This window comes from Quercus lobata, chromosome 10 (assembly GCF_001633185.2).
Source record: "Quercus lobata isolate SW786 chromosome 10, ValleyOak3.0 Primary Assembly, whole genome shotgun sequence".
NCBI lineage: Eukaryota > Viridiplantae > Streptophyta > Magnoliopsida > Fagales > Fagaceae > Quercus > Quercus lobata.
Window position 1 is genome coordinate 49,151,969 of NC_044913.1, and position 62,364 is coordinate 49,214,332.

At 33.0% G+C, this 62,364-nt stretch overlaps 4 protein-coding genes across 11 annotated transcripts; all 4 read left to right on the forward strand.

Annotated features, from left to right (window-relative positions):
- The first annotated feature begins 7,375 nt into the window (after positions 1–7,375).
- Positions 7,376–14,525, forward strand: LOC115965914 (protein FAR1-RELATED SEQUENCE 5-like). Of its 3 annotated transcripts, none has more exons than XM_031085224.1 (5): positions 7,376–7,435; positions 7,966–9,004; positions 9,810–10,207; positions 12,415–12,632; positions 14,154–14,525. In XM_031085224.1, exons 2-4 carry the CDS (start codon positions 8,461–8,463, stop codon positions 12,616–12,618), a joined length of 1,146 nt encoding a protein of 381 aa, XP_030941084.1. In that variant the 5' UTR covers positions 7,376–7,435; positions 7,966–8,460; the 3' UTR covers positions 12,619–12,632; positions 14,154–14,525. The 3 variants fall into 3 exon arrangements, with proteins under 3 accessions (XP_030941084.1, XP_030941083.1, XP_030941085.1); XM_031085225.1 differs by lacking the exon at positions 7,376–7,435 and having other exon boundaries at positions 7,450–8,733; positions 8,848–9,004; XM_031085223.1 differs by lacking the exon at positions 7,376–7,435 and having other exon boundaries at positions 7,449–9,004.
- An 11,015-nt stretch (positions 14,526–25,540) lies between these two features.
- LOC115962885 (protein FAR1-RELATED SEQUENCE 5-like) lies at positions 25,541–29,818 on the forward strand. Of its 3 annotated transcripts, none has more exons than XM_031081763.1 (3): positions 25,541–25,672; positions 27,199–27,635; positions 29,316–29,818. In XM_031081763.1, coding segments are annotated over exons 1-3 (642 nt in total). In that variant the 5' UTR covers positions 25,541–25,671; the 3' UTR covers positions 29,520–29,818. The 3 variants fall into 3 exon arrangements, with proteins under 3 accessions (XP_030937623.1, XP_030937624.1, XP_030937625.1); XM_031081764.1 differs by having other exon boundaries at positions 25,541–25,668; XM_031081765.1 differs by lacking the exon at positions 25,541–25,672 and adding an exon at positions 25,861–26,188.
- A 1,338-nt stretch (positions 29,819–31,156) lies between these two features.
- Positions 31,157–36,351, forward strand: LOC115962469 (protein FAR1-RELATED SEQUENCE 5-like). Of its 4 annotated transcripts, XM_031081312.1 has the most exons (5): positions 31,157–31,601; positions 32,977–33,523; positions 34,755–34,959; positions 35,718–35,757; positions 35,850–36,351. In XM_031081312.1, exons 2-3 carry the CDS (start codon positions 32,984–32,986, stop codon positions 34,956–34,958), a joined length of 744 nt encoding a protein of 247 aa, XP_030937172.1. In that variant the 5' UTR covers positions 31,157–31,601; positions 32,977–32,983; the 3' UTR covers position 34,959; positions 35,718–35,757; positions 35,850–36,351. The 4 variants fall into 4 exon arrangements, with proteins under 4 accessions (XP_030937172.1, XP_030937170.1, XP_030937171.1 ...); XM_031081310.1 differs by having other exon boundaries at positions 35,718–36,351; XM_031081311.1 differs by lacking the exon at positions 35,718–35,757 and having other exon boundaries at positions 35,830–36,351.
- A 3,247-nt stretch (positions 36,352–39,598) lies between these two features.
- LOC115963061 (protein FAR1-RELATED SEQUENCE 5-like) lies at positions 39,599–43,462 on the forward strand. The gene is made up of 3 exons (XM_031081950.1): positions 39,599–39,851; positions 41,188–41,749; positions 42,673–43,462. The coding sequence occupies exons 2-3, from the start codon at positions 41,192–41,194 to the stop codon at positions 42,883–42,885; spliced, it is 771 nt and encodes a 256-aa protein (XP_030937810.1). The 5' UTR covers positions 39,599–39,851; positions 41,188–41,191; the 3' UTR covers positions 42,886–43,462.
- Positions 43,463–62,364: the final 18,902 nt, after the last annotated feature.

Sequence of the window (62,364 nt, forward strand, 5' to 3'; positions counted from 1 at the left end):
TGCTAGTTTCCTAAATAGTTTTGAAATGTGACAACTAACCAAATTCTTAGAGATTTAAAGTTAATTGGAAAAAAAATTCGCTCAGGATGGGTAAAAGATTTTCAGATAAAGTGGGGTTCCACAGTACAAAGTGGTCTTTTTCTAAAAGGCATAATAAGCCATTGGCACAACCAATTAACTTAGATTGATGGATAGCACAGCTCCTTAGTGGGAGGTCAAATTGTTGAAATTGTTCGAATGAATCATTGGTATCGTCAATTACTTTGTAGTGCTCTATATGGGGTGTAAAATCATAGTGCCTAATAATCAATTTATTGAGTGTACCTGAAAGTGAATGGGTGAGTTGGGAATTGATAAAGGAAGAGCTTGTATGGATTTGATAGTGGTTTGGGTGGTTGGTGGAGTGGCAGTGAGTTGGTTTTTGCCAAATCATGTGGTGATTGTAAGATTGTAAAATTCTTTCATTTTGCTAAGATATATATAAATATATATATATATATATATATATATATATATATATATATTGTATTTTCAAGAATGCAAACCAAATACTGTAAAATGAAAATATTTTTAGTAAAATATTTTGCATATAAAATATTTTATCTTTGTAAATATTTTATGTTGAAACAAACAGAGCGACAACATAATAAATAAATATTTGATTTACTTTTTTGTGATCAGTGACACATAGAAAAATTTGTAATATTTCTAGCATTACTTTTTTGTGATTTTTTTTTGCTGAGTATTTCTTTCTTCTTTTTTTGTGATTGTGTCATTCCATTTGTAAGATTTATAGATTTATATAACAAAATATATCGAATCCATAATATCACTCCCCTCTTTTCCATGAAGTGGTTGTTTTACATGAAAATATTGGTCCATTCATGTCTTTTCTTTGCCTCTCTCTCCCTATATGCTTCTTTTTCAATTATAAGGATTTGAAAGTCACATGGAGAAGAACAGGTACGACCAAAATTGGAGAAAAAAGGGACTGAGAGTCCACGTGTCATGAATCATGATTGGCTCCCTATTTCTTCTTTCCATTTCTCAATTATTAGAACAATCAAGATCATCACCTCCAAATAATGCACGAAAAAGTTGATTCCACTTATAATTGTGTTGTCTACTTTTTGTTGTGTTGCTCCCCCAATGTAAAGTTATTGTACAACAATAGTACAATATGTCTATGTGGAGAAAGTATATGATGTTTCAAGAATTCCAAATCAGCATACAGCTGGTATTTCTAAGCCCAATAAGAAATTAACACCTGGCATAAAAAAAGACACATCAGTTCATTAAGCCATTTAAATAAAATGACTAAATTATCCCTAAAAAAATTTCAAACACCAGCCATTTTACTCTCTACAAAAACAAAAACCAAATATTTTTACTCTTTTCAAAATCAAAGCTCATTCTCTCCCTCCCCAGTTCTCATGCCACCATAGCCCCTGCTCTCTCTCAAACCCCAACCTCGACAACCACTGCCCAGCTGCAGCGTCTCTAGTGGCACAACACTACCGAACATTGCAAATTTCAACGAAACTAGCCTTTGTCTCGTCAGAAAACCTCAAAATCTTCTTTTTCTAGCAAAACCATCCTACGTCAAAAGCTTTCTTGCTCCTTTCAACACCCGAAAGTCTCAAGAAGGTTTTTTTCTCTCTCTTTTTCTTTTCTGTATTTTCCCATCTTTTTTGTATGCTTTTTTGTTCCCAAAATTATAGCTTAAAAAAAAACAAAAAAAAAAAACAAAAACAAAAACAAAAAAACAAACAAACAAAAGAAACTCCAAATAAATGTTTGTGTAGAAAGGAAATTTGTACCTGTTTGATTAAATGTTTCAATGAAGATGGATGCATTCATTTTTTTTCTTAAACTATTATCAATCAATAGAATATACAATATATAGTAATGGGTTAATCTTTTTTTCTTTTCTTTTCTTTTTTTCTTTTTTAAATGTTCTTTTGAATCAGATTAAAGTTGGATCAAATTAAAGTTTGAGTTTTTTTCCACTTTTTTTTTGTTATAGTTTCATATGTAGAAACATAAAGCTTCTTTCTTTGTTTGACAAAATCTTGCACCCGTCAATTTGGGGATAGTTGAATGTATTTTTCTAAAAAAATTAATTATTTGCTGATACAATGGTTAAAATTTTGGTCTTGAACAAGTTAATTTCATGTGAGAAGGTTGTTGACCCCAATCCCATACTTTGTATTGCTTTAGCCTTTAGTTGTGTTTACTAATGAAGGTACTTTGAAGTTGTGCTGCATACTTGTCCCAAAAAACCCTAAGACTAAAATTACCCCAAATTGAAAACATTGAATTTGGCCTCTCCCTCAATTCTAGATCATGTGGAGAAAGGGTTTTGTGTGTTCTTAGGTAATTTTTCTTCCTAAATTTTTTCTTAGATCTCTTGCTTCACACCCCTCACTGATTCCCACAAATTAATTTTTCTACATGATTTACAAATCACTAAATTAAATTCTAAATCTATAACTACATCTTCTTACCAAACTATTATTTTATTCTTCATTTCAACATACATGTGCGTATGGCAATCTGAACTGAGGCAGTAAGTACAAAGAGTGACCTAACCATACCCTAAATTTTTTTACTTTTAATTCCTTACAAGATTTGCTAGATAGTTATACTTTCTTATATATTAGTTTGCTATTTTTATGGTTCTTAGCATGTTGCCTGCTTTGTCTTTTTCTTTGTACTTTTTAATCATAATTGCAGTGAAGTTTATTTACCTATCCAAAAAAAAAGAAAAAAACCCGGTATTGTTGTTGGCTATACTAATGATTAATATTTCGTTTCTAGTTAGATTATTACAAAGGTCATCAACTATGTAAGATTTTTCATTAAAGCGATGAAGATGTCAAATATGAAGCAATGGAATAAATTGAAGCTTTGAAGTACCAATCAATGATGGATAAATACAAAGTAGTTGTGAAGAAGTTGAAGTAGACATCAACAAGGTCATGGCTATTTTTTGTAGTTTGTTTTGGTGTATGGTGGCAAAACAAAAGCAACCTATATGCTGTTACCTTGATGTAACTTTTGAATATTGATGCCAATAATAATAATGTATCATAAAATGTATCTTTATGTTAGCTTTTGTTTTACTAGACAATTGTAGATTAATGTTACCTTTTGTTGAGTTTATGAAGTTCCATGAAAATTTAGTTTTATGTTAACTTTGATAATCATTGGGTACCAAAGACAGACAACACCAATGGTCTGACACCACTAATTAAGGTAGGAAAACAACACTGTTGCATTTTATATAATCTAAAAGCAAACAACAGCAACACACTATAAATAATCTAAATTACAGAACCGTGTCTAGGAAAAAAAAATCTTACTCAAGCTTTGACAGAATAAATATTTCATTTTGCAATGACATATTTTCAAGTTTGACAGAATAGGTATTCCCATAAGAGTTTCTCACATTATTGATGTAGCAACAGAGTCAAGTATATCACTGAAATATGCAATCTATAAAAATGTAGCTTTATTCAGGATAAATAGGTGAGAATTATCACCTAAAGTTGCAGAATTATATTAAGAACAAAAAAAAAATTACAGAATTACTTGTGGGTACATAATCTATATCACCTAAAGCTCCAAAATTATCACCACAAAATGTATGTGGATTACATAAAACAAATTATTGTTAATGCCTAGTTATACTTTCTCAAATTGTCCAAGGTTTGTTCTTTTTCTTAGCCTGCATACTTTGAATTTGAATCTCTAGCACTTGCAATAGCAGCTATTATAATGTAGTCTACATTATAACACACAAAACAATATATACATAAGCATCAAAATATTTATCCCCCTAAAAAATAAAAATAACTTAGAGCACAAAGCTAACCTTGCCTCATTAAGATTCCTGAACATGAATTAACCCATTAAGATTCCTGAACCTTCCCCCATGGTGAATCTCAAAATTTAAATCATCTTCCTCAATGTTGTTGTTGTCTCTGTTCTGTGTTAAATATTAGCTTTAGTAGAAAAAAAAAAAAAAAAGGCTTTCTCATAGGCTTTTGATAAATTACCACCAAGAGTAAATAAGAATAATAAGCTTTAGAACATCATAACCATCAACTAATAAGTAATAACAATCAAGTATTTGAAAGAAACCCCATTAGTTTGGTCCATTTCTTTACTGTCTTTAACAAAAGCAATTCATTATTCACTCCAAATCATCAAAGATCAATTTAATGGTATGCTACAACTAACATATGCAAACAACTTGTGCTTATCAACAATGCAATTAGAACAATTAAAGTGAAACAACATTGCCCCAAAAACTAACATCATGTAAATCCAGCATAGATGTTAAGAAGAACACTAGAGCCCACTTCAAGAGCTTTTCTCCAAATATTATAGTCCAAATATTATAATGAATTCATACACTTCAAATGAACTTCTTCAAGACCACTGTATCATCAAACTTAATCATCGTGTAAATCTAACCATTTTAGAAGGCAACACCATCACAACGTAGAACCCAATCATTGTCTCCCATACTATAAGCAACCTTTGCACCTTGGCATAAAAAATAAAAAAAATAAAAAAAAAATTGCTAAAGTAATTATCATATTTCATTACCACCAAAAACTATTGATTTATGTTCTCCCCAAAAACTACATATGAAACTATAACCCAAAAAAAAAAAAAAAAAAATTTGTGGAAAAAAAACCTGAGCTTTAATCTAATTCAATAGAACATTTTTTAAAAAAGAAAAAAGAAAAAAAGATTAACCCATTACTGTATATTGTCTATTCCATTGATTGATGATAGTTCAAGAACAAAGGAGTGCATCCATCTTCATTGAGACATTTTATCAAACAGGTACAAATTTCCTTTCTACACAAACATTCATTTGGAGTTTATTTTGTTTTATTTTTATTTTTTTTCAAATCTGCAATTTTAGGAACAAAAAAGATGTGAAAATACAGAAAAGAAACAGAAAAAGAGAGAGAGAGAGGAAAAAAAAAAAAAAACCTTCTTATGACTGTTAGGTGTTGGAAGGAGCAAGAAAGCTTCAGGCGTAGGATGGTTTTACTACAAAAAAGAAGATTCTGAGGTTTTCTGACGAGACAAAGGCTAGTCTTGTCGGAACTTGCAATGTTCAATAGTGTTGTGGTGCTGGAGATGCTGTAGTTGGGTAGTGGCTGTCGGGGTTGGGGTTTGAGAGAGAGAAGGGACTATGGTGGCACGAGGACTGGGGGGAGAGAGAGAGAATGAGATTTGATTTTGAAAAGAGGAAAAGTATTTGGTTTTTGTTTTTGTTTGGCGGGTGTTTGAAATTTTTTCAAGGATAATTTAGTCACTTTAGTTTAAATGGCTCAGTATACTAATGTATCTTTTTAGTCCAGGTGTCGATTTCTTATTGGACTCAGAAACACCAATTGTATGCTAATTTGGAGTTCCTAAAACATCATATACTTTCTTGTCTATGTGACTATGTCTATATACACAAAAGTTTTACAACTATTAGAGTGGTAAGTTGTGAATGATAGCCATAAAAATAATGTCAATAGTAAACTTATATAAAAATTAATAATAATGCATCGCACCAATATTTAATTTAATGAAATTTGATATGTATGTAGCATTGTTGCTTTCTTTATTCTCACAATCATTGAAAATTGTGTGATATTGTAGTTGTTGCTTTCTTACAACAACAAAAATTAAGAAAAACCTCAAAATTTTACTAATAAATGAAAATATTACTGTATCTAGTGTCCAAATAAATTCTAAAGCCACCATGCTTACCCCCAAGGAGTACTTTGCCACTTTCCCTTTTGAGGATATTTTTATTCTCCAACTATTACCTATTGGAATGCTTTAGCATGGTTTTTAACTTAAGGCATGATTAGCCACGTAAGACATGTCTAGAAAAGAGAGAGTTGTGCGTTGTGTCGCCTAGCTCTCTATCCAAAGTTCATGATGGTGCATAAAGTTATTGAACATTAGAATCTCTTTATGCATTACAATGTCACTTATTAGATTATTAGCAAAACTATAAACTAACTCTCCTTTGCAAGCAAAGGAATTGGCCTTTCTATGGGTCTTACAAGTTGCTGTTGCGGAGAACTAGCGTAGGTTGTCATAGAAGGTGAAGCTAAGGTCTATGTTGATGGTATGAATGGAATGAGAGAGTCAATTGACTAGTCCATTAGCACTATTATTTATAATTCATTTGAACTTAAGACTTTTTTTTTCTCTAGTTTTAAGTTTAGTTGAGCGTAAGGAAAAAGCTAAATTCTGCAGCCCACATTATTACTAAGCTTGCCGTTATGCTTAAAAGTCATTGTTTTTGTAATAAGCATGAAGCCCCTAAAGTCATCCAGGATACTTGCAAGGTTGATCGCATTATTGTAAGAGCTTCTATTTGATTTAATCACATCATCATTTTATATGAACCAAAATCCATCAATTTAAATAATTTTTTTTGTTAGGGGATAAAATCAATCACTTTATATTTTATAGAAATTGATAGTGATCATGTTAAATTTATTAGAAACTAAAAAATTGATTATTTTTTTTTAGGGCGTTTAACTTTTACTTATTTGCTAAAAGATTTTTTTTTTTTTTTTTGGTCTCAATTGGCAAATATTCTAACTTTTAGTTTTTTTAAAAAATAAACTAGCCTTTAGTCATATATTTTAGTGTGCATTTGAGATTAGAAAATATGTTAGTATTTTTTTTTTTTTTTTTCCTCTCTTTTCACGGTGGGTCCTATGAAAAGGAGCTGTTTTTTTGGTAGCTTGTTTTTCATCTGGTTTTATTTATGGGTTTCACTGTTATGTTTTTTATCAAAAAGTCAATACAATTAACTGAATGCTGATCTCACATTAATATTTCTCTCAAATTACTTATTAGGATCCCATGATACTTTTTTTCTCATCCTACTTTTTGTAAAAAAAAATTAATCAACTTATTTTATTTAGTTTTAAGCTTTTATCTATCTTACTTGCAATAAAAAATTTTCAAAAAAAAATTTAATAAGTTATTTTCAAATAGACACTTTTTTTTAAGAAGATTTCTAAATAAACATTTAATATTACCAAAAATTATATCTTTTATTAAACACCATATAAATACGTTATTGAAAATAAGCTACTGCCAAAAACGACAATTTTATAACCTTTTTATTTTTTATTTTTTATTCTTAGATGAATTTTATAACTAAAATTTTACTGCTGAAGTGAAGTGTGAATTTTTTTGGAAGAAAAGAAAATGAAAAAATTGAAAAGAAAAAAAAAAAAAAAGGCCACGTGGCATTCATGAGGAACTGCGTTGCAGTCCTTATTTATTTTACAGTCTTTTTAACTGGAAAGCAAAAGTTGATCCTCTTTGAAGCCAAATCACATTCACACCCAAACATATACAAAGCAAAGCAAAAACCTCAAAATTTCCAGTAAGTCTAATTTCTCCACTACTTTTAAGACACATCTTTTACTCTCTTAAAATTCTACTATTTACAAAACTGTTCCTTCCTGTTTATTTTTATTTTATTTAAGTGATTTAGAATTCTGAGATTTAATGTTAGCCGTTGATCACAACTCACTTCATAGGCTGTGTTTCTCTGCGGTTTGTAATTCTGATTTGGGTACTTAGCCAAAATGATGAATAGGGTTTTTCTCACTTTTTTTTGGGTAGTATTTGAGAAGTACTAAATTCAACAATGGCAGAAAAATGAAATTTGTTAGCAGAAAACAAATGGGTTTTGTCAAATTATGAATATGGATCTAATGAGGCTTTTTTTTTTTTTTTGTATATATTTTTTTTGAAATTTTTAGGCCGGTCTTGAATTTTTTTATAGTAATTTTTCTAATTTAGTTGGAAGTTTGTCAGTGGTCTATTTGATTGTTAAGAAAATGAAGGGACAGTAAACAAAAGTGAAACGAAATGCATGGCCTTAATGGATGTGTTTGGTTCCATTTTCAGATGTGAAAATAGGTTTGGAGGAGAATTTATTTGTCTAAAGGCAAAGGGTGTAGGCTTACCTGTGAATTGGACTATTGGAGGATAGGTTTTACTCCAATCCAACAAGGAGTTTTGGGAGTGTGGCAATTTTTGTCTTTTAACTAAGCTTGATGAGGTAAATGGTTATGGTGATTTGTTACATAGAGGGATGCTTTTTGGAGGAAAGTAGTGGCATGTAAGTACGGTATTGATTGGGGGGGAAGGGTGTTCAAAGTTGGTCCGAGGATGATATGGAGTCTGTTTATGTTCGTTCGGGTTGGAATTATTTTGCTAGGTTTGTGTCTTTTTTGGCCAATGCTCGTTTTTGGCTTGATTGTGGTGTTGGGATGGGGTTCTGAAGGATGTGTTTCCCAACTCTGTTTAGCATTGCATAGGATAAGGGGATTAGTAATGCGGACTATTTGAGTTGGAGAGATAGTTCCGTGGTTTGGGATGTTGCTTTTATGAGATTCTTATATGATTTGGAAATTGGAAGGGATGCTCACTTTTATGGAACTTCCCTACTCAATAAGAATGAAGAGGAATGTGGAAGATAAGTTGTATAAACGGCCTACTAAGAGTAGTTTATTTGAGGTTAAGTCTTTTTATAGAGTTCTTACTGATGGAGGTTTCCAGACTTTTCCCTGGAAGAGTATATGGAGCGTCAAAATTCCACTCAAGACTGCCTTTTTTACTTGGACTGCTGTTATGGGTAGGGTCCTCACGATTGATGATCTTTGCCATCATAAGGTTTGTGTGATTGAGTGGTGTTATTTGCGTAAGAAGGTTTGGGAGACTGTCTATCATTTGTTATCCACTGTGATTATGCTAGTGAGCTGTGTCCCTTGTTTTCTATCTCTACAGGGTATAGTTTCAATGGGTTATGCCTCAAGGATCATTGATGTGTTGGCCTGCTGGAAGGGATGGTTCACTAGAAGGGGTTTTGGTGATGTGTGGTGTGTGGTACCTTGGCGCCTGATGTGGTTGATTTGGAAGAAGTATAACCGTAAAGGATTTGAAGGTGTTGAGAGACCTTTGATGTAGTTGAAATTGTTCTTTTTAAGGGCTTTGTATTAGTGGATTGCTGTGTTACCAACCCATTCCTTATTTACTTTCCTTGCATTCATTGATAGCTGTTCTTTTTCTTGATTTTGTTGCTCTCTTAGACTACATTTCTTGTGTGCTGAGGATCTTGTTAAATAAAATTTTTCTCATTCGTCAAAAAAAGGTTGGTAGTTTATTGTGGAAAACATTTAGCAAAAAAAAAAAAAGTGAAAGGAATTATTATTTTTTCATTCAAGAGAGAGCATAAAATTGATATGCTATAATATGTTTGTTGTTTATCATGGCATTTGAAAAGATCATAACATGCCAGACCAAAATTCCAAACTAGAAAGGGTGAAAAGAACTACATAAAACATAAAACTCAACTTAATTTTAAGTTTTTACATTTTCTAGACAAAGATCAGTTGAACTTCCATTGTAGAACTACATAACAAAAATGTGAAGGATGTCTAATTTCTTTACCTTTTTCCTCTTCTCACTTGAGCTATGTATTCTACTTTGGACTTAACAAACATTCAATATCTGCATTGACTATACATCTCTGTGTATTAATTTTTTCTTTGGATCAATTTCTAGAAACTTATTGCTAGATTAATTGTGATTTATGGGTTCCATCATTTGATCTGGTTCATCATTTTCTCAAGTTATTGTATATTTGTATGTCATAGGTTCTTTGCATAAGTAGAAAAGTTAGTTAGGGTTGAGGGCATGGTTGGTGGGTGCCGTAATTTATGGTGTTAACCTGCTTTGTGGTGCAACAGTGGATATGGAAGTGGATGATGGAAATGGGAGATTAGAAACTTCTGCTGCAGGGGAACAAAGTACATGTGATGTTGACACAAATCAAGAACCATATGTGGGTATGGATTTTGAATCAGAAGAAGCTGCCAGAGCATTCTATAATAAGTATGCCAAACAAGAAGGATTTTTAACACGTGTATTATCATCCCGGAAGTCTGAGCGTGATAGGTCAATCATCTCCCGTGGACTTGGATGTAGAGGGGGTTCTGTTAACCGAAAGCAAGATGGGCAGCGAGAGGTTTGCACAGCAATGATTCTGTTGAAGAGAGAGAAGTCAGGGAGATGGGTGGTTAGGAAATTTGTGAGGGATCACAATCATCCATTGGTGGTTCAATTGCAAAAGAGTCGTCGAATAATTGTAAGCTTGTCTTGCTTTAAAATAATTGCACCTGTTTACCCTTTGTATTGGATTACTTGGCAGAAAAAATTGCTCCTGTAATTTTTCTTGGATAATTCCGAAATTTTATTTAGCATAAGATTATTTAGTCCTTGTAAAGCTTATTTGAACTTATAAATCTGATTGTGATCCGTACATGACATGGAAATTAATTTCATTCTTGAAAATGTTATGGCTCTATCTTTTAACCTGCAAGTGAATCCCAAGTTGTAGACTTGTAACACAATTGGCTAGGGATTATGACTTATGAAGTGGAGGTTATTGGTTCAATCTCCCCTTCCCCTCCTCCTCCCCTGAGGCCAAAACAAACTTAAATTATAATAATTATAAATAAATAACCTGCTCCTGTAATTTTTCTTGGGTAATTCCAAAATTGTATTTAGCATATGATTATTTAGTCCTTTTAATGCTTTTTTTTTTTTTTTGATAAGTTAGTCCTTTTAAAGGTTATTCGAAGTTATAAATTTTGATCTGTAGCATGACATGGAAACTCTTGTCATTAATTTCATTCTTGAAAATGTTATGGCTTTATCTTTAACCCACAAATGAATCGCAAGTTGTAGACTTGTGGCACAATTAGCTAGTGATTATGACTTATGAAGCGGAGGTTATTGGTTCAATATTCCCTTCCCATCCTCCTCCCCTGAGGCTAAAACTTAAAGAATAATAATTAAAAATCATTGACTAGCAGGGAATTATGTTTTTATCATAGGAACAATAGTATATGAGAGAGAATTTGGGATCTTAACTGGGGGTTTGTACTGTTTTTGTTAGAGACTGATTTCTTAAAATGAAAGAAGTTGCAATCCTTAGTTTTATTCAGGAGAACTATTATTCCATAGTTATTTCTTTGATTTCTAGTGCCCTTTAAGGTCATATGACTCAAAAAGATGTTGCCTGCTGTTGCCACTGTTTTACATAAGGGAATATAATAGTTTCACCTTCTTGGTAAACACCAAGTGTCCTACGAAATTTTTAGAAACCCATAGTTGTATCATGACTTGCAATAGAGGTCAAACCTCGGTGCAATGACAAGTGCCTTCCACCAAAATTGACACATCACGGGTTTGAGTGTAACTGCAAAAAACGAAAGAGGGGTGGGAGAGGGGGGGGAGGTGGGGCGGTGGGGGGGTGTTGTCTAAGGCAGCCTACCAGCCACCTCTCCCAGACCCTACAAAAAATGGGAGCTTTGTGCGTTAGGTATGACTTTTATGATTGACAACATCTTTTATTATGTGTTATCGGTCAAAAATTGAATGTAGGAAACATGCAGCCTTGAATGTCTATGGTAACTGCCGTAAAGCAAATCTCATAATCCAATGGTTCTTCAATAGGGTTTCCTTATGGGTATCAATAATTGTCATTTTTGGTTATTCCAACCAAACAACCCCCCCCCCCCCCCTCCCCTCTTCCCCACCCTTCCCCCTCTCCCTTTCTCTTCTTCCTCCCCTTCTTTTCAGCAACACAAAAAAGGCAAATGCACCATCTATGTGAGGTTGATTTGAAGTGTTCACAATTGAATTTTTATGTTTTTTTTTTAGAAAGATATACTTTTATATGCAGCAATGGGATATGCAAAATTTAATTTAATTTAACCTATACTTATCCTGACCACTTATGGATCTGTTACATTTACATTCTTTTCATTATGTAGGAATGTATTTTCTGTCCAATTTGGGCGCATTTGGTCATCTTTATCTTCTATGGCGACCTTTTTTCTGATACATGCTGATGTCAATGAAAACTGTTATGTTCTTAATTATATTCATTAATAATTTTCAGCCGTATCTGTAATGAAATAGGTAAGTTTCACTTTTTTTTTTTTAATATTATACATGCTGACATCAATGAAAACATGCACAACTGAAACTCTGTAGAGATACATGGCCCTTCCACAAAAGACCCAGCTCATTGCTTTCGTCTTATCTTTGCATTTATTTTTCCCAAAAGATTTCAAGTATCTATGATCAACCTTGCTTAAAACCAATGACTCTGATGTATTTATCAAAAAAAAAAAAAAAAAAAACCAATGACTTTGATGTGATTTTTCATTTAATTTAGGAGATTATCTTCTACTTGCATGGTTAATATGATATGTACTGTACTTTTTTTTCCTTGTACATTTTCATCTCACTAATATGTTTTTATTATTGTTTTCTATTTTCTAGGATGAGAAGGACAGGAAAATTCAGGAATTAACTGCAGAACTGCGAGTTAAGAAGCGATTAAGTTCAGCATATCGAGAACAGCTACTTAAACTAATGAAAGATGTTGAAGACCATAATGAGCACCTAAGAACAAAAGTAGAATTAGTTTTTGACAATTTAAGGGAGTTTGAAGCTAAAAGGAAAGAAGTTTCTGACCATAAATAACTTCAGCATATAGTGTGAGTACCATCTCTCAGATTGTTAGTTGTATTTTCACTTATGTGGCCTCAGTTTGGTTTGCATCAAGCTAATTATTTTTCCCAAATTATAAAAATGGGTGTATGTATTGCTAAAGAATCCATTTATAAAGAGTTACTAGATTTTGTGTTGGTCATCAACCTACCGCTACTCCCTTCTTTCCTCCAGTCTTGGGACAGGATGTGTAGAAAATATAGGACACAAAGCACTACCACAGGTGAAATTTCGTCCGTTATGCTCTGTAGTTGAAAATGTTGAACTACTTAGAAGTTTCATAAAATGAGCGTAGCTTGAGAAAATCCAGATGGATGTGTGAAACAGTAGGAAGGATAAGCCAAGGAATCATTTCTATAAAGGTAGGGATGACTTCTACTGAGGGAAGGAAGAGCTGTTTAAGATGGTTTGAGCATGTACATTGCAGACCAAACTAATAAATTGGTAGAAGAGCAAAATTTAATTCAAGTTGATGGAGTTAAAAGTAGTAGAGAGATGCATGAAATAACATGGGCAGAAGTAATGAAGAATGATATGTTAGGTAGGGAGGTGAAAGAGTATGATTTTGGATAGGATAAAATGATGAAAAGAATGGCTGTTTGGTTATTGAGAATCCATAATGTCAACTCCAATCTAATTTGGATTAAGGCCTGATTGAATACAAAACTGGGTGCATGTGAATATCCTTGGGAAATTGAATGACTAACATTTGAAATATCACTGCATCATTCAATCACCTTCGTTCACAATGATGGCCGCTTTTTCCTATCATGGTTCCTTTCATATGATGGAATTTGACCAAATAAATTGCTAAATTTAAAGGGAGATAGAGGGATTTTTTTTCTTCTGCATTTTAGAAGGGGCTTGGTCTGAGCCATACATTGTCCATGAAATATTACCATTATATATCACCTGGCGTGTAATTAGAAAATGAAGTAGTTTACATTTTACCCCCCATAAACTATAAGAATGCACACTTACTTCTCTAAACTATTTACCCATGGGATGGTATGTAAAGTGTTCCGCAAGTAATAGTTTAGGAGGATAAAGTGTGCATTCTCATAATTTAAGGGGTAAGTGTAAAAGGGCTATAATTTAAGGGGGATAAAGTGTAATTTTCCCTAGAAAATGATCTAGCTTATGTGATATTTGCAGTTAAGATGTATTTTTTTTCCTAAATGTTTAGTTGACTTCTCTCAAAGAGTTGGGAATAAATTGTCTTCATTTATTTTAGGTAATGGAAAAGGATTTGGCTTATTAGTTTGCTTCACTTTGTTATTTCTTTCCCTTTTTTCTCCTTTGCTCTTTTGGTTATTTTTTCCTACTTTCACTGAAAAAACTTGGCAATTGGTCTTCTGTGTGCCACACAACTTATCTGTTCCTTTTTAGGACTGGGATGAGTAGACCATCTTGACCTTAGTGTCATGAAAGTGACCTTGAGTCAGTCATCATGCGTCTTCATTTCTCTGTCTGATCAAATTTCTAACTCTTGTCATATGGATGTGCAGGAGTCACCAACATAGAGCTGCATAGCTAATTGTATCTATGTACTAAGCAAGCATCTACAGGGCTCCTATACAGATAGTGGCAGAATTTTTGTTGACATAAGAGCTCACAGTGGTGTTTCTAGATTGTTTATTTTCAAGTAGGAAAATGTAGCTAATTGTAAGCCTTTGTAGTTATGCATAGGCGTATTTGTAAAGAGACCTATACAGCGGCAAATTTCGTCAATCTTGTTAACATGTAGAAGTGGAATTGATCATTAGAATAATATACATGTATAAATGTTTGGTGATAGAAATGAAAGACCCTGACAGGATATGGTAGTCGTGGTTGGAAAAGAATATATCTCTTTTGACTTTGCTGCTTTTATGGTTAAAGTTATTCTCTGTTTGGTTCACTAGTGCTTTGTTAAGTGGTGGATTGCATTATCAGTTATCTCAGAATTCAACTTGGTGATAAGAGGGACTGAGGGAGAGGCTCATTGACTTTTTCTATCTGATTTTTGCCTTTTCATTTAGGACCCTGATATCAATCAATAATGATGATCAACATACAAAGATAATCCAATTATCTGAACTTTAATTTAGGATTAATTGTTAATTTCTTAGGTTTAGTTTACCTCTAGTACTTTTTTAACTGGAGGTATCCTTTTATTTTAAATATACAATAACAAGTAGTAGTGAGTTTTAATCTTCACCTTTTATTTAGTTAGCGGGTGACGTGATAATTTCTCATTAAAACAAAAAAAGATTCCAATTAAAAAGGTACTGGAATTAAGCCAAACTTTAATTTCTTGAATTAAATCAAAGGTTGGAGTGAGACTGGTTGTGGGTCACCTTCTCCCATGCTCAGGTGATGGTAGTGATATTGTAGAGGGAAGAGAAAGATAGGAAAAGAAGAGTTAGATTGTTACAAAGATTGACATTACTCTTTCTTTTTCTTTAATTTTTTTAATTTTTAGAGTTTAGATGATTTTTTAGATGACATACACCTTTTAGATAAAGATTGAAATCCAAATAAAGAAATAAATCAGATTTGCCGCATGTCATCACCGGGAGATCTTATTTATTTCTTTATTTGGATGAAGATTTGCCGCATGTCATCCAAATAAAGATTGAATCAAAGCTTGTAGTGAGACTTGCTGCATGTAATTTTTTAACAAGTTTGGCCCCCTCCCATTGACATAAATCCTAGGTATAGATCTTTAGGTATATTACATTAGATTTCCCAGTTTAATTCAAACACATAATTATATTAATCAATAAAGCAAAAATAATTTTTTCTAAGGATAATTAAATTCAATATGATTGCATTACAGAAATTTATTCTTTTATTTTTATCAAAAATAGAAAAGAAATGTATTTAAGTTTTACACTTATCCAAAATATAAGTATACTTTTATTTAGTTTATTTTTCAAAAAAAAAAAGAAAATAATTATCCCATGATCCTATAAGGATATGGTGATAAATGAACCAAACCATTTATGAACCATTAGAATTAGGCTTGGAAAAAATGTTTATTCATGGCTGTTTGTTTATGGCTGTTTATTTAGTAGAGGAGTCAAGCTCAAGCTCAAGTTTAGGCTCAATTAGTAAGTGAGCTACACTCAAATATTATAATGTATTCATGAAGAAACTTGTGTGTATAAAATTGAATCTAAATATATATAATATTACTTAGATATAATATCGTGAGTATGAAATTGGATCTAAATATATATAATATTCAATATTGGATTGTGTAAATTTATAAATAAGTTCCTAAGATATCAAATTAGTATTGGTAATTTATTAATCATATTAATAGTTTATTTTGTATTAAATTTTTTTTCTTCAAATTACAAGGTTAATAAATCTAATTTTATAGGTTCGTAAAAAAAAAGCTATTATATTTAAGTAATTCAAATAATACAATTTCAATTGTAATTTATTTATTAATTATAAAAATAGATTTGTGAAGAGATAGAAAATTTTAATGGTGGTGTTTACTAGCTATGGAATAAAATATATTTATCAACCAGCTCATCAACAAATTTGAGTTTTTTTGACAATCAAATAAACTAATAAATTTGAACATATAAACTCTACTCGTATTGAGAAAAAAAGGGTAAAATATAATTGATACTCTTAAAGTTTGGGTTAATGACAATTAGTTTCAAAAATTTTCAAAACTAATCAACTTTGTCTTTAAACCCAAGGCGCAAATGTACTTTTAGTTCCTACATTTTGACTTTATTTCTATTTTGGTGCTTACATTTTCATTTCACCACTTTTAGTTCCTAAACCAATTAACTCGTGTTATTTTGGTCCTTACTATCAATCAACAGACGAAAATATCTAAGATAGCTAACGGAGGAATTTAAATATTATTAAAAATCCCTTGTGGCTCTCATCACCCATGCCACATGGGTTTCCCGCCCCTTTATTTCACACGTAACCATCACTTCAACCAACTATGGTGCGTGTGAACCCTCAAATTAGCCCACCTTCTCTTTCTGTGAACCCTCGATCAGACCACGTCTCTCTCGAACTGAGATAGCCATCAAACTACCATCTCTCTCAAACCACCATAGCAAACAACATCAACCATCTCCTATAACCTAGAAATGCAAATACCCATACCCATCCCCACCATATGCAAATAAACAAACCCATCTAAGATTTTCTTGTGGTGAATCCATCCCAGTTTCTAAAGCCAAACCCAACTCCAATCTAATTGCCAAACACACAGAGATTCCTAAAGTGAAACCCAACCCCATTTTTCTTGAAATAGTAGAGAAAAGAAAAGCAGTGAGACCTCTATCTCTGTGAACTAAAACCAAACACACAGGTATTAGCTCTCTATTTGTCTATGTCCTTATATATAGCTTTATATTATGCATAGGGGCCACAATGTTGCTTTGTATATTGATTGTTTGGTTTTTGACTTTATTTTGTTTAGTGTTTTTGATTGTTTATTGGTCCCTGTCTAAGTATGTGTTTGTTTGTGGCTTTCAATGTGGTCCCTATTTTCCCCTATTGAAGATAGTGATATTTGCCTAACATTATTATATTTCAAAATGGCTGATTCTATGTTTGATGTATACTATCAAATATGTGTGGGAAAAGCATATTGGTGATGAATTGGTGATACTGAATCAATGGGCCAAAATGTTGAGTCATTATGAAAGTGAGTTTATGATATATAATGTTAACATGTGTTTGTTTGTGGATTACTATGCATATGTGGATTACTATGAATATGTCTGTTTTTTATGACATTGTTGTTTAATATGTGTTTGTTTGTGCTTTCCAATGTGGTCTATCTATTCCCCTGTTGAAGATAATGTGCATTTCTAATATTTTTATAATTCAAAACAGTTGAGATGGACTGTGGAATGATGAGTGCTGATTTGTTAAATAATGTTATATAATGTGTGCTATTTTGTTAACTAATGAGTATTGTTTTGGAATGTAGCCAGTATTATTTAAATAAGTTATATGTGTTTTGCATGCAACATGGATGACCTATTTAGTTTGTCTACGCATCACGGTGGGTATTTTATTGATAACCCTCCAAAATATATGGGAGGTAAAGTGGATGTAATGGAAAATTATGACCCTGATAGAAGGTCCAAGATAGAGATTGAGGGTATATGTTGGGACTTTGGATACACCTTTATAAGCAGGCTTTGGTATAAAATTCCTAGTAAGGATCAAGAGAAAGCTAATTTCCATTTGATAGTTGATGATCATGATGCCATGTTCATGAAGATTTAGTGATGGGTCATGAAGAAATTCATGTGTTTGTAAAGCACCTAGTGGATGATCCTATACTAGTGGATGAAGGTGAGGATATTGGGGAAGATATGCAGCCATTGGCAGTGGAGCAAAACCTTTTAGGTTATTATGATGATGATGGCAATAATGATGATGGTAGTGAAGATGCTGACAATGATGAGGATGGAGTTTATGGCTTTTATGGTAGTAATGATATGTATATTAGTGATAAAGATCATAACAATGATAATGAGAATCCCATTGAACTAGATGCTAAACAAGCCTACTCTAAGAGAGAAGGTAAAACACCAATTATTGAGGAGGTTGATGATGATGATGTTGTTGAGGTTGATGCTGCAAAGGTGTATTATAGGAGAGTAAGTAAGGAATATTTGACTTAACACCCATCTGAGGACAAGGTTGTAGCTGATAACAGTGACAGTGGAGAAGGTGATAATGGAGGAAATGGCCTAGAGGATGAAGATATTGTGAATCCTGATGAGAGGGAGTTTGTTGAGGACAGTAGTGGTGGTTGAAATGGTAATAATGATGATAAGGATGTTGTTGAACCAGTACAAATGGGTGTTGGTGTAATGAACTCTGATTATAAGAGTGAGAAATTGCACAGTCTTGAGGAATCATCATCTGGTGATGATATTGGGGATGATAGTAATGATAACTCTGTGGATGAACTGAAAACACCCATGGGAAAGGGAAGGGGACAAAAACTTGAGCAAAAAAGGACAGAAACCTAAGCAAAAGAGGACCTTCCTAGTGTTTAAGCCAGTTACTAAGGCCGAACATATCAAATTTGAGAAAAATATGTTGTTCACAACACCTAAACAATCTAAAGAAGTTATAACTAATTATGCAGTTCATGGTGGCTAAGGGATTAGATTTGCAAAAAATGATTTGCAGAAGGTAAAAAGCAATTTGCCAGGAAAACTACAAATTTGTAACCTATCTAACAAAGGTGCCAAGAGAGAAGAGCTACCAACTAAGAATACTGAATTTGGATTACACATGCTCTAGCAGTTATAAGAATCCAAGGTACACTTCTTTATACATTGGGAAGAAGTTGATGAAGAAGCTGAAAAGACAACATAACATAAAACTAATAGACATCCAAGATATTGTACATAAGAATTTTACACTAAACATAAGTGTAGGAAAAGCTAATAAGGCTAGGGAGAAGGCAAAAAAATATGTTGATGGGGCTTACACATAGCAGTGCAATCAGCTTTGGGAGTATTATGAGAAATTGAGGAGGGCTAGCGTTGGCAGTAGCATACTTATAAAGGTACATACCTTCAGTGAAGGTGATTTGGCTGTTGAGATAAACTTGGTCTGTAGGGGTCCTTATTTTGAAAGGTTGTACATATGCCTGGAGGGTTGCAAGAAAGGGTTTCTAGCTGGATGCAGATCAATCATTGGCTTGGATGCCTGCCATTTGAAGACTAAGTCAGGTGGCAATTAATTACAGCAGTTGATAAAGATCCTAATGAAGAGTACTCTCTACTTACATATGCTGTAGTGAAGGCTGAAACTAAAGACTCCTAGACTTGGTTTATAAATTTGCTACTTGTAGGCATAGGTCAGAACACAAGATGGATATTTATATCGGACTAGCAGAAAGTATGTAGCTTTATTACCATATTGTAGTATAGTGTTACAAATACCACATACTGTAATCTATATGCATTACCATATTAGATGTATAGAGTTACTAACATCACATATTTTCTTATTATACTGACAAGGGTTGGTGTAGACTTTCATTGACAATTGGCCACAATATGAGCATAGGATCTACTGCATACACCTCTACAACAATTTTAGGAAGAACCATCCTAGTGTTCTGATTAGAGACTTGTTTTGGAAAGCAGCCAAAGCTACTTATAAAGCTAAGTTTGATAGGGTGATAGATGAACCGAAGGAAATTGATAAGAATGCATACAGTTGGCTACAAGCTCATTTGACCACCTTATGGGCCAGACGCATGTTCAGTAAGGATGGGTTGACTGATACAATATTGAACAACATGTGTGAAAGTTTTAACAGCAGGATACTGAAGTTCAAATCTAAGCCTATAATTTCTCTAGTATGAATCTTGTGCTTTCAATAACAATTAGTTAGATACATTGTTTGATTAACAGTTTATGTGTGATTGCAGTTGGAGTCCATCAGGTCATATCTTATAACCAGGGTTCAAGAGAACAGACAAATGATCATGAAAGTGCAATTAGCGATATGCCCTAAAGTGCTTAAGAGGTTGTATAAGGAAAAGATTCCATGCAGTAGGTTGCTTGCTTGTTAGGTAGGTCATACACAGCTTGAGGTTAAAAATGGACTGCAAAACTTCACTATGGACTTGGCCAAAACACACTGTAGTTGCAGGAAGTGGGATATAACTGGCATACTATGTGCCCATGCAATTTCCTGCATATTCTTCAACGGGCAAAATGCTGAGTAGTATGTGCACAAGTGTTTCCATGTCTCCACATACAAGGTCTATTATGAGCCAATAATTACACCTATTAATGGGCAGAATATGTGGAGGCTTAGTGGTGTCCAACATGTTCAGCCTCCTATCAAAAGAAAACTACCTAGTAGGCCTAAGAAGAAGAGAGCAAGAGAGCCTGCTAATGAACTAGTAGGTAGGAGAGCTGGTATCTCCAATTTATATATTACTAAAAGTTAAAGCGTAGCGTTTAATGCTGCTGCTGCTCTCACTTTGCGCCACATCAGCTGCCACGTCATTCTTTTTTTCTTTTTCTTTTTTAAATATAATTTGTTCTACAATTTTAAAATGGTTTTTAAAATTTTCAGCCTTATAAATGCAGCCTTTTACTTATTTATTTACTTCCACTATCACCCTATAATAAATCTGTATAATTAATCCAGTCCACCTCTTATTTATTTAGTTCTACTATCAAGCCCAACTCAAATCCTTTTCAGTTCAGTTTTAAGGTTTTGTGTGAACCTTTTCATCTTAAAGGAGAAAAAAAAAAAAAAATGTTGAAGCCTTTCAAGCTTTAGGTTTTTTTTTTTTTTTTTTTTTTTTTTTTTTTTCAATTTTCTTATAATTGTTTTTAACATTTATTTTTTTAATATTTACACTTCTCCAACCTTTCTCTTTTCCTTACCATTTCATCTCCCCACTACTTCAATATTTCTCTCTCCCTTACCTTTTCGTCTCCCCACTACCCTCTACATTAATATAATTCTTCTTCTTTCCCTTCATCTTCCTTTATTTTTGTCTCTTCTTATTCACACTCTCTTACTATAAATTTGTCACTATCTCTTCTATTCTATGCATAGTTTTCCCTCACGAGAAAAAAAGGTTCCCTCTTTCTCTCTCTCTCTCTCTCTAAATTTTTTGGTGGATTTTTTTATTTTTCTTACATCTCTACTTTAGGTTGATTTTTTTTTTATATTTTTTAAAACTCTATTTTGGGTTAATGTGATTTAGTTTTATTTTTTAAATTATGATTTAGTTTTGTTTTTTAAATTGTTGTTGTTGTTGTTGTTTTTTTTTTTTTATTCTCTTTGATTGTTAAATGTTATCCTATTGCATTCTAAAGAATTAAATATAGCATATATAAATATAATATTATTCTATTACATAGCATAATTTGGATAATTTGGTATTTATTTTATTACATAGCATGATTTTTTTATAGTGCTCAATTTAGATGTTAAACTATGAGACTTTACTAATTTTTGTTTATTTTCTAATTCTTTGTGGTAGAAAAAATACTCTTAATAGTTGTATTAGAAGTACTCTATAATACCAATTATTTAAAGAAAAGTAAAGGTTAGCCAAACGAAAATAATCAGATAGGTAACAAATTTTAACTTTTCCAATTTTATTTTTATTTTTATTATTTTATAACAATGCATGTATAGAAATTTAATTCTTAGATTTTGCTAATACTGGTTTATTTGATAATATGTTTTGGGCGGCCGAAATTATAATTTCTACAAAGAAAATAACCTTAATAGATTATCAAAAACAAAAATTTATCCTAGTATTGGTTCAATTAATCATTGTTAAGTTTTATTAATTTTTTTTAGTTTACATTTTTTTGGTGTTTTGGATTGTTCCTATATTACATTTATGATTGTTCCTATAATAAATAAAAATATAATTACGAAATACATTACTCATTATTAGATTAGTTTAAATTGTAATTTTTTTTAATAAAACCACCATAAAAATAATTATCACGCACAATGCGTGGGTTCGCGGCTAGTTAGTGTAAAGCCTGTGGTAAATTAGGATACAATAAAAGAAGTTGCAAGGGTGAGATTGAAGAAAACTCTTCACTACAAGGCATCACAAACAAAACCAGTGAAGCTAATAAGGTAACATTCTAACATATCTATCAAGTAGATGCTTTTACGTATTACATTTTAAGAAATGTGGATTTCTTATTTGTAGACCAGCAAATCCAGAAACTCTTCCAACATCAATCTACCAACAAGACAAGCTCAGCCACACCATTTGCATCATTCCAGTCTAGCATGCACAACTGCAATCCAAGTGCACCATCTCAGCCATGGACAAACTCTTCCAGACCATTTGCACCATACCAGACCAGCATGCACAGTTCATCCAATCCAATTGCACCACACCAGTACACCATGCGCAACTTCACTCCTAGTGCACCACTTCAATCATGGACAAGCTCTTCTAGGCCATTTGCACCATACTAGACCAACATACACAGCTCATCCAACTTAAGTGCACCATACTAGTACACCATGCACAGCTCTGCCACACCTTTCCACCACCTCAGTCTAGCATGCACAGCTCTACTCCAAGTGCACACCAAACTAGAATGAGCCAATCTAGCCCAAGTGCACCACTTCAGGCCCCTATAGGATCATCCAATCCAGTTCAGGCTGGTAGAAGCTCATTCTTTCAAGCTTATGCTAATCAGTTCAACTCCAATCCAATTGCACCACCCAACTTACGCAGCAGTCCAACTCCAAGACTGAGGAGGAAAAGGATGGTCATATCAGAGACCCTGAATGCTTCCAAGAATGCATCTGGATACATGGGGGCTATCAAGTTTGCTAGGAGTTAGTCATCAATGCATGGTCCAAAGAAATGAATAACTTGCTGTTTTCTATTTTTTGATGAATGACTTGTGTTTTGTATAATTATAGCCAAGCCTGTCACTGTTGTAGTTAAAAAATGCCTTGTTGTTTGGGTTAAGATTGACAATTGAACAATGCCCTTTTGTTGATTTAAACATACTTCTTTTGTCTTGCTTTGGTAATGATAACTATGAAGATGTTTGAGTTAAGATTGGCAGTATGTTAATTAAGATGTTAAGTTTGTTATTTCCTTCTATCTTGTTTTATATGTGTATTCTAGTGCCTGACTTGGAAATATGCTACCTGCTTGACTTGGAATATGTTATCTGTTAATACCAATTCTCTTCGTTGCTTCGACTTGGAACTATGTTACATGGTTCAACAAGGACAATTCTCTACAGCTTTTTGTTTCTTCATTCATAGTTCAATTAAATATTCAATTCTCATATTCTTGGATGTTGTTGTACTTATTTATAACACAATTGATGCCCCAAATAATGCCATAACAAGTAGCACAGCAGCAACAACACACAACATCCTGTTATTTCAAATTTCCAATATATAGAAAAGTGATTATGAAACCATTACACTATCACACTACCAGACCACACATCCACACATCCACACATTTAAGGAGAAAGGTATTCATTTATTTCACAACAGAAATAGTACAAAATAAGCAGCAGGTATGTCATTGCTAATAAATAATCCTACAAAAATTGAGCACACTGCTAGTCCTATATAAATTAACACTGCAACCCTACATACACTACCAACCATACAAGTTATTTCCACCCCCTATCTAATCAAACACAAAACTACACATATCACCACTAACAATGCCATAGCCACAATTAAAAACTTCTCTCTCTTCTTGCAATCTGCTACCTTAGCCTCAAGTGTGATGATCATTTGCCTTTACTGTGGGATAAGCACCTTACCACGATCACATATCTAATCATCATGCCATTGAAAGAACCTACACTTTTGCCTCACTTGAAATGCAAATAATGCTCTGAAAAATGAAAATCCAGAAACTATTGCAATAACAAATTGAAACAACATACTGTAATTAATGTACTAAAACCCACTCAAACAATTTATTAAAATTGACATAGTTTGGACAACCATAGAACCTTCTGCCAAGATTGTTTGCTATCCACGACACAACTAGGATAGGTTTTTTATTACAGTAGCACCTCATTGGTGCTCTCCTTCTCACACTGGAACTTGTTAAAGAGCTTGCTTCCATTCTGGCCTGAGGCTTCGAAGATTTTTTTGATCGTGGTTTGGGGAGATGAGGCTTAGTTATGTGGGTGGAGGTCCAAGCTTGAATTTTGGGAATTTAGGGTTTTTGGTATTGATTTGGGGAATTTTATGCAGTAGTGATGGTCACGTGTGAAATAAAGGGGCAGGAAACCCATGTGGCATGGGTGATGAGTGTCACAGTTGATTTTTAATAGTATTTTAATGCCTCCTTTAGCCACCTCAGATTTTCCGTCTATTGACTAACGGAAAGGACGAAAATAACACGTGTTAATTGGTTTAGGAACTAAAATTGGTGAAATGAAAATGTATACACCAGAATAGAAATAGGGTCAAAATATAAGGGAACTAAAAGTGTATTTACATCTAAACCCAATTAGGTCCCGAAACGAGGTTTTGTGCAGAATAGATGTGAATAGTGATTCAAAATAGTAAGTTAGGAACGGTTTGAAAGATTTAAGAAAAGTAACATCTCGAGTTTTAGAAACTCGAGATCCATATTAGAACTCGAGTCCGAAAGACTCGCCTTGCGAGTGTGAAAATGGCACATAGATCTCGAGTCTTTAATACTTGAGTTTCATGCAAAAAAAATTTCACCTATAGTGGCGTTTTTAAGCCTTACAGTGACGTTTTAAAACCCTATAGCGGCATTTTCCTATAAATTTTTTTTTTATAAGTACCAGGTTTAGGGAGCCCTATAGTGATGTTTTAAAGCTCTATAGCGGCGTTTTTATGCAATTTATGGATATCGAGTTTTTAAAACTCAATTTTCACGTTGATTTTTTCTCACTTTAAATTCGATCATCTTACAAATCGAGATTTAAAAACTCGAGTTTTATCTTAGAACTCGAGTTTTAGACACTTGAGATACTAGTTTTTAACATTATTTTTAAACGTAACAACTAATTAAATTTTTTAATATTTATTGTTATTTAGAAAAAAAATTCGTCCCGAAACTATTAATCACTTTCTCTTTTTTCTCACCGTTATTAGGGACTAAATCGATTTTTTTTTTTTCTTTTTGAGAAACTAAATCGATTATTTTTTAGAAGCTCAAACCTGTCTAAATGTCAACTATATTTTACCATAAAATTAAACAAACAATGTTAAATATTTAATTTAATAATATTATTTATAGCTTACATACGGACCGCAACAACGATAAATATTCCTTTTTATAGGCAAATGTATATCGTTCAACTTCAACCACTTGTCTTGTCTCCCTTACTTTTTTGAATAAAAAAAAAAGTAATAATAATAATAAAGTGTTTGTTACTTCCTTAACCAGAGCAACTGAAAACTGTCTCTCTACGAAGTACTAACTAGGACTCCTAGGAGTTTGGTCGAGGAGGTGGAGAAGCTAAAGTGACGTCAAGCCTAAAACTTCAAGCTAGTACTTTTCTTTCTTTATTTTCTTATCACAATATTCTTCTTTCCCTTCATGATTTTTTTTTTCTTCCTTTCTATATATGATTTCTACACATAAACTATTTAGTTTCCATTGTTTTTCCTTCATTCAAATAACTAATTCCTTATTTAAAAATCCAAAATTGTTCATTATTTCTTTGTTTCAATTACATTCCCAATTGAGTAAAGTTTTTACTTTTTTTTTGGTTAAGTAAGTTTTTAACTTTATGTCTTGGTTTTGGTTGTTTGTTTTGTTGTTCTATTTCCTCAACCCCCTCTGTTTGGTTTCTGAGAAAGGTGAGGAAGAGAAAAAGAAGTGAGCTTTTGAAGCTTGGGATTTGTTTTCTTCTGGTTAAAGCGATTTTTAGGTGACCCAGTTGATATAAATGTAATAAGATTTGACAAATAACAGTGGAATGTAAAATAAGGCCCTGTTTGGTCACAAAGAAAAAATTGAGGAAACGTTGAAGGTGTCAAAGTTTGGATTTGTATTGGTAATTTGGTATGTTGGAACATAAAAGCCAACTGAATTCAGTCAAATATGGTTGTTTGAGGCTTAGTTCTGTTAGATTTTTATCCTGTTTCTTGGCATTGAGAGACAGTGGGAAAGGGAAAGGTTTTATTTTTCTTTCCCCTTTTCTTTTCTCTCTTGGTGTCCAAATGGGAATTTGATGTTGAAATTATTGCAAATTTGTTACTTTTTGATAGATTTTTCTAATTTATTAGGACTGGACATGTACCATTGTATATGTTGGTTGGTTCATCTTGACTGAGTAATGTAATATCTATTCTAGGTCTATACTGAATGTTTGATTAGCTAAACATTTTTTGGGATCCTTTTATTTAGGGTAAAGTACACTTCTTCTTGCCTGAATACTTGTGCTCACAGGCAGCTACTTGCAGAGTTGCTCACTTGGAAAATGCAATTTTAAATTTTAAAAACTAGTGTGAATGAGAGCTCTAGCTCAATTAGTAGCTCCTCCCCTTGTAAAAATGGAAAATTATTAGGAATTCCCAAAATTCAGTGGTGCGGTCCTTTCTCCTCTCACATTCAAAGTAAGTCCTAGCATCAATTTGAGAGGAAGGAGCACCATGTCACCCTACTTTGGAAGTGCCTAATAATTACTTTGTAGAAGTAAGGTGGAGTGCGAGGTTGTGGGTTCAAAATCCACTGGTTTGTGTGTAATCACCAGTCGAATAATAATAATAATAATAATAATGAAAACCGTTTGGCTGTATGCTGCATTATGTGTGAACTGCTAATGCCTATTAGACTCAGTTGAAATGGGAACAACAATATCCTACATGTTAGTAGGATATTAGTGCTCACTGCTCAGTGTTATGTCAAGTACCATTGAAACATGTACAAATAATGTATGTATTTATGTAAATATGTATGTGTGTGTCTAATCAAAGGCCAATTGCCTTCTGGGTCTGTCTAGATGCCTCAACTATAACTACTTCTGCCTTTGGATGTTCAGCAAATGACAAACTTATCCTATTGTCTTGCAGTGGATACAGAGCCCCATGCAGAAGACAAAAATGTAATAGCAGACAGTTCTATAGGAGGTGAATCAGGTATATATGAAGTTGATGCTAATCAAGAACCATATGAGGGTATGCTGTTTGAATCTGAAGAAGCTGCCAAAGCATTTTATGATGAATATGCTAAGCGGCTAGGATTTTTAACACGAATTGTATCATCCCGAAAGTCAGAGCGTGATGGATCTATCATCTCTCGACGCCTTGCATGTAATAAAGAGGGATTTAATATCAACAGTCAAAAGAGAGGGCAGGTCCGAATTAGAAAGCGAGAGAGCAAAAGGGAAGGTTGCATGGCAATGTTTTTGGTGAAGAGGGAGAAGCCTGGGAGATGGGTTGTCACAAAATTTGTGAGGGATCATAATCATGCTCTAGTTATTTCCTCAGAAAAGAGTCGACCAACTCCAGTAAGTTTCCTTAAAGTTGGTTATATAATTGCTTTTAGCCTTTTATTTGCATGCTCTCTCATTCCTCGTCTCATTTTTTAAGTGTGTGTGTGTGTGTGTATTGCTATGATCTTTCAACTTGAAGACAGTAACCCACAAAATTTAACAGAAAGATCTTTTGGGATTTTTGTTTGTTGTCTGAACAATGCAAATTTTTTTAACTATATTCATTTGTAAGCATCCCAGTATTGGGAAAGAAATGAAGGAAAAGAAACTAGGGCGTTGGACCATAGGTTATAATTGCATGTTAGTTTTGATAGTTTTTCATTGAGCCTAACTTCATAAAAAGTTTTTGGGATCTTTAAAAGTAATAGTTGTTAGGGATGCTAGCTTTTTACTCCTTTAACCTCTTTTGATTTTCAATGAAGAATGGAAAGAACAATATTTGGTCTTTGGTCTTCTTGTGTTTTGTGGTGAAACATTCCCTTATGATTGTGTGTACAGAATATGGCAGTTCAATGGCTCCAATTTGTTTAATTCAAGTTTTAAGTGCAATATGATGTAAAATAAAGGTACATTATTTGATGGAAAATCCTATTTAAAATTTAAATAAAATAAAATAAAATAATATTAATAAATAAAAAAGGAAGAAAGAAAAGATTTTATAAGGTAACCTATTTGGTATTTGTCCATTGTGTTACATCTTGGTCAATATTGAAATCATTGGCTAGAATGATGTAAAATCTGTTGGCATTTCACTACTCTGTCTTTAATACTTCCTTCACTGAATAATTGGAAGCAATCTCAATTTTCCTGATCCTTCTAGTGTGTTCTTTTAGCCCATCATGAGTTGTGTCTGTTTTAGCAATTGCATAAGTTTTAGTTTTCGTTCCTTTTTGTTGCAATGAAATTAACATTATTTTGATGAGAAATTTGTTTGGATCATTGTGGAGGGACGAGATGTTCCAAACTCAAAAAATGAGAGAATTTTTAATTTGGATAATATTTTATCTGAAGTGGTTTTAAAATTGGATTAGAGGTCATTAGTTGAAGTTAGCATAATAAAATCAACTTCAATTGGCTTCAATAAAAAAATAAAGAAAATAAAATCAGCTGCCACAGTCTCTTGCATGTCCTTAAGATGCTTTAGGGTCTTGTTTCTTTGCCAGGCAATTAAAAAGGAACCTGAATTTGCAGCTGAGAGAGGTGCTTTGTAAAATTAAGCTTTGATTATAAACCAGACAATAGATATTGTTGATTGTGCTTTTACTTTCTGCTCTATATTTTTACTTGTCCTGTGTCTTGGTGATTGCATCTAATTCTTCTGCTCATTTCCTTATTTGTACTTGCTTGACTTTAGATCTTAATTGATTTAACTTATATATGAAACATTTCTTTCTTTCATCAATCTTTTGTCATAGAGTATAACTTTGCAGTAGAAATGGTAAGAACAATATTTGGTCTGATTTTGGATGTGACTCTTAATAAGAAAGTATATAGCCAGCACAGCACTGTTTGAGCTTTTTGATTGATGTTTCTGTGTTGTCTTATAATGCATATGATTCATTAGATACTGGGTTAAATGTTCTGGAGGCCAATTCTTGGCATTCATCTACTATCTTGGTTTTGAATGATCCAAATGGTATATGAATTTTGATGTCATGTCATAGGATACTAACAAAAAAAAATGTCACGTCATAGGATGAGAAAGATAGGAGAATTCGAGAGCTATCTTCTGAGCTGCATCGTGCAAATCAGCATTTGGCATCCTGTCGAGAACAGCTGCGTACATTTATGACATATGTTGAAGAACACACTGAATGCCTATCAAGAACGGTTGAAGATGTAGTTCACAGGATCAGGGAAGTTGAATCTGAAGACCAAAAGCCTAGTCAATACTCTTAGGATCTGACATTTTATTATAAAACCTCTATATATAATCTGTTCATATTATTGCAAAAAGAACAAAAACTTGCTGTTGTTAATAGAGGCAAGAATCAACTAACTTCTTACAACTGTATAACCGACTTCATTGCAGCACGTTAACCACTGATTTGCTATGACTGCGCTTCTGTGCTCTAGTGTATGTAGATAATTTGTAGGCTTCTACAATAGTTTTTAGAAGATGCATTTTTGTATTTTGTTTTTACCTTTACATTTCAATCTCTAAATACAGATCAATTAAGTACTACTTATTTACACTATTTCGAACCGAATTATTACATTTTTGTTGGTGTACAGCTACACCAAAGGCTTCTTCATGACAAAGTAGTCGCGATATGTTCCTGCATAAATGATGAATAACATAATAAGCCACTGGGATGAGGTACTTGTTGGCAATGCTCATAACCAAAAAGCAGCATTCTTACTAGGAGGATCATCTTGGGCTAGGGGTAGGCAAAATGCACAGTAACATTTGCTCATGGCAATGAGGAGAAAAGGCTATATCCACAAAGAGAGAGCGAGAGCGAGAGAGAGAGAGAGATGTCTCAATGAATGTACCAATTGTAAATATACCCAGAGATAAGCGTGAGAGATGCAAGTGGGATATTATCAACTTGAGGCTCAACCAACATGTAACTTTGCAAGTGAGGTTCAGTGAGCATTCTTGAATTATTCTTTTGAAAGCAATATTATAAGATATTGATTGTCATCATTCTAAACATCAAGTATATGCTATGAAGTGGGATTCAGTTAAATCAATTCAACAGAAGAAATTTATTCTAGTCAAAAAGGGGGAATCTTGTCTCCACCACTAAACTTAATGATAAAAATAATCATTATCAAATAGATACAGTATATTCAAACATATATATATATATATATATATATATATAAAGTATAAGCTACCAAGAAAAAAACCCTTGACTAACTCCAAAAAATAAAATATTTTAATAATTAGTTATTCTAAGATCATATAATTTGTCATAACTTTTGTCACAATTTGTTGAAATTGTTAACTATGAGCGATGGAGGATCATTTTCACCCAAAAAAAAAAAAAAAATTCCTTTGTCACCCACAAAAATGACAAAAATTATAACATAAAAGTCGTATACCAACCTTAGAATTCCCTTTTATTATTTAGGATGACAAACCTTAAGTATGTTTTTTCCAATATTACTTTTTACTTCTTTACTCCTTTATTAAGTAAATCATACTTATCATCGCACACTCTTGGTGTAGTGATCATTTCACAATTATAAATGCTTGTAGGATGTGGAGGGCAAAGGCTGAGGTTCAAGTTTTTAGGAGAGAGTTTCATACACATATACACTTAGATTGAGTTAGAGTAAAAATTCTATCTTGTAAAAAAAAAAAAAAAAAAAATGGATTAGTTAAGTTAAATATCAACCACTTGACTATAAAATTTCAACCCTTCTAAAACATCATTTATCACAATTTGTTGAAGGGATCAACATTAAATAATAAATAATCACTTATTCATTTTTCCACCATTTATTTTACATCATTCACAATCGATAACATCGAAATTGCGGCAACACCTCGTACACAAAAATTGTGTCCCTAGATTTTCTCAAATCATTTTGAGTGACTGGAGTCTGAAACCTTAAAATCAAACGTACATAGGATTCTGATTATTTGTGCAGGTTCCCATTTATTCATTATTAACTGTACTTAAGTTGTTTTTTGAGGTTGTGCAAGTACTTAACCGACCCTACAAATAGTCATCGCAGAAGGACCAAAATATGTCAACCCCTTTTCTGTGATGCTTCCACTTCCACTCTGCTTCAACTTGGAGGTGAACACTGAAAAGTACCTTGCCAAATTCAAACCCCCACTGAGCTAGCGCACCAAATCTATCTACTCCTGTGGTTTCCAATATTTTCATTCTCATTTTCTACTTCTTACTGTTACTGAAAGTGTTTGCTACACTTGGAAGATGGATTTAGAAGTTGGAACCTCACATTCTTGATCTTTTACATCGAAATGTGGCGCCTTTTGCCTTGAAGACATCAAACTCAGTGGTATGCTTTTGTCACTTTTTAGAATACAGTAAACATATAATTCCTTGTAGAAATTTGTAATGGAAGGTTTGGTTGTGAAACCAATTTTAATATTTAGACTGAGATGCATAAATGTAAAGATGGAAAGATTGGAAAAGAACCCACTTCGTGGATCCGCATGAATCTTACTTGAGTTGAAAAATTTTGGGAAAACATTGAAATCTTCATTGTTTAGAATGGGAAAGCTGGTCTGTAGTTAAAGAAATTCTGAATTTTGATTGAAATTGGGTCATGTGAGTAATATTAGATAGTGTAAATAGATTATGGATTTTTTACTTGATTGAGTCAACGTGTGGAGTGAGCTGAATGTACTGGTATTTGTTAACACGGATATAAGTGTTGTTTTGGCACATACATTGCGTATATAGGTACAAAAAATCCCCAAAAGTTTGCATATTTACTATAATGTAAATAGGCTGTCTGTAGACATATGTGAACAAGGCATATAGAGTAAGAACATGATAATAGTTCAAAAACTACTTGTTGATACATTGTTTAACAAAAAGGATAATATCTTTTTTGGATTGATATGATAGGGTTGGAAACTTGTGGCATCCACTCTATGATAATCGCTCTTGACCATTAAACCAAGGCACCAATTGGTTTCTTTTTTATGTAGGCGAGATTTGAACTCAAACCCCTTATTTGATAACAAAAGACTTTGCCAGTTGAGTTAGCTAGAATCGACAAGAATAACTTTGTCAGTCAAAGGCCATTGTTACTTAGTAAAAGTGAACACTTATTTAAGTGTCAGAATAGACATCATAAACCATAATTTTGATGACACGTCTGACATGGCAAGTCTTGTGAGGGAGGAATGTCCAATATATCTTAGTAACATGCATTAGGCATGAAGACAGCAAAGACCTTGGACCCATCAGCTTTCATTGTCTTCATGCATAAAGACATCGACTAGGCACCCTTCATCTAGTGAGAAATGACTCCCATTTAGCTCAGCTAGTGTGACATAAAGTATCTCGAATATACTTACATTAATACGCACTTGATTTCCATATTCTACATTAAACATGTCAAAAGGTTGGATAGTTTTCTAAGAAGATGTATAACTAGAAATCATCTGATAAGGTTTTTCCTTGCATTTGATCACCCATATAAGAGAAGGTAGCTGTCTTGTTACCATTATTTTATTTCTATGTGTATCTGATTTCATAAAATTTGAGGGCTATCAATAATTTTACTTTAATCTTTAACTTGTCTCATATTCTGGAGGGTGCAGTGGAAGTATTAACTACTGCATCTTCTTTTCTGCTGCAATTGTTTTAGGATTTTTCTCTTTGATGTTGCTTAATTCCATAAAATTTTCAATTTCTGGTAGGTTGATAATGGCAAGCCCCTCTGGTCATGGATATAAATCAAACAGAAATTACAGGCAGTGGCTAACTGAAACTTTTGATGGTCATGAAACAGCAGATGATGAGTTATCAGATAATCTGGATGGAAATGATAACATAATTCAACCATCTCTTCAGGCTTTTTCTTTAACTTCAGAACCTTTAGAACCATTTATTGGCATGGAGTTTGAATCAGCCGAGGATGCTAGAGAATTTTATGAGATGTATGGTAGGCGTATGGGATTTACCATACGAAATAATCGTACACGCCGTTCACTTAAAGATAATTCAATAATTGGTCGGGAATTTGTTTGCTCAAAAGAAGGTTTTCGTTTAAAAAAGTATGAAAATAGAGAAAAAAGAGCTCTTCCATCACGTCCAGCCACTAGAGAGGGATGCAATGCAATGATGAGGATAGCTGCAAAGGATGGGGGAAAGTGGGCTGTATATGGTTTTGTGCAAGAACATAATCATGAGCTGAATCCTAGCAAAATTCCACCTCGAAGATCACATAGATTAGCATTCAGTGAGGTATGCTTGCGGGTTATGTCTATAGAAGAGTTTGCTTATTGTTTTTGTCTATATTGTTTCCCATGAGTTCTTGAGAAATGAAATTCTAATTTCATCACTATATCACACATTTGAGATCTAAAACTGGGTAGAATGGAATTAAATGGACCAGAAAATGTTTGTGTATTGAAAGATTTAAATGCAAAGAATGTTTAGGTCATGGGAATGACTGGGGATGAGTGGTAATGCAAAATGAAAATGAAGGAATCTCTACATTATGAAATCTAGGAGCAGTATGAAGGATGTGTTCAAAAAGCAAGTAATAATGGCTTGGCCATATGCATGAAGAGTAGTGGCTGCTCAAGTGAGATGATATATGTGTGCTATCACAAATGGGTAGACGTTTGCACATTTGTCTAGCACCATTACAGGCATATATTAGAGTCACCCATCCAACAAAGGCTTCTTTAAGTGCAAATAATTGGTCTTGAGTACCCATAGTCTCCTTGGGAGTTAGAAATACTCCTTTTAAGGTGGGCTTGGGGCTTACACCTATAAGGCTTTTATCTACTCCCCTCCTTCTCCTTAGCAAACATCAACAACAACAAAAATAAAAAATAAAAAATAAAAAGTACTTATAATCTCCATCCCACCCTTCCAATGGTATGCATGCACCGTTCCTATGGTTATATATTGCATGTTGCTAACTTTTGCTTCATGATGGTGGGAGGTTTTGTTTGCCTGCATGTTGTTATCCCCTTATTCAGCAATTCATATGATTCTTAAGGTCATTTTATGTTTAGTGGGCATGGAATAATATCCATCCGGATGATATTTTATGATGCCCGTGGTTCAAAGCTGATTTGATCTTAGATTCTAGTTGCCTAAACAATTGATTGCTTAAAAGTTATGACATGAACAATAAAAGGGAAGAAAATGATTTGGGGAAATTGCTATTTTTGGTATAAACTGGTGACTATCTTCTCCCTTCATGTGTGCTTCTGGTTGGATACTCAGGAACCATTTACTACCCATTTTCTTCTTGGTTCATAAGTTGGTTGGATTTGGTCACAGATTAGACCAAGTTCAAGATGTGCTTGGTTGGACTAATCAAGTTGTGAGCTCAACCCCCAATAAATATTTTGTCATGCACCTTTTTGTTCATGTCTCCTGTCTTGAATTAGTAATTCCTGTAGTTTTCTATAAGCTTGAGTTCCACAGGGTCTACTATATCTAATTTCTCTCTTTGCAGGATGAGAAAGATTTAAAAATCCGGGAACTAACCACAGAGCTTCATCGTGAGAAAAAGAAATCTGCAGCTTATCAGCAGCAACTACAGTTGGTTTTGAAATATGTTGAGGAGTATACTCAGAGGCTGTCATTAAAAATTGAAGTGGTTGAAAACAATATGACAGAACTTGAATCTGAGGAGCAAGACAGTGCACAATCTGACTAGAGTAATATTTGAACCATATCTATTGTTAAACATGACCTGCATATACTTTCTCTTATTAAATGGATAAGTTCCTTTGACAACTTCAGATTCTCTTTAAATAGATCTTTCTGCCTCTATGGCTGGCTGGCTAGCGGCTACATTCTAGTAAGGTCTGCGGAAGTTATTTTATAATGCTTTCCAGGCAAGCTTATGATTCACCTAGGAACCTTTTTCTTAATAGTAAACTTTATAGAGCAGTTATTGTATGTTCTTGTAAGCATTCTAATAGTAGATGTGCTTCCATTACTCAATGCATTTTTTGTGCAAGATCTTGGTGCCACCCTAATGTTGCAGATTGTTTTTGTTCTTGAGGTTCAGGCATCAATAACATTTAAAAAAATATAAAGCTTAAGAAGACTTCCCCTTGGTCCCCCTATCAAATGCTCCAGAAAAGTACATGCTCAAGCGTTATGTTTTTACAATAGCTTCAATGGTTCGGATAAGGCTGTGTTGAGTTTTAAGCTGAAAAGAGATCCCGTATTTATCTGAATTCTGAGATTAAAATTATCAGATTGAGTAATTTTTTGAGATTTGTATTGTCCCATTTTTCTTTTAATAATTTGTGTAGAGTGATGGACACACATCTTATTAAGTTTCAGACTTCTAGACATTGAATTTCTGGAATGACCAGTAGCAATCATTTTGGCAACTGGCACCAGTTGTTTTCTTGAAGTTGCTTGTATGAATCACAAGGTTGCTTTTATATATTCCTTCTTGCAGTCAACTGCGTGATTCATATATATGCAAATTTTAATTCCAGGTAGATTCTTGTTTCCTGTTCAGTATGTTTTCATTTGGGTATTGGATGATTTTTACACCAGATATATTTCAGGCAAGTACTTATCTGTGCAGACTGCTGAATTGCTGATGCATACTATGGCGAGCATGATTAGATCTTCGTACTAATGGGATCCCAGTTCTAAGAATATATGTTAAATGCATATTGATGCACTCCTTCACATCCTTTCTAGCTTCCACAGGTAGTAGTTTCTCAGCTATGGATGCATTGTCATTGCGGTACCAGCTGATGGCTCTAATCCAAGACTCTTGAGATGACTTAGGTGTGATGTGCCAGAATAGAACAAGGGAAGGCATTTTGTACACTTTCATCCATGCGGGTGCATGACATCCGCTTTCTCTTTTCTTATTCATTTTCTTTTTCCATTGTTTGCTTTCTCCACACCTGCAATAGAAGAACATAAACTCGATGAACAGCAGAGTCTGCTGGTTGTGGATCCCCTGAGCATTTGCGTCGAGAAACTTGTGTTTCTGTAATTCTTGAGTTGTATACTTCATTTTACCTCATTGTTTTGTGCCAAATAAACACGACTCTAAGCGGAGGAGAGTTCTTAGATGGCCAAAAAAAAGGGGGTTTACCTTGATAGCTTTTCTATTTGATTAATTTGCATTTGAATTAGGTGCCCTGATTAGATCTTTTAAAATAAATTTGGCTGCAAATGCATGGTCAAAAACATTTTTAGAAATGGTTCTTTTGTAAATAGAAACAAACATTTCTATTTACGAAAGGCGGACTTGCCTTGCTACTTTCTTATTTATTCCCCTGTCGATTCTTTCTACTGTCTAATGTCAAGCCCTCCTAATTCGTAACAAACATTTCTTTCATCTAAGAACTGCAGAGGTCCAAAAAGTCCAAACCAACCATTACAAAGCATATTTGAGCATAAAAAATTCAAAAGGTTAGCTTTCGTTTGCTCTACCTAATGTTTTTCCACAACTGACTGGAAATTCAAGAAACTACTTATTCAATCAGTGGATGAGATGCTACATAAAATCAATAAAAGTGACAGCCACACGGCTTAGTATATAATCATATTAAAATAGTCATTAAAATATTAATAATTTTGAAATGGGCTTAATGCTTTTTAAACCCAACTGAAGAAAAAAATCAATAAAAGTGACGCCACACAGATTAGAAAAAAATTATATACAAAAAAAGTAGTAATCATATTGAAATGTATCTAATTTCTTTAAACACAATTGAAGAAATCTTCAATGATATAGGTGGAGCATGTATTTTAATAATTATAAATCATGTAATTTAAAAATATACATATATGTTTGAGCAAAAGGGGAAAAGCATTTTTCCCCCCTTATCTTTGAGGTAGTTCACAAATTTTCTTCTAAACTTTAAAACCAACCAATTTTTTCCTTAAGTTTTGGAAATGAGCAAATGCCCTCTTACTGTCGTACTCTTAGATAAATCCTAACAAAATTTGTTGATTCCTAAAATATTTCATTGTGCAATGTTTAAAATACCCCCAATTAGTATATTAAAATCCTAAAATTAGCCCTTTCTTCTTTTCACCACAACCACCACCACAAATGGACCACAACTGCATTTACGACCCCTCACCCTCCTCTACCTCTTTCAAACAAAAACTCAAGTCCTCCCTATGTTGCTTCCACAAGCACCACCATCATGAATCCTTGAATCTCGACACAAACAATAAGCAGTCGAGGTTGTTCCATGGCACACACTCTCACATTGGTAATTGCGTTTAAGTTGACTTTAAGGACTTTATTTAGATCGGGTGAGACTCAAACCAAAACAGTGCATTATGGGGTGGTGAAGAGTAACAAAAATACAATAGAAAGCGAAACAAACAAGACCACATATCATTGATGTTTGGTTGTTTACTACTTCTAGACTACTAATCTAATACAAAGTAAAAAGAAATCATGGGGATATTTTCAAATTTCAAACTTAGAAATCACACACAAACAATCATAATGGAGGATACATGGAAAATGCGTCATTTTGAATGCTTGAAAGTTGAGGAATTGTGGTTGTATGTGCGACGGTGGTGGTGGTGGTGGTGGTGAAAAGACGAAAAAACATATTTTTAGAGATTTTAATCAAGATGGTCGATACCGTACCGATACGTATATCGATGTCGAAACGCCAACATTTCGTACCGGTTTAAATACCGGCCATACCGGCCGATTTTGGGCATTATTGGTTGGTACAGAAAAAAACCTCTTTTTTTTTTTTTTGTAATTTTTGAATTTTTGTAAAGGTAAAATGGTAACTTATTTGCATTAACTTATTAGTATTATTTGTAATCTTAGTATGCAATGAACAAAAATAAGTTTTCTATTTTTTATATTGTTTTTTTTTTCTTTTAATTGATGATAAAGTCTAAAACCATGCATAATTTGTTCTGAATTGAGGTAATGTTTTATGATAAATTGTTATATTTATTATATAACACACACACAGATATATATATATATATATATATATATATTTATAAATATAAAAAATAACAGTAAATTCAAAACAGTACACCGGTATTAACTGATACCAAAATATATCGTTCCACTAGTCAAATCAGTACAGCCTCCGGTACGAGATTGACTTCCTTGATTTTAATATTAAGTTAGGGTATTTTAGACATTACACAATAAAATATTTCAAGGATCAAAAGATTTTATTAAGGTTTAACTGAATTTGGGTGTTTGCTTATTTCCAAAACTTAAGAGAAAAATTGCTCGGTTTTTAAGCTTAGGGGGGAAATTATGAACTACACCAATTATATAGGTTTCCCCAATTTTATTTTTGTTAAAAATGTTAGTTATTATTTTTTATTTTATCTTATTTTTTACAGTATATTACAAAATATACCCCTAAAGTTTAAGTATGTTTGGATTTTACTGCTTGAAATTTTAAAATTTGAATTTAACCTCTAAAATTTTATTCTATTTGTATCAGCAGCCCCTCTATGACTCTATCCATATATTTTCCGTAGTTCCACGTAAACTTGCCATGTGAGTTTAATTTGTTCATTAAAATGATGCCAAATTATTTTGTAACCTAAAAAAATTAAAAAAAATTGAACATGGCATGGCATAATAAAAAGGCTTCACATCATTTTATTGGATCATTTAACAGAAAATCTATATTAAGGGTGTGTTTGGATACCGTTTATTTTGCTAAAACTGAAAAATTATTACTGAAAGTATAGTAGATAAAAGTAAAAGTTAGTTGAAATAGTATATTAAGGTGCATGAATAGTGCAAAAAAGTGCAGTGGAACCCATAAATTGTAGCAAAAATAAACTGAATAGTAAAATAATTTTAATTTTTCATTATAACCCAAACGCACACTAAGAATCTGTTTGGGATTCGCTTATTTTACTGAAATTGAAATTTTTTTGTTGAAAGTATTGTAAATAAATGTAAAAATTAGCTGAAATAGTACAATAGAATCTATAAATAATACCAAAAAAATGTAATAAAATTCATAAATAATAATAAAAATAAATTAAATAGCAAAATAAATTAACTTTTTAAACCTTAGCCAAACTCGTGCTAAGTAACTTCATGCGGTAAATTCAATCACTCTCAAAACGTAGTCAGCAATTTAACCTATTTTTAATTTTCTCTTGCTTGCTTGGCCAAAGACAAACAAAAAACACACACGCGCGCGCGCACAAACAGAGGAATTTTAATAATGTCAACGCACTTTATTGGCGATTGGACCACACACACAATAAAACGACGGATCACATCAACTAGCCTATCACTATCACACGCGCGCACACACACAAACACAAAACCAACAACCTTCGTGTCCGTACACTCACTTTCTCCACTGTGGGCCCCAGCTCGGACCTGGCCCCACCACTTCTCTCTCTCTCTGCAAAAACAAACGAGACCAAACTCCCCAACATAGGAGAAGAAGAAGAAGAAGAAGAAGAAGCAGATCGAGCAAGACAAGAACAGAACACAGAAAGACAGAATTCAGAAGTCAGAAGAACAACCTCAAAACTCCTCTGCTTCTTTCCACCATGCACGCTTCAATCTCGATCTAGGACTTGCCCTTTCCACTCGGTGAGTTCATCAACTCAAATACCAGTTTTTGTTTTCTTATTCTTCTTTGAATGGCACACTCTTTTTTCTTTTCCTTAATGAGCTGACTTTCTAATCTTGCCCAAGATATGTATTAGTTATTTCTTATACCCAAAAGAAAATCACCATTTTCTTTGGGGGCTAAATTTTCCTATCCATTGGAAAATTTAGGCAAAACATAATTTGAGTTGAAAAAAGTTACTTTTTGATACCGGGGTTTATTGTAACTATCCACCATAAACTATAGGATTATTTGTAATGTCCATCCTAAACTATAAATTTTTGTGATCAATATATATTCAATACCCAGATTGGAGATCAGTTTACCAGTCAAAATTAGTGTTGAAATTACCAAATTAGTGGGCTGGTTTATGTGGTAGTGTGCACTAATGTATCAAAATTAATTTGTAATGTTCACTCAAGTGGACCTTTCTAAATTTTGCATTTTAATACTGATATTAGATATTGGGGTGGGCATTGCAAGTTAATCTTGAATTAAGGTGTTGATATTGCAAAAATAATTGTGGGTTAGGGTGGAAATTGTAAATGAGTCAATGACCATGTAGGTTAGTGTCAATACTCAATAGCTACATTGAATCCTTAATACCAGAATCGCTTAGCTTCCAATTAGCCCTGAAATGACCCCCTTTAAGTCTTATAAGATTTTGAGACGATTTTAGTAGTTCTGTTTGTCCCACTAGTAGAGGTCTACTCATGATTGAAACCTTATTTTGTCATATAATTCAGGTAATTGAAAAATTGATAGTTGTTTCAGCGTTAATAAGTTTTGCATATTTTCAATAATAACTAAATCAAAATCTTATCATTTATGACTTTATTCTCTCTCAAAGATCAATGAATACAAATCATCCTCAATAACTTTCCTGATGTCTTTTACATTCTAATTTGAAGTATTACTTGTGAATTGTCAATGTGTTTTTCATTGTTTCCTTGTCCTATATAAGTTTCTATCCTTTGGTTCTCTTCTTGCATGCTTAATATGTTACCATGACCAATTTACTGTTAATAAATTTTTGTGTGCAATGAAACATCATTGAAACATTGCATCATCAAAAAATTACCTTGACGCCTTTGTCATCCCCTAACTTCATTATCATTACAGATGCTGTTGGAGCAGAAAGAACTGAGCATTGATTTTTAAAGACTTTTTTTTTTTTCAGAAAAAATGAGGATCAAGAAATTAACTATAGTAAAAGTGTAGTTAGGTTTACATGTTGAATGCAATTTTTCTCTAGATTTTTCTTGTGTGGGCGGCTTGATATTACATTTAGAATGACCCTTTTGATTTCTACTGTAGGAGGATGATGGATAATGAACCTCATCAGGGATTTGACTTAGATGACAGTGACCTAGATTTGCAAGCTGAAACATATGAGAAGCATATAAGGATAGAAGATGGGCTTCCAAACAACTTAAACTTGTGTGTAGGTGAAGATGACAGGGTGTCAGATCAATCTGTTGGAGATTTACCTATGAATGCAGAAGCTTTAGAACCATACATAGGCATGGAGTTCAATTCAAGAGATGAAGCTAGAGAATTTTATGTTACCTATGGTAGGCGCACTGGTTTCACTGTACGTATACACCATAACCGTCGTTCACGAGTGAACAATCAGGTTATTGGTCAAGATTTTGTTTGTTCAAAAGAAGGCTTTCGTGCAAAAAAGTATGTTTATAGAAAAGACAGAGTTCTTCCTCCACCCCCTGTTACCCGAGAGGGCTGTCAGGCAATGATAAGGCTAGCTTTAAGGGATGGAGTGAAGTGGGTTGTCACCAAATTTGTGAAAGAGCATAATCATAAACTAATGAGTCCCAGTAAAGTCCCATGGCGGGGATCAGGAAAGCACTTAGTTAGTGAGGTATGTTTGAGATTGATATTTATAATATTATCACTACTTGAACTCAAGAAACTATTGAGTCCTGGTAAATTTCCCCGGAAGGGATCCCAAAAGCTCTCAATGAGGAGTTTGAGATTGATATCTTAGTATCTGACTATACTTGATACAATATTATTGCAGTTGATTTGCTAATCCATGTTTTTTGAATGAGTTACAGTGGTAAGATTATTAATTTATTACCATGCACAGGGAGCGTCAAGCCTGATCTTGCTGTGTGTTGGTCATTACAACCAATTACAGCCAAGACCTATATGAAGGCCATAGTTTTCGTTTTGACTAATTTTATTATGTTTACATTTGAAGCGCCATCATAGGAAAACTCAATGATTGAATTTGGGTTTTGGAAGTGGGTCTGCCATTGTCTGGTCTACACTCAGGAATTTAATCTAAATCTTGATGCTAAAATGGCTTGCCTGGTTTGTTTTACATATCTTTTGACAAAAATTTAACACCCCCCCCCACAAAAAAAAAAAAAGATGAAAAAGTCACATGCTTAAGTTGGATTCCTCTATTTAATTGAGGCTAACAATTGGGTGGTATGGAAGTAATTTTAAATTTTCAGGGTTCATTGGTCAAGTAGAAACTCAAGAGACTTAACTGAAATATTGTCCAATCACAGGGTATTGAAATACAATAAAACCCTCTGAACTCCACACAAAGACTCAAACCCCCAATGTGAATTAATATGTCACAACTAGCAGGAATCACTGAAAATAGATTGAATCTTGTACATGCTCAGTGTGAATTCTATCTTCAACTGGACTGGATATTTCTGCTATTTCTTATGTCCAGGGTTTTAAATTTGTTGTTTCTTGATTTATCAGTAATGCTTTAGCCATTTCAATGTCATATGTAGCAAACCCAATTATTCACCTTTTTTGCAGGATGAGAAAGATAAGAGAATCCGTGAGCTGTCCCTTGAGTTGTATAATGAGAAGCAAAAGTGTAAGCGTCGATGTGCTGCATATGAAGAACAATTAAACATGATTTTGAAAGATTTGGAACAACACACAGAACACATATCCAAAAAAGTCGCTGATATAGTTCAAAGCATTAAAGATATTGAGGAAGAACAATCGGAAGCTGATAGTGGATAGAGTTAATGCAGCTTGAACTGTATCTTTCCTCAATCCTGGTTTTTCCTTGGATTATTTGATTAAGCCCAATAATCCTATTCACGAGCCATAGGTCAATTAGCATACCCGCTTCACCTGTTATTCATCATGGAAGTGGATAAAGATCAAGGACCTAAAAGTCAATTATATTGTTATGAGAAAATCAGTTTGAGTGTTGACGTCCTGGCTCAACATGCTTGATCTCATCAATGTTTTGCAGTATAGCATGAGTAATTATTCTTCTTGGAGAATTGCTGAATCATTATTTGCAGAATTGGGGTATATTGTCTTGGCCAAAGAGCCGAGAAAGGTACAAGCATACTATCATTCTTATGTAAAACCCTTTTTTTTTTTCTTTTTTTTCTTTTTTTTTTAATTTGATTAGTTGTACAATTTTTTGCTCATTGATGTTACTGTATGTTTTCATGTTAAATATGTTGATAAAGAATTTTGTGTAATTTTCCCTATGGATTGCACTTGCAGTGAGGTCGAGCTAGCAATGGAGAAAGTATTATTTGCCTGTACTAAGAGTCATTTTCCTTTATGGTGAATGGTTGAATTTTGGGTACTTAAAGCACTTTTAGATGTATGAGATCTGGGGCTTGTGGGCTCAAAATATGGATTTCAGTACTTGCTAGTTAGTTTACACCTTTGGTTATCCAGCCAAAAAAGAAAAAATATACACCTTTGAGTTATGGTTTGTCATGCAAGTGTGATATAATAATCGTTGTATCAATTTCTACTCTTGAATAGTGGTTTTAATCTGTATGAAACAAGGAATATAGGTTCATGCTAATACTATAATTTTCTGTGAAGCCAGCAACCTATTCATGCCACTGTGCCAATCACTAAGGGATCAGGGGAGTTTCAAAAGTAGTCATGGAAATGGATTCTCTCCTCTACAAAATCCTCATAGGAAGAACACGTGAACTTGGAAGATTACACCAATTGTGAAAGATATTAAGGTTTAAGTTTGTTACTTTCAGATGTTTAGTTAAGTTTAATTGGTAGAACTGCAAATGGTGCAGTGGAAGAGTCAGCAACCAAACCTTTCAAGAGGATGTTTCCATCTACTTCTTTATCATCACCGGCTCGCCACATCCCTCTCTATCTCGTATCTTGTCTCTTCTAATCTAATGCCAAAAATAAGAAACTATGGGACAAAATTTTCATTTTGGTGGGGACTTCTGGGGAAAATTTGCATCTCTTTCATGCTTAAAACACATGACATTCAGCCCAGGGTCAGGCGGGTGCTAAACATGGCATCAACTTATTTGGCTTTTCGTTGATTGCTTTTTATTCAATTTATTTATCTAATGATGTTATGCATGCTTAGGAGGGGTCCTGTTTAGGGGGACCCTTTATTAAAACATAACTAAGAGATACGAGTGGAAGCCTATTCGTTGATAAATTGATTGACTGCTTAATAACTTCTCATGTCCGTACCTTACCCAGATTCACTGTCTAGTTAAGTTATACCTCTATGTAGGGGTCAATTAGTTGGTCTAGTTAAGGGTTTGCTACATGGACCATGCCTTGGGGGCGCTTACAATAGATTGCTTTCCATGATGATGAAGAATAAAGGGGAGAATACTTTCTTTTACATTTGGTCTGAGCTTCGTTGATAACGCATTATACAAATGATAGAAATGACAAGATAAGATTAAAAAAAAAATGTGAAATGCAAGATTGCATTTGAAACTACAACTTCGGCAACTCTATATTACTGATCATTTCTTTCGTATATAATAAAAGGATACTTAAAAAGGGAGAGAAATTAAACCAATCATTAATATTGTCTACTCAAGAAGGGTTTGACATAAATAAAGGGAAAATCCAAGAGGAGGATACTCAAGTGGTGGTAAGTCAAGTGATACCTTTTGCATTTTTTGGCTAATAGTAAGTTAAGTGATGAATTAAAATCCTCTAAAGTTCTTAGGATAATTCTACCATAGAGTTTCTAAAATCCTATCCATCTATTTTGAGATAAGTATATTGAATTTTGCCACATCATCAACAATTTAAATAGATGTCAAAATAATCATTGTCAACATTTTTATACAATTTGATTACGTCATAAAATCTAATCCACTCATTTCAAAATAAATGGATGAGATTTTAGAAACTCCGTTATACAAAGAACTCAAGAGGATCTTAATTCATACAAACTTAAGTATTCATGTGCTAATGCATGAACACATTTATAACATTTATTCCATTTTATTTTATATATATATATATTCCAAAATAAAGTTAAAATCATCTTCCATGATATCTTTAGTTTATTGGAGTGTTTCAAAAGTTTCATTGAATGGCATCTAAAGTCTTTTTTTTTTTTTTTTCTTTTCTTTTAAGAATCGAATGGTATTTAAAATTGAGATAACCAATTAACTAGAATCAAATAACTTTGAAATCATCACTGAACTACCATATTATAACTCGATACACCATGCTTTTTCCAATTTACTTTTGGAATTGTACCCAAATAATTTGGGTATACTCTTTCTTTGCTGTAAGTCATAAATTGCCATCGTCCTTTGTTGTTCGCCTGGTTTTTTATTACTCAGTTTTCTAACTACAAAGAACAAAAGTTTGAGAGAGAGAGAGAGAGAGAGAAGCATAATCTTCCTCTTATTTATTGTAAGCTTATGTTGCTAACTGCATTAAACTTAACGCAGTAGCACTCCCCAATAAAGCATGTTCCAATTAGTGCTTGATCCAATCTGATGCAATTATGCAAACTGCTTAGACAATCCCTTGGCACTTGCCAATGACAGTTCCCCACGAACTTTGGGCTATTTGAAATTATTATTTCTTCTGCAGTATTCACAAAAAAACGACAGAGAGAAAGAGAGTATTAAAAGAAACAACCTAGATTTTTAAAAAATAAAAATAAAAATTCTTGCATATGCATCATCTTTTGCACAATATTTTAGATTCTGAATTTTGTAGTGCACATATGCTCTTGTCAGAGATATGATACATTTACTTGATACATAAGATAATTATTGTGTAAAGCATAGGAGAGAGTCTGCAATCTAGTTCAATACTATAACTTTGCTTAGTTTCTTGGAAAAGTGTTAATTAAATGGAATACATCTTCATTCCCTACCTTCTCATCTTTGTTCAAACGTCTATGGATTTTTGTTAATTATAATGTCAATCCTAATTATCCTTCAATATAATTGTCTGACCAGACATAGGCGGTGGGAGTGGGGAGGGGGAATGGCCCCCATGGGCCCTGGCTTTTTTGAAATATCCCCAATCCCTATATTTAAACAAAATTTAAAATTTTGTGTAAATTTTAACTATCGGTATATCTTTAAAATTTTGTACAAACACATCTAAATTTTTCCTTCTAATATTCACTTTAAAATTTTGTGTAAATTTTACCTATCGGTATATCTTTAAAATTTTGTACAAACACATCTAATTTCCTCCTAATATTCACTTTTTTTTTTCCACGCATAACCCATAAATTTTAGGAGTATTTTTTATATAAAAAAATTCAGAGCATTTAAAGATATGTTCATAATAATGTGAGAGATATGGTGAATCAGTGATTGGTTAGTCCAATGGTAAAGTCTCACATCAAATAATAATGAAAAATGAGTATTTAAATATAACATTTTGTGCTAAGTGCCGTATAAGAATTTTATGCTAAGAGCCTTAATGTGCTTAAGAGCATTTTGTGCTAAGAGCCTTAACTACGCTCAATGTGCTCCATGCACAAGGTGCTTGGGAGTTTATAAGGGAAATATTCAAATTGCGATGTTGGAAGCATATTGTAATCTAATGGTGGATTTGTCAAAATTCGCATCTAATTAAAAAAAATTCAGTGGTGTAATATTATTTAAAGCTACATTAGGTGTAACTTGAACTCAACCCATATATATATATATATATATTTATGTATGTATGTATGTATGTATGTTTGGATCATTTTAACAAGTTACAAAGAATTCCTTTATTTACATTTATCCAAATTGAGCAAACTTTTTCACATCTGGAAAAAAAAAAAAAAAAACCCTTTATATTATTTAAAATATGTGAACTTGAAAGAAAATGTAAACAAGCTTGAATTTTTTATATTACTTAGAAATACCAATAAATTCCCAATAATTATACTTGGATTAAGACGTGTGGAATACATTTTCTAACCTTTGATTAATTTTTGTAGACACTATTTTATCCAGATAGTGGCCAATTTGTGAAGAAGCTTCTAAGTGAATAATTGGCTTAAATTAATGATTTCAGGACATCTCTAAGAACTGGATTTTTTTTTTGAAACCTGAGTACTAGAATTCTAAATTTTATTCTTTTGTCAAGTTGTTGAAATATTGTTATAGTAAGGAGAACAGTGTTGAAATTCAAATGTAAGTATATTAAAGGTCAATCATTGAATAAAAACTATAAACTTCACACTGTTGAAATAGTAATTATTTTTTGTCATGTGACCTTATACAATTCAAATCACATACAAAAGTTTCTAAGGGATAATTTTAAAAAAGTATTAAGAATGTAAAAAGCCCAATACTGATACGAGCTACTTTTGTTGGCAGATTTGAAGTTAAAGATTATGTGAGCGTTTGGGGTGGGCGTCTGCGTTTTTTCAGTTTGTGTTTTCAGATTTTTTTTTTTTTCCTGTGCGTGAACAGTAACATCACATGGGTTCATTGAATAGGGGACAAAAATCACTATTCACATACTGTTCATCACTGTAGCAGCACTGTTCATGCATTAAAAATATTAAAAATGGGTCCTACGATACTATTCACCCATTTAAAAATTATTTTATTACAGTGTTTTCAATTTTTCAGTTTCAATAATAATAAGTCCAATTCAAACGGACCTATGTTAGAGGTCTAAAAATGCTGGGATACATATTAAAATTTAAAATTAAGTACCTCCAGCGACAAAGAAGGCATAGATAAATAAATAAAGTCCAAGGCTTGCCTCCCTCTACCTCCAACACTTCTACTGAGAACACTCTTATGTGTGAATTCAATGAATGCATGATCCGTGAAGATTTGTATTGGTGCCAAAAATCAAGAATCCAATGGTACACATCATCAAACCTCAATACAAGATTTTTCCATCTTTCCACCATTATTCGCAGAAGAAAGAATGCAATTGATTTTATAAAAGATGACTCTGGCTCATGGCTTTCTGGCCACCAACAAGTCAGTGACTGCTTTGTCAACTTCTACAAAAATCTATTTACATCCCAGCATCCTCACCCTTGCCACCATATTGACCCCTCTGGTCTCATCCCTTACTTCATCTCCCCTAAAGAAAATGAATCCCTATGTGCCATTCCCTCTGATGATGAAATTAAATCTGTTGCATTCAGTTTTGCTTCTTCAAAATCCCCTAGTCCTGATGGAATGTCAGCCATTTTTTACAAATCTTATTGGGTTACTGTTGGCACAGAAGTCATTGCCATGGTCCAGTCTTTTTTTGCTAGTGGTCTTATTTTGAAAGAGATAAACCACACCTTTATCACCCTCATCCCTAAGACCCCAAATCCATCCTCAGTTCATCAATTCCATCCAATAAGCCTGTGCAATTTATCCTACAAAATAATCTCCAAGACCTTAGCCAACCGCCTTAAAATTCTCCTCCCTAAACTCATCACCCCATGGCAAGCTGCCTCTATCCATGGCAAAAACATCCAAGACAACTCAATCATCGCACACGAAATCTTCCACACCCTTAAAAAAAAACACTGGCTCTTCTGGATTGGCTGCCTTGAACATCGACTAGGAAAAGGCTTTTGACAAGGTTGAATGGTCCTTCTTACTCTCCATCTTCAAGCAATTTGGTTTTTATGAAAAATGGATTCAAATGATCAATCAGTGCATCTCCACTCCTTATTCCATTTTAATCAATGGATCACTAGAAGGTTTCTTCACTTCCAGTTGAGGCATTCGTCAAGATGACCCCATCTCTCCAGTCCTCTTTATTTTGGTTACTGATGTACTTTCTAGATTATTTTTACAGAATGAAACTGTTGGTTCTCTCCAAGGCATCAAGATTGCTAGGAACTACCATCCAATATCACATCTCATGTTTGTTGATGACCTTGTGGTTTTTTCTCATGCTAACCAAGAAGACCTTCAGGCAATAGAATATGCTTATCTCAATTTTAGACCTGGTCTGGGCTGTCTATCAATATGAGGAAATCAGCTATAACTTTTAGCAAAAATGTTCCCAGCTCATCCAAAACCAATTTGTGCAACCTAATTGGCCTGTATCATTCAACCTCCAAGAATTCTATCTTGGCCTTCCCACTCATATCCAAAGGAGCCACCAAGCTCAATTCAGCACCATCCTTGAAAAGATCTCTAGCTGAATATCTGGGTGGAAAGCAAAGGTCCTAGCTCAGGCAGCCAAAGCAACTTTAATAAAATCTGTGCTCTCTTCCATTCCATCCTACAAGATGTCCTATTTTAAGCTTCCAAAATCAACTTGTAGCCAGATTGATGCTAGGCTTCGTGACTTCTTCTGGGGATTTACTACTCTTGGCCACCATATATATCCAAAAGCTTGGGATTCTTTGTGCAAGCCAAAAGCTTATGGGGGATTAGGCTTTCATCGTGCTCATGACCTCAATAATGCTTTATTATCCAAATTTGGCTGGATAATTGCATCCAGTGCTGATAAACCTTGGGCCAATCTCCTCCGTTCCAAATATCTTCGAGGTCACTTATTTCTATCCTCCACCCCACAGCAGAATTCATCCTTCATTTCGAAAAGCCTTCATAAAAGCATCCCTATGATTAAAAAAGGGCTATTGTTTCTCAATTGGTTCGGGCTCTTCTGTGAATATTTGGCATGACCCTTGGATTCCCTTTATCCCATCCTTCACCCCTTCCCCTCCATCCTCCCTGCCTAACCATCATCTTGTATCTGATCTTATCATCCCTGAAACTAGGCAATGGAACTATGCCCTCCTCCATAATGTCTTTGACCAAGACACAGCTTCTCTCATTCAAAAAATTCACATCCCTTTTTCTCCAATAGAAGACTCCATTTTTTGGGCAATCAGCCCAAGTGGAAAATTCTCTGTTAAATCGGCTTATCTTGCTGACCAAACCTCCAGATTTTCAAATTCTGGCCCCCTCATTGCCTGTGAATGGAAGAAATTGTGGTCCATGAAGTTTAATGAGAGACTCAAGTACCATCTTTGGAAAATTGTGTGGGATGTTCTCCCCACTAGAGCTTTCCTTAGCTATGGAATTGTCGACTTGGACACTTCTTGCCTCTGTTGTCACCATCCCCAAGAATCAGAGGTTTACATCCCGTTTGAATGCCCTTTTGTCATTATAGTTTGGCGGCACACAAGCATCCCCATCAACCTTTCATCCATCTCACTAAAATCACCATCTGAGTGGGTCAAGTCTATCCTTAACCCAATAAATCTCCTTGGTCTTTGCCCATCCTTTGGCCTATCATTTCCCCTTTTAGTTGCAATAGCCTGTGATCGCTATTGGTGGAGTCGGAATAAACTGATTTTTGAAGATATTTCCTCTCCTCCTAATCAGCTTGCTGATGAAATTAACCGAGCCTCTAAATCTCATTCCAATGCCTGGTTGTCTAAGTCTCCTACGTCCTTATTCGTAGCTTAAACTCTTGCTTCTCGATTGTAATTTTTTTTTTTTTTTAATGAACTCGCCCATATGCTAGCTCATTGGGCTTCCTTTTCTTCAAATTAGGGACCCCAACTCATCTCTTCCATCCTCAATGAGTCTTTTGTAAGGAAGTTGATGAGCCGGTTCCCCATTTTGTCTTAATAATAATTTCTTACATATCAAAAAAAAAAAAAAAAAGGTTTAGTAATTTTAGCCATAATTCTCCTTACGCCAAATAGGATTGCAAAAAGAGGTATTTAGTAATTATAGTGTACTTTGCTAATTTTTGTAGTATCTCAAAAGGTTCAAACAGACTTTTTCATCTTACCATTTGTAATAGGCCACAAACTGAATGACCCCTTGTGATAGAAATTAATTAATTAATTAGTCAAGTTATTAATTAATCAATTTATCATGCAAATGTGTGGTAGCACAAACAAATCACCAATAAATTAATTATGCAACGGAAAATAAATAACACGGTGATTTGTTTACGAATGGGGAAAACTTAATGGCAAAAACCCCAGCGGGTGATTTTTAGGTCACCACTCCCGAAACTCCACTATTATCACAACTAGCGATTACAAGTAAAGGAATCTCAAGTACCTTACCAACCTACAGTTGAACTCTTATCCCAATACCCAATTGGACTTATTCTGTAGTGACAGTTCCCCTTTTTCAATGCATGGCTCCCAAGTACAAGACTAATCAATTGCGCGAATCCCAGTACGCGACTTTAATCACCAACTAAGAAAGTTGTTGGCTACAAAGTTCTTCAGTTCATCCACACGATGAAGATCAAGAAGATGCTTGTTTACAAAACCCTACGGTGCACATACACAGCAACTTCTTCAAGAGAAAGAGATGAACTAAGGCAAGAACTTCGTCTCCAGTCACAATTTGCTTGAATAGAGTTTGCTCAATGTTTGTGCAACTTGTGAACTGTTTGACGGCCTTTAAAACAATCCTTTTATATGTCTAGAGTTAGGAGAAAAGAAAGCCCAAAGACATATTCATGGATCCCAAGAAAATCAGATCAGAATTCTGAAATTCTTAAACCTCGACAGATAGGAGGTGTCGAGAAGCTGTCGAGTAGGTGTCGAGCACACGGGGCTTGAACAGCTTTCTTAAGCTCGATAGATGCAGCTATCGAGTTTTAATGAATTTGCACTTTCAGCTTGTTTTCTTGGACAGACTTGAAAGTTTCAACACTTGATCTTGAAACATGGTTTCTTGAATTATTTAAACACATCCTAAATCTACCCAAATACAAGTAAAGTGCGTTCTGTCAAAGGATAAATCAATTACATAAAATAGTGACATATATTCCTAATAAGTGAAACACATATATCCTAACACTTTGGAATATATAATGATAAATGAAATTAATAACCATTCAAATATCTTACGGTTGATGACTCCTCCACAACTGGATGTATTATCTAAATTTGAAGAAGACAAAGATAAAAAAGAAATTTAGTAATTTAAGTCATGATTCTCCTTAATGGAAAATATATGTTTTTGAGAAACTCCTTATGCAAAATAGGATTGCACCAAAAAAGAAAAAAAAAAGAAAAGGTACATATGACTTTTTTTTTTTTGGGCTTATTTTCTACGGTAACTCATAAGATTAATAAAGTGTGTTTTTATTACTGAATGCTAAAATTTACCCTTTGGAATATATATAATACATGTTTTGTTTTAATAAATAAGATAAAACCTATGGCATCTACTCTATGATAATTATACTTTATCATCATGCTAAAATACCAGTTTCTATTTTATATACAACTTATTAAAATAATATAAACTAAATCATTAAATAATATAAAAAAATTAATTATCAATAGAAAAAGAGAGAGTGAGAGATTAAAATATATTTTTTCTCTTTACAACCCCATGAATAGTAGTTGTATAAATACAAACTTACTTTTCATGGTTGCTAAAAATATTTAGCAACCCACACCCAATACTAGGGGGTTTTTACACCACCAATACTAATACTTGTGGTACAAAATCCTAATTTTACACTCTAATCTCAATATGTTACATCATCTTATCACATATTAAAGAATAAACACAACCACACACAATTAATTCTAATATCAATATGAAAATCCAATCAAATTGAGAGTTTATTAAGATATTATTAAGTGTGGTAAGATGTATTGAGTTTTAAGTAAAAAACTAATGTGTCAATTTCTTATTAGATGATGTAAAACATAAGTAATACACCTCATCCTTACCAAATTCAAACTTTATTCAAATACGTGATCATTCAATTGTACATACTTTCTTTTTTTAATGTACTATACATACTTTATTTTTTAATTGTTGATATAAAATTTGTGAAATTGGTAATAGGTTTAACCGATTTACCTTTATATATATATATAGAGAGATATAGATATAGATATATAGTTATTCCTTTTTCAATCAAAATTTAGTCAACAAGTTATTTTACCATTTCTTCCCTCGTTACTATTGCCATGCCTCTCTCGTTATATCTCTATTACATTCCACAATATTGTAGACATTTTGGGCTCGCTTAGTAAAAGATTTTTAGTAACGTTGTTTAAGTGTTGTGAAAATACGTGTGTATGAAAAAGTGTTATGGAAATACGTGTTATAGTATTTAAACAACGAAAACTGTTATTTAAACAACAATACCAAACGGGTTCATTTTGTTTTGATCTTACCTAAGATTCCTAATTCCAATGAAAAAAGCTCTAATCGGTACCAAAAAAAGCAGCATAGTGTGTTAGGCCTAGCAACCACAAGATGCAAAAATCAAAGCACCCGAGCTTTGAGCCCATTTCCTTGTCAGGTGCTTCATAGTAGTGTACACAACTGGATTCGGTGTACCATGCAATTACCCCATTTTCTTCACAAATTTTTTTTTTACATTTTAACTCTAAATTTTTACTTCTTTTTAATATATTTTTATTTAATGGCTGAGATTAAAAATTGTATTTTCTAATTTTCAATCTCAACCCTTCATTATTATTGCCTTAGGTGCTATTCACCTACCGAAGTATGCCTATGTGAGAGTGATGTATGCCACTTTAGGATATGACCTTTAAATCATTCCTTTTCATTTCCAAATGTGGAAGACATTGTAGCAAAATATCATTTAAAGGAATGGGAAGGAAGCCAATGTAGCTTCTTTTTTTCTTTTTCTTTTTTTCTTTTTTTGGATGGGGTTTGTTTCTTTCCCTAAACAAGTTTCTTATCCTATTTTAAGAGACCAATGTAATTGCACTTAGATGTTTGATAATTAACAATTATTTAAATTAAAAAGTCATGCAATTTTGACTATACTCAACTTCAAGGTTACAACATTATTAGCGGTCTTATTAATGATTTTTATGTACATGAAGAACATAATATGCTCTATTATGATTAGACGTGGCAAAACGAGTGGGTCGGGTCGAGTTCGGGTAGGGTTTGGTCAATCGGGTTTGTAGTAAATCGAGTCGCAAGTCAAAATGGGTCATTTTTAAACGAGTTAATCAAGTTGCAGGTCAATTGGGTCGCAGGTCGGGTCAAGTTGACCCGTATTTTTCAAAAAAGTTTTTTTTTTTTTTTAAATAGATGCAATCTATCAATTGTTTATGAGTTCCTTAACTGTGATTAGATTCTCACTGATGATACTGTTACCACTTACCAATTACCACTAAACACTTGATACCCAAATTTGGTGCAACTCTTGTTCCAACTTTCTAGAAGCTAATCTTGGTATAATCTTCGATTTGTTTAAAGTAGGAAGAGAAAATGAAGGTGGCAAGTAAAGAATGACAAACTTAATGGAGTACTTAACATATTAAGTAAAGAAGAATAAGTAAATATTTTATAAGAATTACACCTCAATCTCAATTTACTCAACATTGGTAGACGTGGCAAAACGGACAGGTCGGGTTGGGTCGATCGAGTTTGTGGGTCAATCGGGTCACATGTCAATCGGGTCGGGTCAGAAAATTCTGACCCGTTTTGCCATTTATGATAACATAACTCTTGCCCGACCCGTTTCTTACATTTGAAATCAATAGTTATCTTCTAAAATAAATTTTTTTTTTTTAAATAGTAGTGACTGCACCTTTTTTTTTAATTTATTATTAAAAAAATACACAAACAAATTTAGTAGTCTTCTTCTAAAAATTATTGGGCCAATAAATATAATTTTGTTATACACACTCGCTGGTTATGGTGTGCCCTAAGTTCAAGTAGAAGCCCGGGATGGATAGGGGTAGATTTACTAATTTAGATAGATTTCTAGTCAAGTTCTAATAACTAAATAAATAAATAAATATATATATATTAGTTTATATTGTATTATAAATTAAATAAATATATATAATATTATATATTTATATATAAATATGCACAATATTATACATATTTAATCTATTATGTAAATCTTATATATAAATAGGATAATATAAACCAATAATTATAAATATAAAAAGAAAACCAAACAAATACAATAAATTGTCAAATTCATGGTATCTATCTTCTTTATCTAAACTAGCCTCATCACACATTCTTCGTGCGTGCGATGAGGCTTTTTTTTTTTTAGTGGTCCAATTTTGTAGGGGGAAAAAAAAATTGTGTAGGGTTACATTTATATATATATAATTTTTATTTTGAAAATCTAATTTATAAGTGAATAAATTAATAAGAGAGTGGTCCTATTTTTTAGGCAATATTTTAGTGGGAATTAGAGTTGCATTTTTACCGGATTGTCCTTTAATTTTGTCTCTACTTGAACATAGGAGTGTAGGGGCATTTTTGAACTAAAAAATGAGGAATCCAAACAAGAGAAACCCTTTAAATAATAGTATAGATACTAGTTAGGGCAGCACGTGCAAGGCACATGCTTGCCGTGGAAAAAGAGTAGTAATTAAAGTTAATTCTATATTTTAATTTTATCACAAAACAAAAATATAAATAATTTAATTTTTAAAGTACATAGAGATTTACGGTCTGTTTGGTTGAAGGAGTGGAAAAGTGGGAGGATAAAAAATACTAGGAGGATGGAAAAGTGAGAGGATATAAAAGATTTTTTTTTTTCTCTCCTATTTGTTTAGTTAAGAGTGGAAAAGTGGAGAGATAGAAAAAATGAGTTTGAATAAATTTACTTATATACCCTTGTAAAAGAGTGATGTCCAATTAAAACCAAAAAGTGACAAATAACCACACAAAAAAAAAAAAAAAAAAGAAGCAATCACCCAAATTTATTAAAAAAAAAAATCATGTCCCAAAAAAAAATCACATCTAGTTTAAAAAAAAAAAAAGTATCATGCTAGACCCTAGAAAATCAAAAAAAGAAGGGCAACGCCCAGAGGAGGAAAACAAGAAAGAAGATGCCCACGCCTAAAAAAAAAAAAAAAGGCAAGGCAAGGCAACGTTAGAGAAGAAAAAAATAATAATAATAATGTGCACGTACAAATGGGCATTTTTGTCAATCAAGAAAAAATTCATCCCCACTCAGTTTTCTCTTTATTTTAAAGAGAAAACTTTATGGTGGGCCCGGAGAGAAAATACTTGGGTCCCACCATTTATTTTCTTTCTTCTCCATTCACCCAAATACACTCCAAAAAAGTTTTCCTTTCTATTTTCTCTCCAAAGTTTTCTATCCACCCTGTTTCACCTCCAAACAAACACACCACACCCTTACATTAATCAAATGAGATATTAAAATTTTGATAATTATGATATAAAAAGTTAATCTCATTCGTATAAGAATTTTGATCAACCACAAAATTAGAGTAGCTGTTTAACATATAAATATCTATTTTATTATAATAGTTTTTTAGTACCTATTTGCTAAATGCAATATATCCATTCATTCATTATCTAAGAATGATAATGAATATTATTATCTTCCAATAATAAACAACTGAGTTTTGTTAAGAAAAGTATATATATATACAAAGATGACAAAAGGCACATGTCATCAAATTTTCCATTAGATAAATTATAAGTTTTGAAAATTTAAACCTAGAAAATTAATGTTCTTTAGATAACAAATAAAACACCTTATATCATCATTTCAACTTTCCAAGAATTACCACCGTCTAAAACTCAAAAAATATATAAAGATAACAAAAGGCACGTGTCATCAAATTTTCCATTAGATAAATTATAAATTTTGAAAATTTAAACCTAGAAAATCAATGTTCTTTAGATAACAAATAAAACACCTTATATCATCATTTCAACTTTCTTAGAATTACTACCATCCAAAACTCAAAATACATAAAGAAAATTTTTGGGATGTTAAAAGTTAGTGGGAGTATTTTAGATATTACATAATAAAATATTTTAAGAATCATAAGTTTTCATTAGGATTTAATTGAGAGAATAATAATGTGACATATTTGCTCTTTTCCAAAATATTAAAGGAAAAATTGCTTGATTTTAAAGTTTAAGGAGGAATTGTAAATTACCTTAAACATAAAGAATGAAAAGTGTTTTTATCCTAAGTTTTTGTTTTTGTGTATAAAACTATGTGTTTTTATTTAAAGCGGTGCGCAAAGAAGAAAATACAAAAAGTCAACCTAAAAAAACTGTATGTGAAATTGTGAATTTTGGCTCAATAAAGCTACTAAACCATCAAAAAATTTCTAAAAACATAACAAGATGGCAAAACATTTTCATAATACCTTTATAATTTTGTTATATTTTATTTTGACTTATAAAGAATTAACAGCTTAGCAGTTTTGAAAATATTGCAACGACAACAAGATGACTTAACATTTTCACACACAAAAAATGTTACGTCTACTACATTTTCACAACAAATCATAAGTAGTAGATTATTACAAGTTGTTATTAGTGAACCAAAAAGTAGTTTTATTGGTAAGTTTAGATTAGAACCAATAACAATTTACTACCTATGATTTGTTATGAAAGTGTTATGAAAAGTATTGTGGATGTAGCACTTTATTTTTTACAATACCTTTATTTCTAGTTGTCGTTGGTTCCAATATGATATTTTATTATTTTATTTTTACCTATAAGGAATAAACGCCTCAACAATTGTGAAAATATTGCATTAGTTTGTTGTGTTAATATTTTATTATAATGTGAAACAGTGCTAATTGGACAAACAAAAAATAATGTAGAAAATGAACTCATCTACTAGTTCTTTAGTTGGTAGAATAACCAGGCCATCAACTTCGTCACTTAGGATTGTTTCTATTAATTGGATCCATCTGCTTTGGGTTTTATCCCTATCAGCAGCAAAATATCATTTACAGGAATGGGAAGGAAGCCAATGTAGCTTCTTTTTTTTCTTTTTTTGGGTGGGGGTTTTTTCTTTCCCTAAATGAGTTTCTTATCCTATTTTAAGAGACCAATGTAATTGCACTTAGATGTTTGATAACTAACAATTCTTTAAATTAAAAAGTCATGCAATTTTGACTATACTCAACTACAAGGTTACAATATTATTAGCTGTCTTATTAATGATTTTTATGTACATGAAGAACATAATATACTCTATTATGATAACATAACTCTTGCCCGGCCCGTTTGCTACGTTTGAAATCAATAGTTATCTTCTAAAAAAATAAATAAATAAATAAATAGTTGTGATTGCACCTTTTTTTTAATTTATTATTAAAAAAATACACAAACAAATTTAGCAGTCTTCTTCTAAAAATTATTGGCCCAATAAATATAATTTTGTTATACACACTCGCAGGTTATGGTGTGCCCTAAGTTCAAGTAGAAACCCGGGATGGATAGGGGTAGACTTACTAATTTAGATAGATTTCTAATCAAGTTCTAATATATATTAGTTTATATTGTATTATAAATTAAATAAATATATATAATATTATATGTGGGGGCTTGAAGACCGAGGAAGGGTACAATGAATTGTGGTTGTTACTATTGAGACATCATGGGTCCGAAGAGGGGGTTTACTCGAGAAGAGGAGGAGAAGAGACAAAAGACTTCTAGGAGATCCGGATGAGGAGGATAGGGTGTAGAGAGAGAATCATGGAAGGTAGAGGAAGTTTCCAGTGAGAATTAACCTAGTGCCTCTGCATTAAATGACTAGCAACAGCTTTATCAGCTGCATTGATGAGAAAGTGACCTGAACAGTGGAATTCACAACTAAGTAGTTCCTTCTACCACTTTCAACAGAAGCTTAAAGGGACAAGTGTCATAGTGAGATCCTAAATAGGTGAAGATGAAAGGCCAAGATGTGAAGAGCTGAGAAGTATATAAGAAAATGAAACTTCTAGATGAAGGGGATCCAGGGAAAAGTATCAAAAATATAGAAATTAGAATAAGAACATTGAGAGAAGAGCGCGAATAGTGTACCATTCTGTGTAACAATTGCTTCCTCGAGCAAGCTTGTAAATAGTGGAATTCATAGCTAAGCAGTTCCTTCTACCACTTTCAGTAGAAGCTTAAAGGGACAAGTGTCATATTAAGAACCCGGATAGGTGAAGATGAGGGGCCAAGATGTGAAGAGCTGAGAAGTATATAAGAAAAGGAAACTTCTAGACGAAGGGGATCTCGAGAAAAGTATCAGAAATATAGAAATTAAAATAAGAACATTGAGAGAAGAGCGCGAATAGTGTACCATTTTGTGTAACAATTGCTTTCTCGGGCAAGCTTGTAATAAGCCTCATATATACACAAACTGTGATATGTGAAGATGAAAGGCCAAGATGTGAAGAGCTGAGAAGTATATAAGAAAATGAAACTTCTAGATGAAAGGGATCCAGAGAAAAGTATCAAAAATATAGAAATTAGAATAAGAACATTGAGAGATGAGCGCGAATAGTGTACCATTCTGTGTAACAATTGCTTCCTCGGGCAAGCTTGTAAACAGTGGAATTCATAGCTGAGCAGCTCCTTCTACCACTTTCAGCAGAAGCTTAAAGGGACAAGTGTCATATTAAGAACCTGGATAGGTGAAGATGAGGGGCCAAGATGTGAAGAGCTGAGAAGTATATAAGAAAAGGAAACTTCTAGACGAAGGGGATCCCGAGAAAAGTATAAGAAATATAGAAATTAGAATAAGAACATTGAGAGAAGAGCGCGAATAGTGTACCATTTTGTGTAACAATTGCTTCCTCGGGCAAGCTTGTAATAAGCCTCATATATACACAAACTGTGATCTGTAGTCATTTTTTTCCTATTTTTTGTCCTCACTAAGCCCCTTTTTTGTTTAACTCACTCTCTTACAAATATTTATTAATTTGGGCCTAATTGAGCTGCATAAACCTCACAATTCTAAGTGGCTTATGCCGTTTGATTTTTGTGCCTTTACATTATATATTTATATATAAATATGTACAATATTATACATATTTAATTTAAGAAAATGCTAACGAGTGCTCTTAGGATACTGATTATAAATTCAGTTAAAGAAAATTTTTATGGAAAAAGTACAAAAAAAATAGTTAATATTTTGATAACTTTTTTATTTCCCATAAAAATAATATCAAAATTTTTTTAAAATAAATTATTAATAAATATCTTAAAGACACTTTAACATGTCCCTTCAACCTATCATTTAACATGTCCCTTTAACCTATCCTGTAAATCTTATATGTAAATAAGATAATATAAACCAATAATTATAAATATAAAAAGAAAACCAAAGAAATACAACAAACTGTCAAATTCACGGTATCTATCTGCTTTATCTAAATAAATGTCACCTTTCACTTACACCTACACCTAGACGTTATGTATTGTCCTTTCACATTTTCCTCCACCACACATTTAACTTTTTTACCTTCCCAACCAGACATCTTTATCACAGAATTTATATCTCTTCTACTTTGTCTCTCTCTCTCTCTCTCTCTCTCTCATAGACACACAACACGTACCTTTTCTTTTCTCAGCATCAGCAACACTGCATCTCACTTTATTGACCATGCTCCAGAGTCCAGACTTTATCTGACTTTTAGAGCCTGTTTGGGTAAGTTTTTTTCGTCACTCAATTTTCATCACTCATCACTCATCACTCATCACTCATCACTCAATTTTTCACATTCGTTTACCTTCATCACTCAGTTTCCATCACTCACTATTTTTCACACTATTTGGAGGGCCCACGCCTGTCACAGTGCAGCTTTTTTTTTTTTCCACTAGCAGCTTCTTTTTTTTTTTTTTTTTCCCTCTGGGGTTGGCTGTTCGGTTGGTTCTTTTTTTTTTTTTACTAAGTTTGTGAGTCTAAGGTTACAAAGAAAAAAAGATAGACGAACAAACTAGTAAAAAAAAAAAAAAAAGCAAAGTGGTCAAAAGTTTGCGGGCTATGATGTCCCTAATTGGTATTTACGGAATAATTGAATCATTAAATGAATTTATGGATGAGTTATGGAAACCAGAGTATCGTTTGGCCAAACAACGCTTTACTATGGTCTCTATTTTTGGGTTATGAGTTATGGAAACTGAGAATTGAGTTACGAAAACACTTAAACCAAACAGGCTCTTACCTTCCCTAGTTTCCAAACTTCACTCTTTTTACCTTTTTTTTTTTTTTTTCTTTACCAACAAGTCATTTATCGTTTAGTTATTAGAATTTACTTTTTCTCTCTCTCACGCGCAACACATGTTATTTTCTGGTATCAACAACACTGCCTTCCGACTACACCCTCGACTCAGTTTGTCTCATGCCAAATAAAATTTTGTTTAGGCAAAAATTTAAAATTTACCCCTAACTTTTAATTTTATTCATTTCAATTTTTTAATTTTTAATTTTATTATTTTAGTCTTTAACTTTTAATAATTGTCAATTCAATATTCTGTTAGGCCTTAGTTGCTGACTGGCATTAAATGAACTAAAATGATGTCATTATGGTTTTTTTTTTAATTTTAATTTGGAATTAAAAGAAAATTAAAAAACTGTTATTAAAAAAAAAAAAATTTAGGGGAAGAAGAACCCTGGGCTCCTGAATATCGATCAAACAACTCACTTTCTCCAGAATATGCTTTTCTTCCACCTTATATCGAAGCTATGGCACTTGAAACTGAAGGCGATGGCTTCTACTCTCCGCTTGAAGCTCCTGTGCCCGCTCCAGCCATGGTTATGGAATCGGACACTGATGAGTCTTCTCCAAAGCTCCCTCATGCAACACCCTTCAGTTACAGTGCTGAACATTTGGGGAAAAGGAAGAACTGGTCGACGTTGGAGCTACGGAGTACACCCTATCAATATCTTCATCTCGGTCTCAATCTCAATATCTCGGTCTTGGTCTCAATCTCTGCAACTCGGTCTCAGTATAAAACTCCATCACCATCATCTTGGTCTCGGTTTCAATCTCTGTAACTTGGTTTGGTCTCTCTCAATATTTCTTTGTTTTTTATTTCAGGTCTTTGTTTTTGATTTCAGGTAATGGGAATACCTCGGTCTCGGTTTCAATATTTCTCTACAACTCGGTTTCATCTCAGTTTCCATCACCTAAATGTTTTTTTTTTTTTTAATAAAAGTTTTTTTTTTCTTTTAATTCCAAAATTTATGACAAAAAAGAAGAAGCCAAAAACAACGTCGTTTTGGCTCACTTAATGGCAGCAAGTAACTGAAGTCTAACGAAGTATTGAATTGACAACAATTGAAAGTTAGATGACTGAAATGACAAAACTGAAAGTTAGAAAACTGAAATAAAAAAAGATAAAAGTTAGAGGGTCAATATTAAGTTAGAGAGTCAGTTTTAAATTTTTACCTTTTGTATACGTATTATAACTAAAATTTAAAATTATATAATTTTGTCTAAAAGTATCATTATCAATTATAATTGTGTAAATTTACATGAATATTGTAATAATTGTTACTATAATAAATTTATATGATTATTAT

Coding starts and splice junctions, on each gene's coding strand:
- LOC115965914 (XM_031085224.1), top strand. CDS start 8,461: ATGATTTGGAAATTGGAAGGGATGCTCACTTTTATGGAACTTCCCTAC. Junction 9,005..9,809: donor TAACCGTAAAGGATTTGAAG/GTGTTGAGAGAC, acceptor GTGGTGCAACAG/TGGATATGGAAGTGGATGAT. Junction 10,208..12,414: donor AAAAGAGTCGTCGAATAATT/GTAAGCTTGTCT, acceptor TCTATTTTCTAG/GATGAGAAGGACAGGAAAAT.
- LOC115962885 (XM_031081763.1), top strand. Junction 27,636..29,315: donor AAAAGAGTCGACCAACTCCA/GTAAGTTTCCTT, acceptor GTCACGTCATAG/GATGAGAAAGATAGGAGAAT.
- LOC115962469 (XM_031081310.1), top strand. CDS start 32,984: ATGGCAAGCCCCTCTGGTCATGGATATAAATCAAACAGAAATTACAGG. Junction 33,524..34,754: donor ATAGATTAGCATTCAGTGAG/GTATGCTTGCGG, acceptor CTCTCTTTGCAG/GATGAGAAAGATTTAAAAAT.
- LOC115963061 (XM_031081950.1), top strand. CDS start 41,192: ATGATGGATAATGAACCTCATCAGGGATTTGACTTAGATGACAGTGAC. Junction 41,750..42,672: donor GAAAGCACTTAGTTAGTGAG/GTATGTTTGAGA, acceptor CCTTTTTTGCAG/GATGAGAAAGATAAGAGAAT.